Source organism: Helianthus annuus, chromosome 12, assembly GCF_002127325.2.
Source record: "Helianthus annuus cultivar XRQ/B chromosome 12, HanXRQr2.0-SUNRISE, whole genome shotgun sequence".
In the NCBI taxonomy this organism is placed as follows: domain Eukaryota; kingdom Viridiplantae; phylum Streptophyta; class Magnoliopsida; order Asterales; family Asteraceae; genus Helianthus; species Helianthus annuus.
The window spans coordinates 5,680,766-5,752,854 of record NC_035444.2 but is presented as its reverse complement, the minus strand read 5'-3'; the positions used below and the strand labels follow the sequence as shown (position 1 = coordinate 5,752,854).

General features: G+C 40.0%; 2 protein-coding genes across 6 annotated transcripts; both read right to left on the bottom strand.

Moving 5' to 3' along the window:
• Positions 1–43,687: 43,687 nt before the first annotated feature.
• On the bottom strand, positions 43,688–48,550 carry LOC110893894. The gene is made up of 3 exons (XM_022141048.2): positions 48,334–48,550; positions 46,976–47,331; positions 43,688–46,706 (listed from the first exon to the last, which is right to left on the bottom strand). The coding sequence occupies exons 2-3, from the start codon at positions 47,320–47,322 to the stop codon at positions 43,994–43,996; spliced, it is 3,060 nt and encodes a 1,019-aa protein (XP_021996740.1). The 5' UTR covers positions 47,323–47,331; positions 48,334–48,550; the 3' UTR covers positions 43,688–43,993.
• Positions 48,551–52,333: 3,783 nt separating this feature from the next.
• On the bottom strand, positions 52,334–56,825 carry LOC110896317. Of its 5 annotated transcripts, none has more exons than XR_004874391.1 (6): positions 56,585–56,825; positions 56,438–56,511; positions 56,251–56,362; positions 54,112–54,181; positions 53,335–53,407; positions 52,334–53,185 (listed from the first exon to the last, which is right to left on the bottom strand). XR_004874391.1 is itself a non-coding variant. In XM_035980746.1 (4 exons), the coding sequence occupies exons 1-4, from the start codon at positions 56,684–56,686 to the stop codon at positions 54,176–54,178; spliced, it is 294 nt and encodes a 97-aa protein (XP_035836639.1). In that variant the 5' UTR covers positions 56,687–56,825; the 3' UTR covers positions 53,799–54,175. The 5 variants fall into 5 exon arrangements, 2 of the variants coding, with proteins under 2 accessions (XP_035836639.1, XP_035836638.1); XR_004874390.1 differs by having other exon boundaries at positions 52,334–52,613; XR_004874389.1 differs by lacking the exon at positions 52,334–53,185 and having other exon boundaries at positions 53,199–53,407.
• Positions 56,826–72,089: the final 15,264 nt, after the last annotated feature.

Sequence of the window (72,089 nt, the reverse complement as noted above, 5' to 3'; positions counted from 1 at the left end):
AAGTAGAGTTGGCAGACGGCACGATAGAAACCGTCTCTACCGTTCTAGAAGGATGTGAAATATCCATTAGGAACCATTCTTTTCCTTTATCTCTACTTCCTTTCAAACTTGCGGGTTTTGACATCGTGCTAGGCATGGACTGGTTATCCCATAACCAGGCCCAAATCATTTGCGGTAAAAGGCAAATAGTTTTAAAGACTCCGAGTGGTGAATCTCTTACCATTCGAGGGGATACGCATTACGGATTGCCCGAAGACGTATCTATGTTGAAAGCTTCAAGGTGTTTGAACAGAGGCTGTGTAATTTACATGGCTCAGGTGATAATAGAAGAACCAAAGCCAAAGATCGAGGATCTTCCTGTCATTTCTGAATACCCCGAGGTTTTTCCTGAAGAACTACCTGGTTTGCCACCAGATAGACAAGTGGAGTTCAGAATTGACATCATTCCTGGAGCAGCTCCGATAGCAAGAGCACCTTACAGATTAGCGCCAACGGAAATGAAAGAACTGAGGACCCAGTTGGATGAACTGCTGGCGAAAGGTTTTATCAGACCTAGTTCATCTCCCTGGGGAGCTCCTGTCCTATTTGTAAAGAAGAAGGACGGATCAATGCGGTTGTGCATCGACTATAGAGAACTGAATAAAGTTACCATAAAGAATAGATATCCTTTACCAAGGATCGATGATCTATTCGATCAGCTGCAAGGAGCAAGCTACTTCTCCAAGATCGACTTAAGGTCGGGTTATCATCAACTAAGGGTCAGAGATGAAGATGTACACAAGACTGCATTTAGGACTCGCTATGGTCATTACGAGTTCCTAGTGATGCCTTTTGGGCTCACAAATGCACCGGCTGCGTTCATGGATCTCATGAATCGCGTTTGCAAGCCGTACTTGGACAAATTCGTCATAGTCTTCATTGACGATATCCTTATCTATTCCAAGAATCAAGCTGACCACGAGAAGCACCTCCGTTGCATTCTCAAATTACTACAGCGTGAGAAACTCTACGCCAAATTCTCGAAATGTGAATTCTGGCTACGAGAGGTCCAGTTTTTAGGACACGTTGTGAGTAAGCGTGGTATCCAAGTGGATCCCGCTAAGGTGGAGGCAGTCATGAACTGGCAAGAGCCAAAGACACCTACCGAAATCCGTAGTTTCCTGGGATTAGCAGGATATTACCGGAGATTTATTGAAAAATTTTCAAGGATTGCTGCGCCCTTGACTTCCTTGACCAAGAAGAAAGAAAAGTACATTTGGGGCCCGAAGCAGCAAGAGTCCTTCGAAATACTGAAGCAAAAGCTAAGCAACGCACCTGTGTTGACATTACCTGAGGGTACAGATGAATTCGTAGTTTACTGCGATGCATCACATACAGGCATGGGGTGTGTGCTTATGCAGAAGGGCAAGGTGATTGCCTATGCTTCAAGGCAATTAAAGGTGCACGAAAAGAATTACACCACCCATGATTTGGAGTTGGGTGCCGTTGTATTTGCACTTAAGTTGTGGAGGCACTACCTTTATGGTATTAAATTTGTGATTTATTCAGATCACAAAAGCCTTCAGCACCTGTTCAACCAGAAGGAGTTGAACATGAGACAACGCCGTTGGATGGAAACCCTGAATGATTATGACTGTGAAATCAGGTACCATCCCGGTAAAGCGAATGTAGTCGCCGATGCATTGAGCAGGAAAGAAAGGGTAAAACCCATTCGAATCAATGCCAAGAGCATTGAAGTTAAAAATAATTTGATTGAAAGGATTTTGGCTGCACAGCGAGAGGCTGTGTTGGAAGCTAATTATCCAAATGAAAAGCTGGGAGTAACTGAGGAGCAGTTGACTCTTAGCAAGGATGGAATCCTAAGACTGAATGGACGTATATGGGTTCCAGTTTACGGAGGACTACGTGATGTTGTTCTCCAGGAAGCCCATAGTTCCAAATACTCAGTCCATCCTGGTGCTGATAAGATGTACCAAGACTTAAAGGCAAATTATTGGTGGATAGGCTTGAAAAAGTCTGTAGCCGCCCATGTAGCAAAGTGCTTGACTTGTGCTCAAGTCAAAGCCGAGCACCAAAAGCCGTCTGGCTTGCTACAACAGCCTGAACTTCCCGAGTGGAAGTGGGAATGTGTAACTATGGACTTCATAACCAAGTTACCCAAAACCAGGAAAGGAAACGATACAATATGGGTCATAGTCGATAGGCTGACTAAATCAGCTCATTTTCTACCCATCAAGGAGACGTATAGCTCCGATATGTTAGCCCAACTATATGTTGATAAGATTGTAGCCTTACACGGCATACCGGTGTCTATTATCTCCGACAGGGATACTAGATACACATCTCACTTCTGGAAGAGTTTCCAGCAATCTTTGGGCACGCGTTTAAACTTTAGTACGGCTTACCATCCCCAGACGGACGGTCAAAGTGAGCGTACTATCCAAACGCTAGAAGACATGCTTCGTGCATGTGCGATCGATCTAGGTGGTAATTGGGATAAAAACCTACCCCTGATCGAATTCTCCTACAATAATAGCTACCACACCAGCATAAAGGCTGCGCCTTTTGAGGCATTATATGGTAGGAAATGCAGATCGCCTGTTTGTTGGGCGGAAGTAGGAGAGGTCCAATTATCGGGACCAGAGATTGTTTTCCAGACGACGGACAAGATTGTCCAGATCCGGGAACGTCTCAAGGCTGCCCGCGATAGGCAGAAGAGCTACGCTGATCCAAAGCGTAAGGATTTTCACTTCGAAGTGGGTGAAAAAGTATTACTTAAGGTGTCACCCTGGAAGGGGGTGATGCGTTTCGGCAAGAAAGGCAAACTGAGTCCGAGATACATAGGGCCTTTTGAGGTCATTGAACGAGTCGGATCAGTTGCCTATAAACTGAACTTGCCTGAAGAGCTCAATGGAATTCACAATGTGTTCCACATCTGCAATCTCAAAAAGTGCTTCGCCGACGAATCGTTGGTGATTCCACACACAGATGTGCATATAGATGAGAGCTTAAAATTCATAGAAAAACCTTTGTCGATTGAAGATCGACAGGTGAAGAAGCTTCGCAGAAAGCACGTACCGATTGTTAAAGTCAAATGGGATGATCGTAGAGGTCCTGAATATACGTGGGAAGTCGAAGCTACAATGAAAGAAAAATACCCTTATTTATTTGAGTAAATCTCGGGTCGAGATTTATTTTAAGGGGGTGAGGATGTAACACCTCGAATTTTTGTGTCCAATGATGTGTTAACACGTGTCATTTGTTTACACGTGGCATCTATAATAAATAAAGGACTAATTTTGACAAACCTTGAAAGTATGTAAATTCGAGGGTTATAAATGTCAACAAGGGTAAATATACTGTATAGTATCCCTAAATAATGCTTAAACCTTCAATCGAATAAATTACAGATCGTACAAAAATAAAACGCGGAAGAAAGTGAGAGATTACAAACTACAGGGGTTAACTGTGTCAACATGTTTAATAATACCTCTGAGTGACCCTTTAACGTTCCAAAGACTTTGTAACGGTATTATACCCTCACTAAAATAATATATATGAATTTCGCGAAGTTTCGATATGAAACGAGAAAGTTACGATCGAATTCGTAGAAGAAGGGTTAAAAGCGTCAACAGTGAAAGTTAAGGCTTTCCAATATAATTAATAAATAAACCGGGGACTTAATAATGCGGGTAATTAACACGAGGCCCCTATCGGTAAATAACCGAGGGCCAAACCGCAAAGTTACCCCTTCAGAACCGAAAGGTCAGGTGAATCATTACGAAAGATTTCGTTATTAATGGCCCGATTCTGTAATCATTATAAAAGATTTGAAAAATTCAGAAAATATAACCTCACGCGACCCGCGTAAGGTTTAGACATAAGTCGAGGCGGGCCGCGAGCCTCCTCACTAATTCGCCTGATTTCTTAACCTTTAGGCGACCCGCATTAAAAAGCATGGGAACTCCCATGCGGGCCGCGTAAAGTGCCCAGATGCAGAAACTTTGTAACTACTTGGCTTTTGGAACCTTTGGACGATCAAACACCATTTAATGGAGCATGGGCACCCTACATTTGACCCATAACACTTAGGGGACATCTACCCATCACCCCTGACCTGTTGTGGTAGTTGTAATGATCATAGGAGCTTGTTTTTGGCTATAAATAGCACCTTTGTGTGCATAACCATTCACACAATCAAAACACACAACTACTGATCATTCTAAGTGCTCCCAAGCCTTCTCTTCTGCTCTATAATCAAGAAGCAACTTCTGTAAGTCGTTGATAACCATTTTGGTTTCACTTTTCCATAGTTATAGCTCATAAACGCAACCGTCGTAACTAACGGTTGTCATTACAATATCTTGCAAATGGTTCAGTCTTATGACGAATCAAAAGTGGTTATGAGTTGGTATTTATGTGGGTATTAAACCTCTAAAATGGTTCCCCCTGATCACCACTCTAACTATGTCAAATGTCGAGTCAAACGTGCGGTTAAAAAGTCAACAGAAAGCTATGTCAAATGGTTCAGTCTTATGACGAATCAAAAGTGGTTATGAGTTGGTATTTATGTGGGTACAACACACCATCTCATCTGACACAACAACCGAGACATCCACAGGATCCCTCTGAGGATTCACGCTTTGAGGCAGTTACGCCACCACCTCCGCCACCGGCACAACCAGTAATACCTGATCCGCCGAGGCGTAGGAGGACCAATGCTCGTATGTCTACACGAGGAGGAGGGGGTAACCACTTCAGCACTCCTCGACATTCAAGTAGTAGCCACTATCCGCCACTACATGAAGAAGGACCTTCAAGTCCTATACAGGAGGCGAACTCCGCACCTACTGCACGAAATTCGCCACCATTTGGGTATGACCAACCCATACCAGCTTACACAGGTCCAACGGCTTACAACCCGTTTGAACCATCACAACCTCAATACAACTATGGCTATGAGCGCGACCCATATGTGGTGTCGGCAAGATATAATGCGCGCTACCCTGACGGAGCACATGGAAACATGGGACCACCGGACTACTCAGCTCATGGGTATCCAATACCTCCCAGACCTCCAGTTCCGCATCAAGCGCCACAACCACGATTCTCTCCTCCTGAACAGGAAGAAATACTCCATCGACTAGATCGTGTGGAGAGAGAGTTCGAGGAAGAAAAGAAAAGCCACCGAGGATTTCTCAAGGGCTTGGCGAGTCTACTAAAGGGCAAAAAGAAGAAACGTGACCACTAGCCCTTAATAGTAGTACTACTGTAATTTCTACTTTGAAATAAGTCCCTGCGTGGACAAACTTATCGTATTTCAGTCCCTACGTGGACTTATCTTTAGTCCTTGCATGGACACCTATCTTATATTAGTCCCTGCGTGGACTTGTCACTTATTTTAAACCTCTCTGGAGGTATGTACTATTTGAAAGACCCGTTTAGGGCAATATGTAATTGTATTTGAAATTTCGGAATGTATGTTATGAGTTTTGTTTTAATATATAAAAGTAAATCAAAACCATTCCTTTTATATTGATCTGCCTAATAAAGAATCTTAAGGGGGTGAAACCTAGCTTGGGGTCTTTTAAGATCAGTCAAGATGGTACGACCTAGCTGAAAAGATTCTGATTCCCTGTTAACCTCTGTACTCATGTTAACATTCATGGCAGATGTGATTCGTTATAATCACGCACGTCATTCTTATACAACAATCCTTTGAGGATTTCAAAACCCAACTAAATGATATATAGATCGTGGGTTAAATCACCAATGAAGGTGATCAGTATTATAAAGACATCCATTTAGTGATGCAATGCCTACGGGCCAGTATTATAAAGACATCCATTAGCGATGCAGTGCCTACGGGCCAATATTATAAAAACATCCATTAGTGATGCAGTGCCTACGGGCCAGAATTATCAGAACATCCATTAGTGATGTAGTGCCTACGGGCCAACCATATTAAGACATCCATTAGAGGTGTAGTGCCTATGGGCCATAATAATTGTCTTATAAGACAAAAGGCAGTAGTAGTCTATGACTCTCTGTCAGAAAGAGATAAAAGAACTACGGTTCAACTCTCTATGCCTTTGATTCTCTGAAATCTCGGCTAACATTATAAAACATCATCATGATTAGGCTTTATGCCGCCAATACTATTTATATAGTTGAAATAGGAGATATTCAGATCCTAATATATAATGAAATAATAAGTTAACCAGATATGGTCTCTGTACCATGGTTGACAAATTGTCATAAAAGACAATTTTATAATAATCTCCTAAATTAAAATTTTGTTATCTTCTGTAACAGATTCAAGTTACAATGGCGGATCCCAATGGAGAGAACAGCCACACGAATGAAGATGACTATGACAATGCGTCAGTACATTTGACAGGCGCACAGCTAAAGGCTCTGATCAACAATGCTGTCCAGGCAGCTATTGATCGTCAACATACTGAGTCTCAAGGCAGATCTGTGTCAAAACCACCCTCTAAACCAAAGACACACTCCAAACCACCCTCTGAACCCAAGAAAGATGACGACAAGCATTCGTCTACTGAGCACAGCGTTCATCGCGAGAGAGAATATACTGATGCGTCCAGTGCTAAGGGTTGCACCTACAAATACTTTGTATCATGTAAGCCCCGTGAATTTACAGGGGAGAAAGGTGCGGTTGACTGTATCACCTGGCTGGACGAGATGGACACGATTGTGGACATCAGCGGGTGCGCTGAGAGGGACGTGGTTAAGTTTGTGTCCCAGTCATTCAAGGGCGAGGCCCTGGCATGGTGGAGAGCTCTGGTGCAGGCTTCAGGTAAGTCTGCCTTGTACAAAATGTCATGGGGGGAGTTTATTACCCTCATAAAAGAAAACTACTGCCCTCAGCACGAGGTTGAGAAGATTGAGGCTGATTTTGTCTCACTAGTGATGACAAACCTGGATTGTCAAGCTTATCTGACAAGCTTTAACACTATGTCACGCCTGGTGCCATATCTTGTGACACCAGAACCAAGAAGAATTGCCCGATTCATTGGGGGCTTAGAGCCGGCGATCAAGGCCAGCGTAAAGGCCTCTAGGCCAACGACCTTCAGGTCAGTTACTGACCTCTCCTTGTCTCTTACACTTGATGCTGTCCGTCTGAGGGCACAAAGGAGCAAGGAGGCTGAGAAGCGAAAGCGTGAGGATGATACCTCACGAAAGTCCGGTAAAAAGCACCGTGGAAACGGTGAGGGCAAGAAAGGGTCGGAGGCAAGGAAGGAGGGGCAAGCTGATGGAAGACCTTACTGCAAGGTCTGCAAGAAACCTCACTCCGGGAAGTGTAGGTTTGCGTCTGGTTCACAGTCGCAACAAAGGACTCCACCCTGTGGGCTATGCAAGTCCAAGGATCATAAGACAGTGGAGTGCAAAAAGATAAAGGATGCAACCTGCTTTAATTGCAATGAAAAGGGGCACATAAAGAGTAATTGCCCGAAGTATGCCAAGAAGGCAGAAGAGACTAAGAAGACAAATGCGAGAGTTTTTCGCTTGGATGCAAAGGAAGCGGTCAAGGACGACAATGTGCTTACAGGTACTTTTCTCGTAAATAATATATTTGCAAGAGTACTGTTCGATTCTGGCGCTGACAAGTCCTTTGTAGACCAGAAATTTTGCCAACTACTAAATATGCCAATCAAAACCCTAGACGTAAATTACGAAGTAGAGTTGGCAGACGGCACGATAGAAACCGTCTCTACCGTTCTAGAAGGATGTGAAATATCCATTAGGAACCATTCTTTTCCTTTATCTCTACTTCCTTTCAAACTTGCGGGTTTTGACATCGTGCTAGGCATGGACTGGTTATCCCATAACCAGGCCCAAATCATTTGCGGTAAAAGGCAAATAGTTTTAAAGACTCCGAGTGGTGAATCTCTTACCATTCGAGGGGATACGCATTACGGATTGCCCGAAGACGTATCTATGTTGAAAGCTTCAAGGTGTTTGAACAGAGGCTGTGTAATTTACATGGCTCAGGTGATAATAGAAGAACCAAAGCCAAAGATCGAGGATCTTCCTGTCATTTCTGAATACCCCGAGGTTTTTCCTGAAGAACTACCTGGTTTGCCACCAGATAGACAAGTGGAGTTCAGAATTGACATCATTCCTGGAGCAGCTCCGATAGCAAGAGCACCTTACAGATTAGCGCCAACGGAAATGAAAGAACTGAGGACCCAGTTGGATGAACTGCTGGCGAAAGGTTTTATCAGACCTAGTTCATCTCCCTGGGGAGCTCCTGTCCTATTTGTAAAGAAGAAGGACGGATCAATGCGGTTGTGCATCGACTATAGAGAACTGAATAAAGTTACCATAAAGAATAGATATCCTTTACCAAGGATCGATGATCTATTCGATCAGCTGCAAGGAGCAAGCTACTTCTCCAAGATCGACTTAAGGTCGGGTTATCATCAACTAAGGGTCAGAGATGAAGATGTACACAAGACTGCATTTAGGACTCGCTATGGTCATTACGAGTTCCTAGTGATGCCTTTTGGGCTCACAAATGCACCGGCTGCGTTCATGGATCTCATGAATCGCGTTTGCAAGCCGTACTTGGACAAATTCGTCATAGTCTTCATTGACGATATCCTTATCTATTCCAAGAATCAAGCTGACCACGAGAAGCACCTCCGTTGCATTCTCAAATTACTACAGCGTGAGAAACTCTACGCCAAATTCTCGAAATGTGAATTCTGGCTACGAGAGGTCCAGTTTTTAGGACACGTTGTGAGTAAGCGTGGTATCCAAGTGGATCCCGCTAAGGTGGAGGCAGTCATGAACTGGCAAGAGCCAAAGACACCTACCGAAATCCGTAGTTTCCTGGGATTAGCAGGATATTACCGGAGATTTATTGAAAAATTTTCAAGGATTGCTGCGCCCTTGACTTCCTTGACCAAGAAGAAAGAAAAGTACATTTGGGGCCCGAAGCAGCAAGAGTCCTTCGAAATACTGAAGCAAAAGCTAAGCAACGCACCTGTGTTGACATTACCTGAGGGTACAGATGAATTCGTAGTTTACTGCGATGCATCACATACAGGCATGGGGTGTGTGCTTATGCAGAAGGGCAAGGTGATTGCCTATGCTTCAAGGCAATTAAAGGTGCACGAAAAGAATTACACCACCCATGATTTGGAGTTGGGTGCCGTTGTATTTGCACTTAAGTTGTGGAGGCACTACCTTTATGGTATTAAATTTGTGATTTATTCAGATCACAAAAGCCTTCAGCACCTGTTCAACCAGAAGGAGTTGAACATGAGACAACGCCGTTGGATGGAAACCCTGAATGATTATGACTGTGAAATCAGGTACCATCCCGGTAAAGCGAATGTAGTCGCCGATGCATTGAGCAGGAAAGAAAGGGTAAAACCCATTCGAATCAATGCCAAGAGCATTGAAGTTAAAAATAATTTGATTGAAAGGATTTTGGCTGCACAGCGAGAGGCTGTGTTGGAAGCTAATTATCCAAATGAAAAGCTGGGAGTAACTGAGGAGCAGTTGACTCTTAGCAAGGATGGAATCCTAAGACTGAATGGACGTATATGGGTTCCAGTTTACGGAGGACTACGTGATGTTGTTCTCCAGGAAGCCCATAGTTCCAAATACTCAGTCCATCCTGGTGCTGATAAGATGTACCAAGACTTAAAGGCAAATTATTGGTGGATAGGCTTGAAAAAGTCTGTAGCCGCCCATGTAGCAAAGTGCTTGACTTGTGCTCAAGTCAAAGCCGAGCACCAAAAGCCGTCTGGCTTGCTACAACAGCCTGAACTTCCCGAGTGGAAGTGGGAATGTGTAACTATGGACTTCATAACCAAGTTACCCAAAACCAGGAAAGGAAACGATACAATATGGGTCATAGTCGATAGGCTGACTAAATCAGCTCATTTTCTACCCATCAAGGAGACGTATAGCTCCGATATGTTAGCCCAACTATATGTTGATAAGATTGTAGCCTTACACGGCATACCGGTGTCTATTATCTCCGACAGGGATACTAGATACACATCTCACTTCTGGAAGAGTTTCCAGCAATCTTTGGGCACGCGTTTAAACTTTAGTACGGCTTACCATCCCCAGACGGACGGTCAAAGTGAGCGTACTATCCAAACGCTAGAAGACATGCTTCGTGCATGTGCGATCGATCTAGGTGGTAATTGGGATAAAAACCTACCCCTGATCGAATTCTCCTACAATAATAGCTACCACACCAGCATAAAGGCTGCGCCTTTTGAGGCATTATATGGTAGGAAATGCAGATCGCCTGTTTGTTGGGCGGAAGTAGGAGAGGTCCAATTATCGGGACCAGAGATTGTTTTCCAGACGACGGACAAGATTGTCCAGATCCGGGAACGTCTCAAGGCTGCCCGCGATAGGCAGAAGAGCTACGCTGATCCAAAGCGTAAGGATTTTCACTTCGAAGTGGGTGAAAAAGTATTACTTAAGGTGTCACCCTGGAAGGGGGTGATGCGTTTCGGCAAGAAAGGCAAACTGAGTCCGAGATACATAGGGCCTTTTGAGGTCATTGAACGAGTCGGATCAGTTGCCTATAAACTGAACTTGCCTGAAGAGCTCAATGGAATTCACAATGTGTTCCACATCTGCAATCTCAAAAAGTGCTTCGCCGACGAATCGTTGGTGATTCCACACACAGATGTGCATATAGATGAGAGCTTAAAATTCATAGAAAAACCTTTGTCGATTGAAGATCGACAGGTGAAGAAGCTTCGCAGAAAGCACGTACCGATTGTTAAAGTCAAATGGGATGATCGTAGAGGTCCTGAATATACGTGGGAAGTCGAAGCTACAATGAAAGAAAAATACCCTTATTTATTTGAGTAAATCTCGGGTCGAGATTTATTTTAAGGGGGTGAGGATGTAACACCTCGAATTTTTGTGTCCAATGATGTGTTAACACGTGTCATTTGTTTACACGTGGCATCTATAATAAATAAAGGACTAATTTTGACAAACCTTGAAAGTATGTAAATTCGAGGGTTATAAATGTCAACAAGGGTAAATATACTGTATAGTATCCCTAAATAATGCTTAAACCTTCAATCGAATAAATTACAGATCGTACAAAAATAAAACGCGGAAGAAAGTGAGAGATTACAAACTACAGGGGTTAACTGTGTCAACATGTTTAATAATACCTCTGAGTGACCCTTTAACGTTCCAAAGACTTTGTAACGGTATTATACCCTCACTAAAATAATATATATGAATTTCGCGAAGTTTCGATATGAAACGAGAAAGTTACGATCGAATTCGTAGAAGAAGGGTTAAAAGCGTCAACAGTGAAAGTTAAGGCTTTCCAATATAATTAATAAATAAACCGGGGACTTAATAATGCGGGTAATTAACACGAGGCCCCTATCGGTAAATAACCGAGGGCCAAACCGCAAAGTTACCCCTTCAGAACCGAAAGGTCAGGTGAATCATTACGAAAGATTTCGTTATTAATGGCCCGATTCTGTAATCATTATAAAAGATTTGAAAAATTCAGAAAATATAACCTCACGCGACCCGCGTAAGGTTTAGACATAAGTCGAGGCGGGCCGCGAGCCTCCTCACTAATTCGCCTGATTTCTTAACCTTTAGGCGACCCGCATTAAAAAGCATGGGAACTCCCATGCGGGCCGCGTAAAGTGCCCAGATGCAGAAACTTTGTAACTACTTGGCTTTTGGAACCTTTGGACGATCAAACACCATTTAATGGAGCATGGGCACCCTACATTTGACCCATAACACTTAGGGGACATCTACCCATCACCCCTGACCTGTTGTGGTAGTTGTAATGATCATAGGAGCTTGTTTTTGGCTATAAATAGCACCTTTGTGTGCATAACCATTCACACAATCAAAACACACAACTACTGATCATTCTAAGTGCTCCCAAGCCTTCTCTTCTGCTCTATAATCAAGAAGCAACTTCTGTAAGTCGTTGATAACCATTTTGGTTTCACTTTTCCATAGTTATAGCTCATAAACGCAACCGTCGTAACTAACGGTTGTCATTACAATATCTTGCAAATGGTTCAGTCTTATGACGAATCAAAAGTGGTTATGAGTTGGTATTTATGTGGGTATTAAACCTCTAAAATGGTTCCCCCTGATCACCACTCTAACTATGTCAAATGTCGAGTCAAACGTGCGGTTAAAAAGTCAACAGAAAGCTATTTTAGCGATTTATGCATAATCTGTAATATATATGTTATGGAACCTGTTTTGATAGTCATAAAACATGATAATAAGTATATAAACATGTTTGCGCTCGTTTGAATCGATCATTTGCTATATAGAACCGGTTCGGAGCCGAAAGTCGCAAAAGTTGACTTTTGCTTTGACTTCAGTTCTGACCCGTTTTAGTGAGGTATAAATATACCTTAGGACTCTCTTAGGACCAGGTCACATGTTGGTATAAGCCTCTGTGGTCGGTTCATGAGTTATCCGAGTCTTTAGCGCATTTCCGTCATTCGCCTAAAAGTTGACCGTAACGGCCTTTTAAAAATTAAAACGAGTATTTCGAACACGTGAACGGACCAAAACCTTGCTTGTTAAATTATAAGCATGTCCCTGAAGTTTCACGTCAATCCGAGGCCTAGAATGAGAGTTATGCTAAAAGGCGCACTTTTAAGAAAGTTTTGTAATTAACGGCGCAATTAGCATAACGCCCATCTAACCCAAGTTTTCGTCACCAAAACTTTTACCCACTGTGGTAAAATAATATTTTGGGAATTTTAAAGATTTTTAATAATTTTTACCTTGCTCATAACCTGCGGTTATGGCTACGGTTCGGTAAATACCGAATATGCCCTTTTTGGCCAAAACGGGAGTTCTACAAGGTCTTTTGACCCGATTCCAATTGCCACTGGTTTTAAATAATAAATAAAGTGTTTTAAGCTTTATAAGCTGTTCGGGAAACTCAGATTTCCTGTAGAACTCGAAAAGCCCTTTTTAAAGTCTTTAAAATGACCGAAAAGCCCCTTCGGGGCATAATATAAACTTAAACTCGTTACGGGCATTACGGAAGGTATCCTACTGATACCAAAATACTTTTAAGGCATATTGACTTAGGAAATAAGCGTACGACTCTTATGGTTAACCGTTTCGCCTATTTGCGCACACGGTACGGCTCATGGAACTAGTTTTCGTGCAATAGCCGATACGGGTCAAATTATACTATTTGAACCCCAAAATCCAGAGTATGAACCATTGACCCATATAAAAACAAGTCTCTGAACTTGTTGGGTCCAAATCATACTCCATTCTCGGTTTTCGCCTTTTCGTGCGAATTAACCATATCTATATATCGGAATCAACCGGTTTAAGCTACGGCTAATACAAGGACCGTTAGGATTCTAAGAGGTTAATTAAAACCTTCGTTCCAGATTAGGAGCCCCAGTAAAAGCTATCGGTGACTTGATCTAAATTAAGGATTAATACTTGCAAAGGTAAATACTTTTGACTTATTTCCCCTATATGGGCTTGGGTTACGGTATATTAATACCGCTTGATTGAGCATTATATAATTCCATCGCTTAGGTGGTTAATTGATTAAATATGATCGGCTCATTTAAACAGTTTTGTTGCTTATAAGCCTTTGGGGGGTTTAATGACCGTTGTCCCGGATATCCTTGGCATCATTTTACGAAATGGCCACGACCATCGACATCCCGGTGTAGGCGTACACCCGGTATAAAGTGTCGACATTAAAACTAAAAGACGTAGCCGTTGGTTTCTGTACTACGGTTTTACGCAAACGTGGTGTGTCTATAAATCTTTAACCCGGCACGACCCGGGCTACTGAACGCATAAAAGAACATGTAAAACGTTCACAAGATCATTATGAATTTTCCCAAGTTATAAAAGAGTTTGTGCCTTGTGCATTCAAATCAATTTTAATAAACATTTTCAGATGTGTCAGTTGAATGTATTTACCAGTGTAAACTGACGTATTTTCCCCAAAAAAGATTAAGTGCAGGTACCTAAACGTAATTGGCTGGTATTAGCTCCCTAGCGTCGGGATAAGCCTCGCAAGCTTGATTGCAGTATCTAATGGAACAATACTTTACTTTTATTTACGATCCACTGTGGATATTCAACTTCTGTAATACATTGATATTATCACCAGAGGTTGAAATTTATATATTTATCTTATGCTTCCGCTGTGCATTATATAATTGTGTGGTTTGACTATATTGTTGCCAACATCGTCACGGTAATCCCCCACCGGGCCCACCGGTGAGACACGTGGAAATCGGGGTGTGACATACTCCCACTCATCTTGAGGTAGGTGCATTGATCCACTTGATTCTTCATAAAACCCTGCCTCTTCATGACTTCATCAAACTTGAGGTACCACTGACGTGATGCTTGTTTTAACCCGTAAATGGATTTCTTCAACTTACAGACTAGATGCTCCTGACCTTCAGGTTTAAAGCCTTCAGGTTGTTTCATGTAAACATCTTCGTCCAAATCTCCGTTAAGGAAAGCGGTTTTAACGTCCATCTGATGTAGCTCTAAATCGAAATGAGCTACTAGGGCCATGACGATCCTTAATGAATCTTTACGAGAGACAGGTGAAAACGTCTCTTGATAATCAATTCCCTCTTTCTGAGTGTAGCCCTTTGCAACCAATCTCGCTTTGTAGCAATCAACGTTCCCATTCGGATCCAGTTTTGTTTTGAACACCCATTTGCATCCTACGGGTTTGACTCCGTTGGGTAATTCTACCAAATCCCAAACGTCATTTTTCTTCATGGATTCAAGCTCATCAATCATTGCTTTATTCCATTCAGAAGACTGATCACTGCTAATGGCTTCATTGTAAGAGATAGGATCATTGAGCTTTCCGGGATCCATTTCAGTCAGGTAGGTAACATAATCATCCCAATTAGTAAGCCTTCTTTGCCTAGATGACCTCCTGAGTGGATTATCGGGTACAGCGTTGTCTTGGTTTTGAGCGTTTGATGTGCCTTCGTCATGAGGTATAATGGGTTCTGATTGTGGAGGTGAATTTGGAGTTGGTGCAGTAGCTTCAGGTGCAGTATTTGCATTGGGTACAAGAGGAGTAATCGGAGTAATGGTAAGTGACGAGTCTCTCCCCCCCGCGTCTTGTACTTCTTGCAATTCTTCATAAGGGTTGGTACTGCTCCCACTGACCTTGAAATCCTCCAGGAATGCGGCACGCTTGGTTTCAACAATACGGGTGACATGGGAAGGACAATAGAAACGATAACCCTTAGAGTTCTCAGGATACCCGATAAAGAAATAGGTAACTGTTTTAGGGTCAAGTTTCCTTAGGAAAGGATTGTAAAGTTTTGCTTCAGCAATGCAGCCCCATACTTTCATATATTTAAGACTCGGTTTCCTTCCTGTCCAAAGTTCATAAGGAGTTTTAGGGAATTCAAAATTCAAAATTCTGGAACGAATTGGAACGAATTCTGGAACTAAACCCTCGTTATGTGGGGCCATTCAAAATTCTGGAACGAATTGGAAAGGTGGCCTACAGGTTGGAATTACCTGCTGAGTTGGATAATGTCCATGATGTGTTTCACGTATCGCAGTTAAAGAAGTGTTTGGCTGATGAAACACTAGTTGTACCATTTCAAGAGCTGAAGATAGACGACAAATTGCAGTTTGTCGAAGAACCAATTGAGATTATGGATCGGGAAGTTAAAGTTCGTAAACACAGTCGTATACCGATTGTGAGAGTTCGTCGGAACTCAAGACGTGGTCCAGAGTTCACGTGGGAACGCGAGGATCAGATGGAACTTAAGTATCCACATTTGTTCCCCAAAGACAAGACAAAACCTGGCAAACCTAATGTTGATGCAACTAGTGAATTTCGGGACGAAATTCCCATTCAAGTTGGGGATGATGTGACACCCCAGGAAAACCAGTGAACGATATAACTTACCTAGCTTCCTCAGTGAGTGCGTACTAAATTTCGGGACGAAATTTCTTTTAGTTGGGGATACTGTGACAACACGTAATTCGAATCTACTTTGTGTAACGTTACGTGCTTACGTGAACTATGTAAATTGAATAAATGTATGAATGTTATGTTTTATTATATGTGAATGTGTGTATATATACAAGTGATCCGACCGCACAAGACTCACGAACGCACAACACTTACTTGAACGCACAAGGCCATTTGGGCCACATCCTTGTAATCGGATCTTAAGGGCGGCTCATTGAGGGGTCCGGCCCACCTCTCTTATACGTACACACACACATGAGGGAGTTGTTTCTCATTTGGTTACAAAAACACTTTACACTCACAAAACCCTAGCTCTTTCTCTCTTCTCAAACCGACGGCAACACTTGTTCCTATCAACCGAAGATCCTTGTTGTTCGGATCATTCTCATCACAAATTCGTAACCGGTTAGTGCTTTATGATATGTGTTTATGATCGATGTATGGTTACATGTTTCGATGGCATGATTTGAGGTGTATGTAGGATGATCAACGATATTCTTATATGTATGTGAATCGATTTGATATAGATGTTAATTTGTTGTTATGACCTATGATTCGGATTGTTAGATTGTTGATGTGCTAGTGAATCGGGTTATGTTGTTGTTCGGCTTTCATGTGATGTTAAGATTAATCATGTGCAACCGGTTGAATGTTCATGAAATCGGATCATGTTGATATGCATTAGTGTTAGGATTGTTGTTTATGTTGTTGATATATGTTATAACGGATTAGGGTTCATGAGAATTAGAAGGTTAAAACCCTCATTTGATCGAAAATGGGCATGATTTGAAATAGATTAGTTGTTGATTGATAAATAATAAACTTGGAAACCTTGTAATTGATTTGGCTAGATTAATGTTGTAACCGAATAACATGAATCCCGGATAATTAAACTAGTCGCACAAGCCTCTTGATCGTACAAGAGGTTCTGGTCGCACAAGATCACACATACAAGAGATCGCACAAGACATCTTGGTCAGTCGCACAAGATGTCTTCTATCGCACAAGATTGTTATCTGTTTATCGTTTTGGGCCATATGTATATCTGTTGGGCTTTTAATCTTTGGGCCGGGTAAATGGTGAATCGCACAACCACTTCAATCACACAAGTTGTATTGGATAGCACAAGTTGAGTTGTTGTTATGCTGATTGGGACGATCAAGCCCAAAGTCAGTCGCACAACCCAATCCGGACCGAACAAGTCATTTTTACATGTTTTTAATTTGGGCCGAGTAGGCTGTTGGACTGCTTAACTAATTGGGCCGGTTACTATTGGACTTAGTTTATTCGCACAAGTTGTATGTATTGTTGACTGTTAAGTGTTGCCATGATCTATACGTGTTTGTAATGTGTTAACTTGTGTGAAACATAAGTGCATTATCTAAGTCAACACCTGACTTGTATGGTAACCCTGTTAGGACGTGGTTGACCACCCTTAGTTCAAGAACCTTTTGTGTATCTTACCGAGCAAACCAAGGTGAGTTCACTGCATTTCTCAAGCATGCGTCCCGGTGGTTTGGGACAACTAGTAAACATTTGGAAGGGAATCTTGGGTAAACATTTAAATTGGGTTTTGGTTATTGAACATGGAATCAATCATTATCGGATTGCCTATAGGGCAATGGGGTAATTAGTTGATAGCGCTATTAGGTTTGACACCTCACACCGGGCTGTAAGGACGGGCGTGAACTAATTATCTGGGCATCATTACCAATGCTTGGTTAGGGGCATTGGGGTCTGGACACTTCCAGGTTATTAAGGGGCACACTCCCCGGATACATATGGGCACACTCCCTAGGGTATCTAGCATGTTATAAGCAACATCGTATCATAACGTTGAATCGGCTTAACAGACATTCGGTAACATCACACGTAAACAACACTTTGAACTCACCAGCGTCGTCTGACACACTTGTCTGCATGCTTGCAGGTCGTTAGAATTCGTGATATGGACTTGCTATCCGGAGTGCTGGAGTGGTCATGGATCGAGACTCTTGGATTAACTTATATTTGATACAATGGTTTTGAGTATTATTATGATACAGTTGTTAAACGATTTACTACATGCTTCCGCTATACAACTCTTGGGAATTAATATTATGTTTGACATTTTCTATTGGTAATTAACGACATGTTTTATTTAAATATTTAACGTTGGTTCAATGTGATTGGTGGCTCAGACTCTGATGCGTAACACGCCTCGCGGAGTTCCCGCAGGTGGTATTTTGGGGGTGTTACAGTTTGGTATCAGAGCCACTGGTTATAGCGAACTAGGTTTTAAAACGTTTTTGTAAAACCAGACTATAACCGAACACCTTCGAAAAATCGATCATGACACTCAGCTCCAGATTGCAAGGTTCGTCTTTCTCACTTTATACATTACTTTCTTAGCAGTCACACACTCACAACATATATGAAACGATACATTAAACACTATAGTGACTTGATAGTGAGACACTACTCTTCGACTTATGTGAATCATAAACCTGTGATACCATCCGTTGTGTTGTTTAAACGGGGGAAACTTCGAGCGCAAGCTAAGAGGCACTGAGATAAACATGCAAACCACCTTATTATTATGGGTGCACACTTAATAATAACGTGGGGTGCATGCAAGTCCCAGTGAGGCTTATCGAGCGTGAGAAGGGTTCTGCCTTACTATGTGTGAATTTGGTAGTACGTAGATATCAGTATGATACTTGACTTCCATCTCGTTTTGATTCCTAAATCGGTTTATCTCCATATATAGAATCATGAGTGGACGAGGACACGGACGTGGCAACATCAACATGACTCAGGCTGAGTTGACTGACCTAATCAACACCCGTGTGGCTGAGGCTTTAGCAGCCTATCAAGCTGGTACGGAATGTACCAAACACTCCCTACTCTTATACCGCGTACACGTCTTTTCACTCCTAATATGTGTTTCCTTTCATCCTTTAGGTCAGCAAGTGCATCCCCAGAACAATCAGCCTGCTTGTACGTTTAAAATGTTCATGGACTGTAAGCCACAGACCTTCACCGGGACTGAAGGGGCTGTGGGACTCCTGAGGTGGTTCGAGAAAGCAGAATCAGTGTTTGCTATATGTAACTGTCCCGCTGGGGACAGGGTGAAATATGCTGCGGGTACCTTGGCGGATGGTGCCCTAACGTGGTGGAATGCCCAGGTGCAGTTGTTGGGCATCGAGGCAGCGAATGCCACAACTTAGGATGACTTTAAAGAACTGATCAGGGAGGAGTATTGTCCTCGGGATGAGGTCCAGAAGTTGGAAAACGAGTATTATGACTTGAAGATGGTTGGATCTGAAGTCGAAGCGTATGTGAAGCGATCGTATGAATTGGCCGACATGTGCCCGAACTTGTCCCGGCCTATGTCTCGGAGGATTGAGTTATTCATCAAGGGGCTGCCTCCGCGTGTGAAGAGTTTGGTCACTGCAGCCTATCTCAATGATTTGACACAGATTGTTCGTTTGACCCACAAGATTGTGGATCAAGAGGTAGAGAGTAACTCGTTACCACCGCGTGTTTCAACCACTACTGCTGCTGCACCCACTGCCACTGCGTCCGCTAATGATAACAAAAGGAAGTGGAGTGACTATGATAAAGCCTCTAGCGCGAGTCAGACACAGAAAAGACCAGATAATAACAACAACCGCAGCATCAGCCAGTCGTCTTCTGTCAATCAAGGCCAAGGGGGTAGCCAAAGTCAGGGTCAGTATGCGGGGAGGAAGCCACGGTATAACAAGTGTGGCTATCATCATTTCGGGCCGTGTGGTCGGATATGTAACAGGTGTGGTAAGGCGGGCCATGAGGCCAGGGATTGTAGGGCTCCACAGCCCAAACACCAGCAGCAACAGAACCAGCAGAACCAGAGACAGCAGGGACAACCACCCCAGCAGAATCAGGGCTTCAGGAAGGGGTGCTATCAGTGTGGTGACGAGGGTCACTTTAAGCGGGATTGTCCTCAAATAAACCAGAACGCTAACGACAACAACCGCCCGACTAATAACAATGCTGGGAACAACAACAACAATGGCAACAATGGGGGTAATGGTGCTCGGGGCAGGGTGTTTCAGCTTGGGGCAGGGGATGCTAGGAATGACGGCAATGTTGTCACCGCTACGTTTCCTGTAAACAATCATATTGCTTCTGTGTTATTTGATTCTGGTGCCGATTGGAGTTACGTGTCCCTAGAGTTTAGTCAACGATTGGGGATAACCCCAACGCCTTTAGAAGTTAAGCAAGTAGTAGAACTAGCAGACGGTAAAACGATAGAAGCCTCGAATGTCCTTTTCGGGTGCAAACTAGACCTCGTGGGTCAAGTGTTTGATATTGATCTCCTTCCCGTTACGCTCGGTAGTTTCGATATAGTGGTAGGCATGGATTGGCTATCTAAGCACCAAGCGGAAATTTTGTGTAAGGAGAAGGTTGTGCGTATTCCTCTCCCCGATGGGGAGTCATTATTAGTTCAAGGGCATCGTAGTGGGACGATGGTTGGTATTATCTCGGCCATGCATGCGCAGAAGTATCTACAAAAGGGGTATCCTGCAATGTTAGCGTTAGTTACCAACGCTCAGTCTGAAGAGAGAAAGATCAAGGATCTACCAGTGGTGCGGGAATTCGCTGATGTGTTCCCAGAGGAACTACCAGGGTTACCTCCTCATCATCAAGTAGAATTTCAAGTTGATCTGGCGCCGGGAGCGGCCCCAATTGCTCGAGCTCCATACCGGTTGGCCCCTGGGGAGTTACAGGAATTGTCTAATCAGCTACAGGAATTATTGGATAGAGGTTTCATTCGACCCAGTTCTTCGCCTTGGGGAGCCCCAGTTCTGTTTGTATAGAAGAAAGACGGGTCATTCCGTATGTGTATCGATTATCGAGAGCTCAACAAGGTAACCATTAAGAACCACTATCCGTTACCACGCATCGACGACTTGTTTGACCAGCTGCAAGGGTCAAGTTTCTATTCAAAGATCGACTTAAGATCGGGTTATCATCAGGTGCGGGTTAGGGAGGAAGATGTTCCCAAGACTGCTTTTCGAACGCGCTACGGACACTACGAGTTTTTGGTTATGCCGTTTGGGTTGACAAATGCACCAGCGGTCTTCATGGATCTCATGAATCGCGTATGTAAGCCATATCTCGACGAGTTTGTTATAGTGTTTATTGACGACATCTTGGTTTATTCAAAGAACAAGGAGGATCACGAGCGTCACCTACGTCTCATCTTGGAACTTTTGAGAAGGGAACAGCTGTATGCGAAATTTTCTAAGTGCGACTTTTGGATTCGAGAAGTACATTTCCTTGGCCACGTTGTTAATGAAAAAGGGATACATGTGGATCCTGCAAAAGTAGATGCGGTTAAGAATTGGGCGGCACCAAGGACTCCCTCTGAGGTGCGACAATTTCTTGGTCTCGCGGGATATTATCGAAGGTTTATTAAAGATTTCTCAAAAATCGCGCAACCCCTCACCTCGCTGACACAGAAGAACACGGCGTACTCTTGGGGAACGAAGCAGGAAGAGGCTTTCCAAGTTCTAAAACAGAAACTTTGCAGTGCACCAATCTTGTCTTTACCAGAGGGTACCGAAGATTTTGTGGTCTATTGTGATGCATCGAATCAGGGTCTCGGATGTGTGTTAATGCAACGCGAGAAGGTGATAGCCTATGCCTCGCGACAGTTGAAGATTCATGAGAAAAACTACACGACACACGACTTGGAGTTAGGAGCGGTGGTATTTGCGTTGAAGATCTGGAGGCATTATCTGTACGGTACCAAATGCACCATCTACACCGACCATAGGAGTCTTCAGCATATCTTCGACCAGAAAGAATTGAATATGCGGCAACGGCGATGGGTTGAATTATTGAACGATTATGAATGTGCCATCAAGTATCATCCGGGCAAGGCGAACGTTGTAGCTGACGCCCTCAGCAGAAAGGATAATGCACCTAGGCGTGTACGAGCATTGCAACTCACGATCCAGTCCAATCTTCCTTCCCAGATACGAGACGCTCAGTTAGAAGCGTTGAAACCAGAGAACGTTCGAGCTGAAGCTTTACGCGGCTCAAGGCAACGACTAGAACGAAAGGGAGACGGTGCTTACTACGTAACCGGACGCATCTGGGTCCCACTCTATGGCAACTTACGAGAACTTGTAATGGAAGAGGCACATAAGTCACGTTACTCCGTACATCCTGGATCAGATAAGATGTACCATGACTTGAAACCTACATACTGGTGGCCTAGCATGAAAGCTCACATAGCAACCTACGTCAGCAAATGTTTGACTTGTGCTAAAGTCAAAGTGGAACATCAAAAGCCCTCGGGTCTACTGCAGCAACCAGAGATACCCACATGGAAGTGGGAACAGATCGCCATGGATTTCGTGACAGGGTTACCTCGAACTCAGGCTGGGAAAGATACCATTTGGGTGATTGTCGACCGTCTCACAAAATCAGCGCATTTTCTGGCAATCAAAGAAACATACAAGTTTTCGCAACTGGCAGCGATCTACCTTAAGGAAGTAGTTTCTAGGCACGGGGTGCCAACTTCTATCATTTCGGATCGAGATCCGCGTTTCACTTCTGATCTTTGGCAATCAATGCATAAGTCGTTCGGTTCACGACTCGACATGAGTACCGCTTATCACCCGCAGACGGATGGTCAAAGTGAGCGCACCATCCAGACACTTGAAGATATGCTTCGGGCATGCGTACTCGATTTTGGGAAAGTGTAACAACTGTCACGAAAATCCATAATTAGGATGGTAATTAGGTAATAAGGAAACCCTAATTAAGAAACCCAAGTGATTCCGCATAAACCCTAAAATTTTCATAACAATCGGAATCAGGAACAGGGCCCCTAAAACTCAGGGGGGATTAAACCCCAGTTGATAAAATCCTCACAATTTTACTTGGGCAGTAAGTTTCTGTCGAATTGACTCACCAAGGCTAAGTTTGGACACGAAACAACCTAGGCTACGAAATAGACCCGTCGCGCCACGCGACGGGTATACAGGTCATCTTCGCGTGGCGCGAGGGAGGCCAAAATCCAGCTATAAATAGAAGGCCGTGGGACTTAGTTCTGTGCCTTACTCTGACGTTCAATTTCGAATTGAGCTCTGAGTTATAACGAAAATCGTTCACACAAAACACACACCGATCACGAAGTGCTGCCGCAATCAGGGTAATAACTCGATCGCTATTACGATTCAACGTCCGATCGATTATAACTATCCAACGATAGTCCAGGTGCTGCTCAATTGAGCTTGTACTTTGATTATTCGTCGTGATTTCGACTTGAATATTAGAGTGCTGTTCGAATTCGGACTATGCTCTGTTATTCGTTGTGAATCCGATTGAATTATCGAGTATCGCACTGATTAATCGTTGTGATAGTTTAATCTCGTGAATTGTCGTAACTGCTGTATTAGTTACTAACCTGCCTGTGTGTGCATTGTGTTAAACTAGGTGAAATCAAGGCTAATCAGTAGGCTTATATCTATTGCTCGTTAATCTGCAATGTGAGTCATTCTTCTTTTTAAACTGTTTTCTCACCGTTTGTGAGTAAGTATTACAAAACTCCAAGTTATTTTCAAAGGTTATAATTACAGGGATTAAGTCTTTGTAATCACCAAATTACAGCTGGTATGTGGGGTAATTGTGCACATTACTGTTATTATCACTCTATGTGAGTGAATATTACTCTATGTGAGTTATTATTACTCTGTGTGAGTACACCGTCACTATTTGGGCAACGGGACCCAATAGTGGTATGACCACAGTCACAGAAATGAATCGAGTGACAAATACCCATTCTTGATAATTGGTTGATAGAAACATTGTAATCGCTCTTAATACTGTAAATTATAACTAACGGGTCGTTTTAGAAAACAGAATGATTCACTCAGTATTTCCCTGCTGACAAAACCTTTTTCAAACACGTTTCAGGTGATCTGTGTGATCCAGGAAAAGTGCAGTAAAGCACTATCAAGCTCAGAGAAGTGGCTCAGTGTAAATAAATGAATAAAACATGTTATGAGAAATAAAGATTTCTGTGCGAAATCAACGTACTGTAAATGATGGGATTTATCCCTAAAACTTTGTGTAATATATTAAACGAGCATATTTCACGGATAAAAGATCCTGTTATAAAAAGACTTCCGCTGTCGCATAAATTAAATACCACGGGAACTGTCTCGCGGTCCCCCGACTCCGTCCAGGGTGGGTCAGGGGGCCGTGACAGCGAAGGTGGTATCAGAGCTAATAAGTAAATTGAGCCACTGATCGAGCCACTGATTAAGCCTAAATTAAGTATTTTGGACCATAGTGCTTAATTTTACTAATTATTATTCTGTGATTATTTGTTTTATTAACTGGTTATTTTAGTGACAGTATGGGTAAGCAAAAGCTGTCTGCTATCTATCACAAAATAGATATTGCATCTTCTTCTAGAAACCCAGCAAACCTAGAAGAAGGAATCTTTGTCCGCAAGGCAAACTATGAGAATCCACTTTCCCCAGAGAAAAGGGATTCGATACTAAAAAAGAGTCAGGAGACAAAGAAACCCCGAACCAAGAGAGTTAGGTTTGACCCAGAAGTCCAAGAGTTGGGTAATAGTACACCTTGGGAAGATAAAATAGACGGGAAATGGGCAAATCTCTATATGCTAGCTACTGTAGCAGAAAATGCTAATCTCTAAATATCCAATAAGTTGGGGCTAGAAATCACAATCCCGTAAATAAATAAAGTCCTAAGTGTGTTTATTTCTATTGTCCTTTGTATAAATTAGTATGCAATAAAAACTTCAGCGTTTGTTTGTTAAACTTTGTTCCAAGGTTTTAACAATTGCATTTTGCATATATACTATGCAGCATGAATGAGATGTCGGAAGCATTCCAGAATCTCAACTTATATCCAGTGCCTATCGAAGTCTCTCATGACTTTACTGGTTACATTGCTGACATAGAAGAACCTGTGGAATTCAAAGCTCCACCGCTGGAAAAAGCCAAACCTAAAAAGAAAAGAAGATACGTAGGGTGGAGGAAAGTACGCCGTAGGAAACCTGTCACTAGGAGACTCCCTAAAATAGAAAATCCGGTGATCATGAACAAGGGAAAGGAAATAGAAACTGGAGAAGGTTCAAAATCACCTGGAAAAGAAATAGGAATAGATCTGAAGCAAAAGGGAATAGAGATTGGCGAAAGCTCTAAACAATCTGAGGAATTCACATTCCAGGATGAGATAGATCGCCTACTGGATAATTGTGATGTTCTAGAGCCTATCAACGATAATCTCTTTTCTTACCCGGCTACAGTTCAATTCCCACTAAACCTAGGACCAGTTATTCCAGACCCACTAGTTCATACCCGACCATTAGGCCAAATGGAGGAATGGTGGACCAACGACTGGCAATTCCAAAATATAGTTAACAGTCCTTATAGCTTCCTTCCACAATTTGACCCAGAACCACTCCCAAATCCTCCCATGAGTAATGAAAACCTGGCTGAACTCCGTCAGTTCGGTGAAGAACTGATAGGTACAGGTAATAGGATCAGGGAAATGGGGGAGCATCTAACTTGGAAGTACGATGAGAGGGAGCACCGTTACTAGAACAGTCAGTTAAACCACAGAAAGCCGTATTGTATAATAGTAACTTAAAAATCTATAAAATGGGCAATAAAACTCTGTAAAATACGGTGTGTATGGATGCATATACAATATACCATAACAAAGTAAAAGTCGAGAAATCGACAATTTTGGTTATGTTTGTATGTTGTGATAATCTATGTGTGTCTATGTGAATGTTGTCATTAATAAGTTAGACACTAACAATTTTTACCAATTATCAGATGGAAAACGCTAACAATGAACCAATTAATGAAGTAAATCAATCTGAGCAAGAACAGGAAGATCAATATATAACTCGACAAGATATTGAGCATTTTATCGCCCAAGGGATAGCTCATGCTATTCCAGAAATTGTAGCTGCTGTTCGAAAACCTGCCGAACCACAATTAATTCCTAGTAAACGTACTCCAGAAGATAATGGCAGTAACAGCATAAATGGAGGCGGTAATCATGGCGATCATGATCCGCAACAGGCCCCACTCCCTAAAAGAATGAAAGCTGCAACGTCTGGTTGCACTTACAAAGAATTTCTTGCTTGCAAACCCGCTGAATTTGCAGGTAATAAAGGGGCAACTGCAACACTGCGTTGGTTAGAGAAAACCGAGGCAGTAATTGCAATAAGCAAATGTGCCACAGAGGATCAGGTGATGTATGCATCAAATCTGTTCAAAGAAGGAGCACTCGAATGGTGGAACACGGTCCTCCAGGCAAAAGGAAGAAGGATAGCCTACGCCATAGGTTGGGAAGAATTTAAGAGTTTGGTAGAAAGAAAATTCTGTCCAGAATACGAGAAGGAACAGATGGCAAACAAGTTCCTGAGTCATCGTATGTTAGGTGTAGATTGTCGGGGCTATACTTCGACATTCTTTGAATACGCAAGGGTAGTGCCATCGCTGGCTTCGCCAGAACCGGTACTTATCTCTCGCTACATTTGGGGTTTAATTAGTGAAATCCGAAACATCGTCAAAGCTGCGAGACCTCGTACTATTGACGATGCTGTAGAATTAGCTAATACCCTAACAGATGAATTGGTACGTACAAGAGAGGAAGACCGCAAGAAGGAATTAGCTCACAAGATTACCCAAGGATTTCGTGTGGGTAATACCAAGAAAAGAGGAACCGGACAATCCTCATCATCTCCTTTCTGCAAAATTTGCAAAAAGAAGCATTATGGACAATGCAACATGGTTTGCAATTTTTGCAAAATGAAAGGACATCGGGAGGAAGACTGCAGGAAGAAAACAAAAGTTTGTTATAATTGCAGAGAGAGGGGACACTTTCAATCTGAATGTCCTAAGTTAGCTAAACCTGTAGTTAACCAAGCCAAACCAGCTGAAGGAGCAACCAAGAGAAATGCTCGTGCATTCCAGCTAACCACTCAAGAGGCCGAACTCATTCCAGACGTTATAGCTGGTACGTTCTTAGTACACAACGTGTTTGCCAAAGTATTATTTGACTCTGGTGCAAACCAAAGTTTTATAAATACTTTATTTTGTCAAGATCTTAAGTTACCATTAACCACTCTTAAGCAAAACTTCACAGTAGAAACCGCAGAAGGAAATTCTGTGAAAATAGATAAAATCTGGCAAGAAGGAAAAATAAAATTATTAGGCCATAAGTTTTCTGCAAATTTGTTACCAATGAATTTAGCAGGATTCGATGTAGTCTTAGGAATGGATTGGTTAATAGCCAACCATGCACGAATTCTATGTGACAAAAATGCAGTAGAAATTCAAACCCCTACGGGAGAAGTAATTTTGATTACTGGAGATAGACCTCGAAAGCCATTAAAATTTATCTCGGTAATGAAATTGGCTAGTTATTCAAGGAAACAGGAAATGGTGTATATGATTTCAGTAATCATTAACACTAAAGATAAAGAACTTCAGGACATCCCCGTAGTCTCAGAATACCCAGACGTTTTTCCAGAAGAGTTACCCGGATTACCACCTGATAGAGAAGTAGAGTTTAGAATTCATTTAATTCCAGGTACTGCACCAATAGCTAAAGCACCTTATAGATTAGCACCTACCGAAATGCTAGAATTGAAAAAGCAATTAGATGAATTACTAAGCAAAGGATTCATACAGCCAAGTTCATCCCCTTGGGGTGCACCAGTGTTGTTTGTGAAAAAGAAAGATGGATCGATGAGAATGTGTATCGATTATAGAGAATTGAATAAGGTTACAATTAAGAATCGATATCCACTACCTAGGATTGATGATCTTTTTGATCAATTACAAGGAGCTAGGTATTTCTCTAAGATAGATTTAAGATCTGGATATCATCAGTTGAAAGTACAAGAAGAAGACATACCTAAAACTGCTTTCAGAACTAGGTATGGTCATTATGAGTTTACAGTCATGCCCTTCGGATTAACGAATGCCCCAGCAGCATTCATGGACATGATGAATCGAATCTGTAAACCGTACTTGGATAAATTTGTGATCGTTTTTATCGACGATATACTTATTTACTCCAAAAGCCAAAAAGAACATTGTGAGCATTTACATGTTCTCTTAACTTTGTTAAGAAACGAAAGGCTTTATGCCAAATTCTCGAAATGTGAATTTTGGTTACAAGAAGTACAATTCTTAGGTCATGTGATAAATCACGAAGGTATCCATGTAGATCCTGCTAAGATAGAAGCAATTACGAAATGGAAAGTTCCACAAACAGCTATGGAGATAAGAAGTTTTCTAGGCTTAGCTGGATACTATAGACGATTTATCAAAGATTTTTCTAAGATAGCTGTACCATTAACTAAGTTAACCTGTAAAGCTGCTAAGTTTGAATGGGGACCTAGACAAGAAGAAGCCTTTAAGATTTTAAAGCATAGGTTGACAAATGCACCAATCTTAACTTTACCTGAAGGAACAGAGGATTTTGAGGTATACTGTGATGCTTCAAAATTAGGCTATGGATGTGTGTTGATGCAACGCAAGAAGGTAATTGCGTATGCTTCTAGACAATTGAAAAAGCACGAAGAAAATTATACAACTCATGATTTAGAATTAGGAGCCATAATTTTTGCCCTCAAGATATGGAGACATTATCTGTATGGAAGTAAGTTTACTGTCTATACCGATCATAAAAGTTTAAGATATATATTTGGGCAAAAAGAATTAAACATGAGGCAAAGAAGATGGATGGAAATGCTAAGCGATTACGACTGTGATATCCAATATCACGAAGGAAAGGCAAATGTAGTTGCAGATGCCTTAAGTCGTAAGTACCATGAGAAACAGAAACGAGTCCGTGCTTTGAGGTTAAATCTACAAGTAGATTTAATGGCACAAATCAAAGAAGTTCAGAAAACAGCAATCCAAGATGATGCTGAAGGGATGAAAGGTTACTTAAAAGAATTAGAACAAGGAAATGATGGAATTTGGAAGTTCCATAAGAAACGAATTTGGGTACCTAAGCAAGGAGAATTAAGGAAAAAGATTTTAGAAGAAGCTCATAAATCTAGGTATACTATGCACCCAGGAAACAATAAGATGTACCAAGATTTAAGGAATAATTTCTGGTGGATAGGAATGAAAAAGGATATAGCCGAATACGTATCCAAATGTTTAACTTGTTCACAAGTTAAAGCTGAACACCAGAAACCTTCAGGACTACTACAACAGTTAGAAATGCCTGTATGGAAATGGGAACTTATAACAATGGATTTTGTTACAAAGTTACCCAAAACCAAAAGAGGTAATGATGCGATTTGGGTAATTGTCGATCGATTAACCAAGTCAGCTCATTTCTTACCAATGAAAGAAACCTTTAGTATGGAAAGGTTAGCACAACTCTACGTGGACGAAGTAGTATCCCTACATGGAGTCCCGCTCTCTATTATATCGGATAGAGATAGTCGATTTACTTCGCATTTCTGGAAAAGTTTTCAGAAAGCAATGGGAACTCGACTAAATCTAAGTACTGCTTATCATCCACAAACAGACGGACAGAGTGAAAGGACAATACAAACTCTAGAAGACATGCTCCGAGCATGTGTAATTGACTTTGGTGGTAATTGGGATAACCATTTGCCATTAATTGAATTTTCCTATAACAATAGTTATCATTCAAGCATCGAAGCTGCACCATTTGAAGCACTGTACGGACGTAAGTGCCGAACTCCAGTATGTTGGGCAGAAATCGGAGAAAGTCAGTTATCAGGTCCTGAAATTGTACAAGAAACTACCGATAAAATAGCTCAGATCAAGGAAAGATTGAAAACAGCTCGAGATCGGCAAAAGAGCTATGCAGACAATCGTCGTAAACCTTTAGAATTCCAGATAGGAGATAAAGTACTTTTAAAAGTCTCGCCTTGGAAAGGAGTAGTACGATTCGGAAAGAAAGGAAAACTAAGTCCGAGATACGTTGGACCATTCCCCGTGATTCAACGAATCGGACCAGTTGCTTATCGTTTGCAACTACCAGAAGAATTGGCGGGAGTACATGATGTATTTCATGTATCCAATCTCAAGAAATGTTTAGCAGATGAATCCCTGGTAGTACCTCTTCAGGATGTAGAGGTAAACGAAAAATTGAAGTTTATAGAAAAACCACTACAGATCGAAGATAGAAAAGTCAAATTTCTCAAACATAAACGACTGGTGTTGGTCAAAGTCAAATGGAATTCAAGGAGAGGACCAGAATACACTTGGGAACTGGAATCGGAAATGAAGCGAAAGTACCCTCATCTATTCCAGTAAATCTCGAGGACGAGATTTTTCTTAAGGTGGGGAGGATGTAACAACTGTCACGAAAATCCATAATTAGGATGGTAATTAGGTAATAAGGAAACCCTAATTAAGAAACCCAAGTGATTCCGCATAAACCCTAAAATTTTCATAACAATCGGAATCAGGAACAGGGCCCCTAAAACTCAGGGGGGATTAAACCCCAGTTGATAAAATCCTCACAATTTTACTTGGGCAGTAAGTTTCTGTCGAATTGACTCACCAAGGCTAAGTTTGGACACGAAACAACCTAGGCTACGAAATAGACCCGTCGCGCCACGCGACGGGTATACAGGTCATCTTCGCGTGGCGCGAGGGAGGCCAAAATCCAGCTATAAATAGAAGGCCGTGGGACTTAGTTCTGTGCCTTACTCTGACGTTCAATTTCGAATTGAGCTCTGAGTTATAACGAAAATCGTTCACACAAAACACACACCGATCACGAAGTGCTGCCGCAATCAGGGTAATAACTCGATCGCTATTACGATTCAACGTCCGATCGATTATAACTATCCAACGATAGTCCAGGTGCTGCTCAATTGAGCTTGTACTTTGATTATTCGTCGTGATTTCGACTTGAATATTAGAGTGCTGTTCGAATTCGGACTATGCTCTGTTATTCGTTGTGAATCCGATTGAATTATCGAGTATCGCACTGATTAATCGTTGTGAAGGTTTAATCTCGTGAATTGTCGTAACTGCTGTATTAGTTACTAACCTGCCTGTGTGTGCATTGTGTTAAACTAGGTGAAATCAAGGCTAATCAGTAGGCTTATATCTATTGCTCGTTAATCTGCAATGTGAGTCATTCTTCTTTTTAAACTGTTTTCTCACCGTTTGTGAGTAAGTATTACAAAACTCCAAGTTATTTTCAAAGGTTATAATTACAGGGATTAAGTCTTTGTAATCACCAAATTACAGCTGGTATCTGGGGTAATTGTGCACATTACTGTTATTATCACTCTATGTGAGTGAATATTACTCTATGTGAGTTATTATTACTCTGTGTGAGTACACCGTCACTATTTGGGCAACGGGACCCAATAGTGGTATGACCACAGTCACAGAAATGAATCGAGTGACAAATACCCATTCTTGATAATTGGTTGATAGAAACATTGTAATCGCTCTTAATACTGTAAATTATAACTAACGGGTCGTTTTAGAAAACAGAATGATTCACTCAGTATTTCCCTGCTGACAAAACCTTTTTCAAACACGTTTCAGGTGATCTGTGTGATCCAGGAAAAGTGCAGTAAAGCACTATCAAGCTCAGAGAAGTGGCTCAGTGTAAATAAATGAATAAAACATGTTATGAGAAATAAAGATTTCTGTGCGAAATCAACGTACTGTAAATGATGGGATTTATCCCTAAAACTTTGTGTAATATATTAAACGAGCATATTTCACGGATAAAAGATCCTGTTATAAAAAGACTTCCGCTGTCGCATAAATTAAATACCACGGGAACTGTCTCGCGGTCCCCCGACTCCGTCCAGGGTGGGTCAGGGGGCCGTGACAGAAAGGGTGGGAGAAACACTTGCCGTTGATAGAATTCTTCTACAACAACAACTACCACACTAGTATACAGGCAGCTCCGTTCGAAGCACTGTACGGACGGAAATGCCGTTCACCCCTCTGTTGGCTTGAGGTGGGTGATTGTCAGATCACAGGCCCTGAGCTTGTGCTTGAGACATCAGAAAACATTGTGCAGATCCGAAACCGTATGGCCGCAGCTCGTGACCGCCAGAAAAGCTACGCTGACAAGCGTAGTAAACCATTGGAATTCGAAGTTAATGATCGAGTCATGTTAAAGGTCTCACCCTGGAAGGGTGTGGTGCGTTTTGGGAAACGCGGCAAACTAAACCCTCGTTATGTGGGGCCATTCAAAATTCTGGAACGAATTGGAAAGGTGGCCTACAGGTTGGAATTACCTGCTGAGTTGGATAATGTCCATGATGTGTTTCACGTATCGCAGTTAAAGAAGTGTTTGGCTGATGAAACACTAGTTGTACCATTTCAAGAGCTGAAGATAGACGACAAATTGCAGTTTGTCGAAGAACCAATTGAGATTATGGATCGGGAAGTTAAAGTTCGTAAACACAGCCGTATACCGATTGTGAGAGTTCGTCGAAACTCAAGACGTGGTCCAGAGTTCACGTGGGAACGCGAGGATCAGATGGAACTTAAGTATCCACATTTGTTCCCCAAAGACAAGACAAAACCTGGCAAACCTAATGTTGATGCAACTAGTGAATTTCGGGACGAAATTCCCATTCAAGTTGGGGATGATGTGACACCCCAGGAAAACCAGTGAACGATATAACTTACCTAGCTTCCTCAGTGAGTGCGTACTAAATTTCGGGACGAAATTTCTTTTAGTTGGGGATACTGTGACAACACGTAATTCGAATCTACTTTGTGTAACGTTACGTGCTTACGTGAACTATGTAAATTGAATAAATGTATGAATGTTATGTTTTATTATATGTGAATGTGTGTATATATACAAGTGATCCGACCGCACAAGACTCACGAACGCACAACACTTACTTGAACGCACAAGGCCATTTGGGCCACATCCTTGTAATCGGATCTTAAGGGCGGCTCATTGAGGGGTCCGGCCCACCTCTCTTATACGTACACACACACATGAGGGAGTTGTTTCTCATTTGGTTACAAAAACACTTTACACTCACAAAACCCTAGCTCTTTCTCTCTTCTCAAACCGACGGCAACACTTGTTCCTATCAACCGAAGATCCTTGTTGTTCGGATCATTCTCATCACAAATTCGTAACCGGTTAGTGCTTTATGATATGTGTTTATGATCGATGTATGGTTACATGTTTCGATGGCATGATTTGAGGTGTATGTAGGATGATCAACGATATTCTTATATGTATGTGAATCGATTTGATATAGATGTTAATTTGTTGTTATGACCTATGATTCAGATTGTTAGATTGTTGATGTGCTAGTGAATCGGGTTATGTTGTTGTTCGGCTTTCATGTGATGTTAAGATTAATCATGTGCAACCGGTTGAATGTTCATGAAATCGGATCATGTTGATATGCATTAGTGTTAGGATTGTTGTTTATGTTGTTGATATATGTTATAACGGATTAGGGTTCATGAGAATTAGAAGGTTAAAACCCTCATTTGATCGAAAATGGGCATGATTTGAAATAGATTAGTTGTTGATTGATAAATAATAAACTTGGAAACCTTGTAATTGATTTGGCTAGATTAATGTTGTAACCGAATAACATGAATCCCGGATAATTAAACTAGTCGCACAAGCCTCTTGATCGTACAAGAGGTTCTGGTCGCACAAGATCACACGTACAAGAGATCGCACAAGACATCTTGGTCAGTCGCACAAGATGTCTTCTATCGCACAAGATTGTTATCTGTTTATCGTTTTGGGCCATATGTATATCTGTTGGGCTTTTAATCTTTGGGCCGGGTAAATGGTGAATCGCACAACCACTTCAATCACACAAGTTGTATTGGATCGCACAAGTTGAGTTGTTGTTATGCTGATTGGGACGATCAAGCCCAAAGTCAGTCGCACAACCCAATCCGGACCGAACAAGTCATTTTTACATGTTTTTAATTTGGGCCGAGTAGGCTGTTGGACTGCTTAACTAATTGGGCCGGTTACTATTGGACTTAGTTTATTCGCACAAGTTGTATGTATTGTTGACTGTTAAGTGTTGCCATGATCTATACGTGTTTGTAATGTGTTAACTTGTGTGAAACATAAGTGCATTATCTAAGTCAACACCTGACTTGTATGGTAACCCTGTTAGGACGTGGTTGACCACCCTTAGTTCAAGAACCTTTTGTGTATCTTACCGAGCAAACCAAGGTGAGTTCACTGCATTTCTCAAGCATGCGTCCCGGTGGTTTGGGACAACTAGTAAACATTTGGAAGGGAATCTTGGGTAAACATTTAAATTGGGTTTTGGTTATTGAACATGGAATCAATCATTATCGGATTGCCTATAGGGCAATGGGGTAATTAGTTGATAGCGCTATTAGGTTTGACACCTCACACCGGGCTGTAAGGACGGGCGTGAACTAATTATCTGGGCATCATTACCAATGCTTGGTTAGGGGCATTGGGGTCTGGATACTTCCAGGTTATTAAGGGGCACACTCCCCGGATACATATGGGCACACTCCCTAGGGTATCTAGCATGTTATAAGCAACATCGTATCATAACGTTGAATCGGCTTAACAGACATTCGGTAACATCACACGTAAACAACACTTTGAACTCACCAGCGTCGTCTGACACACTTGTCTGCATGCTTGCAGGCCGTTAGAATTCGTGATATGGACTTGCTATCCGGAGTGCTGGAGTGGTCATGGATCGAGACTCTTGGATTAACTTATATTTGATACAATGGTTTTGAGTATTATTATGATACAGTTGTTAAACGATTTACTACATGCTTCCGCTATACAACTCTTGGGAATTAATATTATGTTTGACATTTTCTATTGGTAATTAACGACATGTTTTATTTAAATATTTAACGTTGGTTCAATGTGATTGGTGGCTCAGACTCTGATGCGTAACACGCCTCGCGGAGTTCCCGCAGGTGGTATTTTTGGGGTGTTACACGTCCCCTTGAACTGCGCCTCCACAGAAGCCAAGTAGGTTTTAGCATCTTCAGAATCAGGAATAGCTCCCCTGATAGCATTGCTTATGGACTGCTTCATAAACATGAGACACATGCGGTTACACCTAGTCCACTTTTCATGAAGTATCTGCTCAGCAGCAGTACTCTGAGTGGTAAGGTCCGCTGGCTTATTCTCCCTAAGAGCGTAATCAAAATCCAGCAGCCCAAGCGTAAGCATGAGAGCATCCTTCCATGCAACAAAGTTATCTCCAGTCAAAGATGGAATCCCCTGATTTGGTGCTGATAGTGGAAATAAGATGAGCAAGTTATGATACTAAGGAAGAAGTCCTAATGTGATCTAAGGGCACGTTAAACTAAGGCAGGCATAAATAATGACCATTTTACATTATGAAGCTGTGATATTGTCTATTACTAACATCAAAATAATAGACTTAGTTAAAATTCTACTTAAACGAAGACAAAACAGCTTTGGTCAGAAGTGTAATCATTTAAGCATATGTACAAAGTGGTTGTAACAAATCAGCTTTGGCCAGAAATTGAAACAATCACTTTAGTTATGCACTTGCTAAGTATGTCATCTATGAAAGAATTAAATCAGCTTTGGCCAGATATTAAAACATTCATGCTTATGATGCACACTTAACATAGCTTTCGTAATACTTGAATGATAAGTAGATGTATCAAATCAGCTTTGGCCAGAAATTGATACATCAGAAGCTCATTCAAATTAAGCCATCTTGGTTTCGCAAAACATTATCTGATTCTGATTAATTAACTAAATAATTACAAAACCAATTATTTAATAGCAAACTACCCGTTAGCGCGGATCGAGTCGCAATAATGAGGTTTCGAGTTAGGTCTCGACTGAGTTATGAGATCTCGAGTCAGTTATGAGGTCTCGAGTCGCAACCTTGTTGTCACGAGTCGGAACCATGGTCTCGACTACTATATCTTATGAGATCTCGAGTCATGATGAGGTTTTGAGTCAGGTCTCGACTGAGTTATGAGATCTCGAGTCATGATGAGGTCTCGAGTCGCAACCACGGTCTCGAGTTATGACGTTATGGTCTCGAGTCGAGACCTTTGTCTCGAGTTGTGATGTTATGGTCTCGAGTCGCAACCTGTGTCTCGAGTTATGACGTTATGGTCTCGAGTCGAGACCTTTGTCTCGAGTTGCAGAAGGTTTAAGGACCTGATGATTTCGAGTCGAGACCCTATGGTCTCGAGTCGAGACCCTATGGTCTCGAGTCGAGACCCTATGGTCTCGAGTCGAGACCCTATGGTCTCGAGTCGAGACTGATGGTCTCGAGTCGTAGTCTGATGATCTCGAAGCTTCCTGTCAACAGCTGTTAATTGTGATAACGTAACTGAAAATTCGAAGTCTAAGGGAATATGAGATATTATTTCCTGTTTTAAGATGATCTAATTTTATCAACATATTTCTAAAATAGTAACTGTTTATCTAATAACAGTTTCGAGTAAAATTAAAAGATAAAATTAGATCAAACATGGAAGAAACACCCATTAATCCTAAATCATTCCAAAACATAACAGAATTCTTCGAATTTTCCCAAGAACATGATGAACCCTAAAAAATTAAAACATAAAATTCTGGAACCCGAAACCTGAATTTTAATAATTTTTCTAAACAGATTTCGGCTAAAACATAAACCAGTTAATTTCGAATGAACATATGATTAATCTTTTCCGAAAACAATGATCTCGAGTGGACATGACCGACTCGAAACCGGCTGTTAGATTCATAAGGTTTCAAAAAATTCCGTTTTCCAAGTTTCAATCCCAGAATTATGGATACGAAAACAGAACTGACTAATCAACATATGCTCTGATACCACATGTTGGGTCAATTCTGTTTGCACATGAAGGAAAACTGTAAAACATACCTGTTATAGCAGACAGTGCGTTGGAGAATCCAGTAATGGAGTTCGACATGCTTGTCATCGTGATCTGGTTCCTCCTTAGGATGCTGACTAATGATGGGGACTTAGAGAACCGAAAAGGGATATCGGTTAGGAGAGGAGGTCGAATGTAATGATGTTATGGCTAATGGGGTGTGTGTAATTGTGTAACTGAGTAACCCCTTAACCTCCACATAACTCTCCTTATATAAGCACCCAGGAGGAAACCTAATTAGTTAATAAGGGTAATATGGTCCATCAACAATTACCAACTAATTATTTAATAGGTTCTAATATATTTTGATCTCTATAATGTAAATGATTATGATGGCTATAGATTAAATATTAATACATAATATATTTAATCTTACAACTTAAGCTGCACGGTATGGACATTGAGGACGGTCCGTGCTCCACCGGCGCCGGCGTCGACCCCATCCCCCCCCCCCCGGTCCTCCATCTCGTCCCGTCTTCAACGTCGAAGTTCAGACGGTGGCGACGATCCTCCAATGGTGGGCCCCCTTTGTTGTTTGTTTGTGTTAGGGACTTGTACATTAGGCTTCAATACTTGTACATAGGGCATAGAAATTAAAAAAAAAATAAAAAAACTGGTGGGGTAGGATCATCCTCCCATACCCTCTAGTGACCATCCTTGGGAGGACTATGACGTGACGCCTACGTGGCGGATGGTCCTCCAAGGATGGAATGTCACCATACCCTCTAGCCTTAGTTATTAGGTAAATGAAATATATAAACTTGGGAATAGCCTAGTAATATTTAGGGTAGTAAGATGTCACGGTTCAATTTTCATAGTGTGTAAGTTTAGCCGTTTAAATAATAATAATAATAATAATAATAATAATAATAATAATAATAATAATAATAATAATAATAATAATAATAATAATAATAATAATAATAATAATAATAATAATAATAATAATTAGCAGGATTTCCCCATGCGTTGTGGCGGGAATTCGATTTCAGCCGGTAACGGGTCGATTCGTTATGATATTAACACTTGGGTTAGCAACCAAAGTGAAAACTAAAAAAAAGTCATGATAAGGACAAATATATATCGACACGTGTTTACGAAAACGAATATCAATATCAAGTCCAATATTCAAAAGGGGCTTATTATAGCCCTTTAAAAAATAGAAAACACACGAAACGCATGGTAACTCGAATTTATACCATCGAATAATATATTATATTTAACGACACTCGGTATGGTATGTAAAAAAAAGTATTATACTTGCACTGACTCATTTCCCAAGAGAAGTTTTCGTCTAAAAAGAGATCAACTCGAATTTATACCGATACATACATAAGAATCCACACGTAAAAAATATTTTTTTTTCAAGTAAAAGAACAAAAGGGGTAAAGTGAAACTTTTGAAACTCAAAGAGGTTAACGACAAATTAGTTCTTTAAAGGAAAAATGGCAAAAAAATCATGAAAAAGGTGACATCTAACGTAGATCAACTCGAATTATACCGACACGTACATAAAATCCGTACCTAAAAACTTTTTTTTCAAGTAAAGGCACGAAAAAGGGTAAAGTCGAAACTTTTTAAATTCAAGGAGATCAACTACAAATTAGTTCTTAAAAAAAAGAAATTAGCGAACGAAAATTATTAAAGAAAATAACATGTTAAAAACGCATATTATATATGGTACATGGGTAAAGCTAGAATATTAGAAACATGAGGGATTAAACGTTGACGTTTGTAATTTGTAAAGCCAAGAAACTAAAATTGCAATGTGGTGAAACTTTGAGAAAAAAACGTAAAACTAAGAGAAAAAAAAGTTAAAAATGTAAACTTTGAAAGTAAAGGGAGTGCCAGTAAAATGAAATAGGGGCTAAAAATACCATTTTGCAAAGTTGGAGGTTGGATTTATTATATTGTATAGAGTAAGAGCTAAAAATATTATTTCTCAATGTTGAGATGGCCTTGTATTTTATTGAAAAGTGGAAGGGTTTGCCTGGTATTTTAGTGAAAAGGGGAGGGTCGGTAGCGTAAAATCCACCAACCTTGTGTTTTAAGATTATGTAGAATATAATAACAAATTAAATATATTTAATAGATGTTGTTCCTACATCCAGATCCATGTGTTTAGAGGGTGCAATTTTTAATATGAGTAGTTGATTATACGATATCATGTAACTACCATTATATATATATAGGTAATATGTTTCTTTTAGTTTCGTTAACTTGGTATATAAAGTCTAGACCCATATTATATTATTAAATGAGCTACAATTTATGTTTGATATCGTTTAAGCTCGACTGATTTTGAATCTTGTAATGAGTCAGTCCGAAATAATTAATAACGCCTTGTCTCATCTCAGGTATAATGGATTTAGATAACGCACTTTCTCATTTTATAGAAATAAGCAACATATACTAATTTTATATTATACTTACGTATGTGTCTTAATCGTTTTCTTCTACCACAATTTCATGTCGAAACTAGCTTAATGCTAATATGTTATGCTATAAAGTGGTGGATGATTCTGGCTTATTATATTCTCATATCTCTAAAATCTTATTTTCACACACCTTTTCCCTCTATCTCTCTCTATATACATCTATCTCTCTCTATATATCTATGCATATAGAGAGATAGAGCGAAAAGGTGTGTAAACATTAACACCCTTCTTTTTTTCTTAAATCAAATGAAACTGAACACAAAATATGTCAGAATTATTTAGACATCAAGCCATAAAAAGATATCATATTAACTAGGTTTATAATCCACGTGTGCGTTGCGGCGCCCTAAACCGAATCGTTCTCGGTAGGAAGATTTACGTACCGGTGTCGAAGTTGTTTGGAATGTATTTATTCAATTCTTCACAATACCGTCGTCACGATACCAGTACGATATCGGAAGTCGGTATATATCAACATAAATAGAAAACCAAAAATATAAAATCAGTTAGGTTTTCGTTCGAAAACATGTTATCGATCGGAAAGATTGGATCGAATTTAAGAATCTAATGACTTCTTAGGGGTCGTAAACATGCAGAATCAGGTGGCGTTGTCGTGTTACGCCGTGGCTCCACTATCGGGGGCGGTAGCCAGCCGCCACTCCCTTAGGATTTTGTTCCCAGACTCTCCCGTCGTCTACATAACCTCTCTCTCTTAAACCCTCAGGCGTTGTTCCTTCGGTTAGGGTCGTAAACATGCAGAATCGGGTGGCGTCGCCGTGTTCCGTCGTGGCTCTGCTACCGGGGGCGGTAGCCAGCCGCCACTCCCTCGGGATTCTGTTCCCAGACTCTCTTTTCTATCGGTAGACATCTGCATCTCTCAGTATATATGTCACATGCATAACAACATGAGCACACGTGTGAAGTGTGGGTGATGTGTCAAATAACCATCACTAGGGGTGTGCAAAAAACCGAATTAATCGAAACATAACCGAATTAACCGATAAAACCGAACAAAAAAACCGAACCAAATTAAAAACCAGTGGGTCGGTTAATGGTTTTTTTTTTTTTTTTTTTGAAAACCGAATGTAGCGGGTCGGTTATGGTTATCAATGTTTCCATACCCACCATAACCGAACCGAACCAACATGTAATAAATCTTTATAGGATTTAGGACTTTTCACCAGTTTTTTTTTTAATATTTGATGTTTTTGATTAAAGTTTTTTAGTATTTACGGGTTATTTTATATTGTTTTGCGGTTTTGTTTGAATGTTTATTTGAATTTATGAAATATATCACATCACTTTATTTGAATATTCAGTGTTAACATTATAGATTACATGTTTTTTTTAATACTATGTAATATACTAACTTATACAAATATGCAATAACAATTTATTCCATGTTAAAAATTAACATATTTTAAGCTAGGCTAAATACATGATTAACCACCCACAACCGACCCGCTATAACCATCAAAACCGATTAACCGTAACTGCCATAACCAATCGGTTATGGTTATGGTTATCCATTAACTGACATAGCGGTTATGGTTATGGTTGTTGTTTTAAACCAAAACCGACCCAAACCAAGCTATACACACCCCTAACCATCACCAAACAACATAAATGTAATGAATATGTGCCATACAAGTGCTGGCACTATTCATTCAGTTCTATTATTATTAGATATAGATAGATATAGATTTCTTGATTAAGTAAGTACACCAATAATAAAAGACAACAATTTTATTCTACTAGTGAGAACAATTTTTCATCATTATTATTATATACGTGTAACATGGATGCCATTCTCAACAATTATGGTGTATGGCCAAATTTTAACCTCTTTTGATATAAAATTATTATATTACATATAATAAACTAAAAGTTATCATTTAACTTAACATTTACATTTTAATATATTACTTGATATACTAAAATATTTAAGTTAATAATGTGACACAGGTATATACTATGTACAATAATAATAATAATAATAATAATAATAATAATAATAATAATAATAATAATAATAATAATAATGTATGACAAATTAAAGACAATGGTTATTTATTCTTACTATATTAAGATGGATTTTGTTAATACACTTTTGGATTTTATTTATGAGAGGTTTAGAGTTGGGAAATTTTTGATTTATATGTGGAGAACAATGATTTTTATATCCATGAAAGGACTTACCAGGGGCACATAGGACAAAGATCCGTTAGGAACCACCCTTTATTGCGAGAACCGCGAGAACCAGTGTGAACACAAACAGTAATACCTAAAAAAATCTAAAAAACACCCAAAATTTTTTTTTTATTTTTTTATATAAAAATCGCTACTTTTAGTATCCAAAAAAAAAATTTTTTTTTTTAAATTTTTTTTTAAAAAAAAAAAAAAATTTTTTGGCTACTAAAAGTAGCGATTTGAACATAAAAAATAGTAAAAAAATAAAAAAAAAATTAGATTTTTTTTTGATTTTTTTTTATTTTTTTAGATTTTTTAGGTTTTTTGGGGGGTTTAGTTTTTAGCATTTTAGCTTGGGGGGGGGGGGTTTAGGTTTTTTTTTTTGGGGGGGGGGGGGGGTTAGGTTTTTTGAGGGTTTTAGTTTTTAGCATTTAGCTTTGGGGAGGGGGGGGTTAGGTTTTTTTTTTGGGGGGGGGGGGGGTGGGGGGTTTAGGTTTTTGGGGGGTGGGGGTTAGGTTTTTTTTAGGGTTTTTTTAGGTTTTTTTTAACTATTTTAGTTTGTGTTCACATTGGTTCTCGCGGTTCTCGCAATAAAGGTGGTTCTCGCATGAACCTTACCCGGGGCACATAACTCTAAATGTATTATCAATTTGAAACAAACTACAAAATCGCATAAACACTTGCATTTTTTGTTTTAAGGCCAGTGGGTGTGACTTCACGCCCTTATCACATCACCTTCGTTAGCACCCCTTTTCCCATTTCCCTGGGCGCCAAAGGGGGGCGCCATAGATGGCTTCGCTATGGGGTTGGCGGACGTCAAAGGCTGCTTATGTGGAGGCCACTTTTCAAGAGCCAATCATATTTTTTTGTTCTTTTTATTTATTTTTCTTTATATATAAATGAGCTTTAAACCATTGTATACAAATTAAAGGGAGGGACTTTAAAGCCCCCTATGTGACATGGCGCTGATATGGCTCTGACGTGACACTATAAAGCCCCTAGGGGCTTTAAACCACACCCCAGCCTAATGGTTTTATATAAGATGATTATATAACCGGTTACCACAAATCTCTTTCCGACTCCTATTAGGTGCTTGGAAATTGGAATGGTCTTAGGATGAGGAGTTCGGGATGGAGGATGAAGCGCCACGTAGGATGGAGAGGGGTTCAGGATGGAAGGGATGGCGCTCCTGATCAGGATATATTGTGAAGAGCACAAAACGATACAAATCGGGAAGGAGGGAATCGGGATGCCCATTCCGTTTCATCGGTACTCACAATTTCATGCGGAACATGATGGATTTTGTGTACCCTTTTGTCGATCAAATGACATACAAGTACATTATATGGTTCTCGTGGGTCTCTGCCTAAAATTGGTTTATATTTCAAGCCCCTATGCATTGGTTGTAGATAGAGGTGCACAAATCGGGTTTTCTTAATACCCGCTTCTAGGTATGGAACCGGTTCAGCCCTTCTAGATATGATCGAGTATTGGAAAATCAGATGCTAAGAGAAACCGGGTAGGGTTCGTGTGCGGGATTAAGGAGGTAAACCTTACCCTATGTACCTGGCTGGGTAGGGTATGATTGGGTAACCGAGCACTGGAACCGGGTATGGGTTCAAGTATTAATACCCAGTTTTAAAAAATAAGTTTTTTTTATTATTCTACACAAAAATAAATTCTTTTAAAATATAAAATTTGGTTTGAAATTTGTAAAAACAATTACAATAACATACAAGTCGTGAAGTAAACATAAAAAAACATACTTTAAGAATTTGGGTACTCTATAGGGTATTAAAAAATCAATATTGGGCATAGGGTATAACCGGGTTCGAGTATAGGGGTATTAATCTCAAAATGTATATACCCTACGGGCAAGGTCGAGTTCGGTTACAGGTATAAAATACCCGGGTACAAAGATAACCGGTTCCGGGGTTTTTTCAGGTCCGGTTCCGGGTACCGCCTTTTTTTTTGCACTTCTAGAGTTCTAGTTGTAAAATCGTAAATGACTCATGTTCAATTAAACCGATAAATAAACCGAACTTTAAGAGCCCAAATAAAGCTATGGGCTAAAGCCCATAACAAACAAACAAACAAAAGCCCAATCCAAATCTCAGGATTAACCCAGGATTACAAGCAGAAATATTTATTCATCAACATTTTTCCTACCTTCACTAGAGCAACTTAAAAAAAAAAAAAAAAAAAAAGACCAAGGCTAAAAGAGTTAAAAAAAAAAAAAAAAAAGGACTAAAGTTCAAAGAGTATAATAAAATCTAACCAAATGTTCTCAAACCAAGACTTTCAAGTTCAAATATTAACAATAAAAATAAAACCACCTATAAACTGGTCTCACAATAACTGTTATATCATACCTGGTGACTGTTCTTCATAGTTGACCAAAGTCAACAAGCTTCTTGTTGCAGCTGGTACAGATTGCAAGACTTCTTATTATGCCCCGGCTGCTTGCATTTTGTGCACGTTACCGTTCTCTTCGTTTCCACCTCCGTTTCGTCCCAATCCATCTTCTCCTTCCTTACATCGACCGTTTTTACAGGTATCGGAGGAAGCACAAGCACGCGCGCGTCATCGTCTTCTGCAATCTTACCCTTTCCCCCCTCGTCTTTCTCAATCTCCACCTTTTCACCCTCCACTTTCCCGCTTTCGTCATTTTCACCCCATGTAATCTCGATCTCCATCTTTTCACCCTTCTCGTCTTCAATCTCTACCTTTTCGCACTCGTCGTTATCAATCTTCGTTTCGGTTTCAACTTTTTCTTCTTCGACCTCGATCTTTTCGCCAGTTTCCGCAATGTCGCCCTCGATGTTCAAAACGAGTTCCGTTTCACCCGCAACTTGCTCAATCTCTATCTTTTCGACTTCTTCCTTTTCGATCGGTACAGGATTAATCGACTCGAAGTAGGTTAAACGATAAGCATCCACCGTGAAGTAACTCGAGCAAAACTCGTACGGGTTTCTACCAATCAACGCAAATACCGCAAGTGCATGACGACACGGTAGGCCCGTTTCTTTCCACCCTAAACATGTACAACTCCACGTACTGATATTCACGACATGCGTCGAATCTTCACGAACCTCGAACAACGTATCGGAAGATATCAACACTTTTAAACCGCTTGAACTCATATTCTCTTCTTGAAGTTGTTTCTCCTTTGATGGAGTAAGATGCGTTGACCACATACTTCCGTCTAACTTAGCATCGTTGACGGCATCGATCATCGTACGTATTATCGCGTCTATTTTATGTAAAATGGGTAACTCCCGATAATCTTCCATTAACTTTGAAAAAGATGCGCCGACATCATCGATGATGTGGTTGTACCGTTCGCCTTTAAAAGATGACGTCGTCCAATGTTGAGGTTCGATCTGCATGACCCAATCATACGCCTGTGACGATATTTGTTTTATCTGTTCGGTTGCCTTTTTAAAACCGACAAGACGGACCGCGTGTGCGGCAGCCAAGAAATGAAACGGCAAATACGATTTACCGTCCCCGTGAAACGGGCCCTTGACGTTTCTTTTAAAGCTTTCTAGAAGATGGTAAATCGAGTAACCGATATGAGAATCTTCAAATAGTTCAAGAACAGTCATTTTCAAATTCTTCAAATTCTTTTCTCTATCAAACACGAACGTGATCGGTTGTTGCGAGTTAAAGATTGTCGCTTTCAACTGTCCCAAGAACCAACGCCAATTGTTATCATCTTCAACGTCTACTATCGCAAACGCAACGGGAAAAAAATCATCGTTTCCATCAATGGCATTAGCCGTAATTAAAACTTCGCCATACTTCGACCACATAGAAGTCGCTTCGAGAAAAAGAAGCGGGCGACAACTATTCAGAAATCCGCATAACGATGCGTAAAACGACACAAACATGGCTTTAAATCGTTTATCCTCGCCAACAACGAGTTTCGAGAAGCTACCGGGATTCGTTTCCATAATCTTCTCACAGAACCACGGTAACTTATTATACGCATCATTATCGGACCCGTGAAGTTGTTCGTCACGAGAAACCACGTTCCCATCGAAAACTTCCGTACGGTTTGAATCGACCGCAACGTCTTTCAAAAGCCCGTTAGCGATTTCTTTCGGTTTTAGATCTGGCGATTCTTGCAGCTTCTCCTTTATGGTATTTAACAACCAGTTGTTTGATTCTTTATCTTCTTTATCGCATTTATGTACATTGTTCATGGTCTTTATCTTAAAAGATTCCGTAGACGGGGCCCACACGGCGTTAAACTTCCAAGAACACCCTTCTTCAGCACATTCACCAACCACACGGTTTTTATCGTTTTTCTTGAGTTTGAACTCGAAATCATTCGCAATAGCGTATCTGCGCAACGTTTCATGGAACTCGTGAGCGTTTGTGAATTGTTGACCAACACCGGTAATGGCTGACTTCCACAAGGAAACTAACGTTTCAGGTGACACGTCATCATCACACATGTCAAGAGCAGTGGGTCCCACAGGTCCCACAACATCTTCTTGTTGTTCTTGATCACTGGTAATAGTAATCGCTCGAGGACGCCCTCTTTTTCTCCCCGATTTCTTCTCCTGAGACTTGTTATCTTTCGCAGCTAACCGACCGCTCTTTCTCTGAGATGTTTTACTTCCAGAACTACCCTTTGACTTTGGCTTTGACTTTGACCCCGCAGAATCGGAAACTATAGTCGGGCGACCATTAACTTTCCAAGACGGCGTGCGTTTTCGTTTCTTAACACTGTCAGCAGGGCTCGCGTCGGGTTTTTTCCGTTTTCCGTTCCGACTAGACACAACGTCGGAACTACCTTCGGAAACGACATTCACGTTAACCTGCTCGGATTCCGCATTTGAAGTATCACCGGACTCCTCCGAAACGGTTTTTTCCTTTTCTTTTTGCTTTTGTTTTTTCTTTTTTTGAGAAGCGGCTTCGGCTTTAGCGGCCGCAATGGAACGACGTGTCGTTCTAGTTGGAGATGCGATGGGACTCTTGGCCACCTTATCGTCTTTTTTCACCTTCTCTTTCTTGGGACCCGCTTTGGCTCGTTTTATCTTCTCGTCTTTCTTGGGACTCAAGTTATCATTGTTTACAGTCTCATCGTTCTTGGTAGCGTTTTGCCTGTGGGTGTATGTCAACAATTTGATTAGAGATAAGTATGCTTAGGCCTTTTCATAGCATGAACAAACAAAGTCTTTTTTGTCGCAAAACTGGCCAAACCTCAGGGACGAAAATGGCATTTTACTCTTAAGATTTAAGATATTTAGAAAAAGGTGTTTCAGGTCAACCCCGCAAAACCCACTTTGACCCATTAACCCAAATCCCAACCCGCCCATTTTGCGATCTGTAACTGTAACAGAAGAACGTGCAGTATCGATACTAAACAATACCTGTTAGTTTGCGTTTCTAGGGCACTACGGTTAAACCCCGGTGTTCCCATAACAAAGACTTCGGCTGTAAGTGCATCCCCATGAAAATCGATCATCCGTTTTACATCCTTATCGTTCTTTACGGTAATCAAGTTTCGCTTATTTCCCGGAAGGAAATACTTCACAGTCGCTGTGTCTTGGTTTACGTCGCATGTTTCAGCCAACGTTAATTTTAAATCGCTGAACGGGGTCTCGGAAGTGACGTTTGCTGCGTTTGCTTCTCCTCCGTTATACGACATGGTTCCGTCATCGTTTGTTACGAACTCACCGCCAGATTGGCAGATTAATATAAGCTTCCCTTTAGCCATTATTCTCGCCTATAAAAACAAACACAAGAAGGGTTTTATTCATTTTAATATATAAACGTAACGGTCTGATATTGTATGCACGAGTAAAATGACGATAAGATACGATAGTATCAATACGCTTCCTTTTTTGTGGTTTATCATTAATTAAGATCAATATCACTATCTTGTTTCTATAACTTTAAATAAAAATGTAACAAAAAGGGAAAAAAGGTAGATCGTGTTATTAATACTTTAATACGAATACGATCATTATTCAAGACTCGTAATCTTGATGTAAAACCGTAAAACAACATTCATCTATATCTCATGACCAAAAATTTACAAACATGTCAACACAAAAACAAAAGCCAAAGTGCTAACGAACCGAAGTACCAAACTAAAGTTACTCGATACAAGAATTATCTATATCTCGCGCCAACACACAGTTAAGCGCGATCACACCGATCGAGTTCAAATCAAGATTCAAGAAAGCTCAAAAGGTAAATCTACCGATCATAATCCGGTAAAGTCCGAAACTTTAACCATCTATTTTCTGTCAAACTGTTCCTTTTCATCTCATATAGATTACATATCAATTCAAAATTCAGTAAAACAAACACCAGCATTGTTCAATCAACAGCACTCAACACAACCTCAATCCTAATAACTCCCCCCCCCCCCCCCCCCCAAAAAAAAAAAAAAAAAAAAAAAAAAAAAAAAAAAAAAAAAACTCAAAAAATCAACATCAACTCTAAACTTTCAATAACAATCAAAATCCAACCATAAACCACCAAAAAAAAAATTAATAAATAAACTAATTACAGACCTAAAATCTCAGCAAACACACACACACACACACGCAATTAAAGCAACAAATTCCATACCCTAAAGTAACAAAAACAAAACCAACAATAAATAAAAAACAATTTAAGCAACAAAATTTCAAACCCTAGAGTAGCAAAAAAAACCCCTGAATCGGAACAACATAAACAAAAAAAACATATGGATAAAGAAGTAAGTAAACTAACTCACTTAGCAGCTCTGTTTCAGCAATTGCGATGGATTAAAGTTAGGGTTTTGAAGTTAGGGTGTGAAATTGGGGATTTGTGGAGAGATTTGGGGTGATTTGTGGTGAATTTTGGGATCAAATTGAAGGAGAAGAAGGGGGTTTTGGGAAATTGAGGGGCATAATGGAATTAGGGCAAACACGGGGAATGAAATTGAAAGAGGGGAAGTTAGTTAACGGCGTTTGAGATAAGTGTGAGGTTTATAAAACTTGTGTGGTGGATTTGGAAATTTTGTTTTGGTCAATGTTGGTTTGACCATAATAATAATAATACTAGATAAAACTTCAATAATTTTAAAAAAAGTGAAATTGGATTATAATAATTCACTAGTAGATGTCATTGGTCATTGGTAATTCCAGTTTTGTGTATTTCCGTCGGCAGTCCTACAATTCAAATATTTGGGCTCTCCTGGTTTGCCGTTGAATATAACTTAACAGATTTAAGTTTTTTTTCCCTTTGAATTATAAACCGGTGTTTTAGGGTTTTTGATCAGAACGAGAATACAAGTCGACTGATATAAAACTTACCTCGAAACGGTTACATTAGTCGACTCGTAGTCTCGTTCTGATAAAAAACCCTAAAACATCGGTTTGTAATTCGGAAAAAAAAATAAATCCGTTAAGTTATTTTTAACGGCTGACCGGTGGAGGCCAAATATTTGAATTGTGAGACTGCCAGCGGGAATAAACAAAAGTGAGACAGGCACTGGCCAATAACGTTTACTAGAGATTATTGTAATCTAATTTCCCTTTTAAAAATACATACCAAAAATGTTAATATTAGAATCTTCTTGAACGAATATATGTTCTGTTAATAAAATCTTATTGTAAGATGTCAGAATATTTATATAGAGAACGTTATTAATGAAAAGATATGTATTTTCACTCAATATACAGAGAAAGGATTACTGTAAAATGTTGAATCTCTGTTCAAGGACAAACGTGCAGTAATGGGACGTTATTTATGAAAAGATATGTGTTTTTAATTGGTGTTTGTAATTCAGTATGCTTTTATATCCCACACATAGCGAGGTTAGAAGCAGGGTTAGAGAAGGATGGGATATAGGCCAATATTACCTCTGTTTGTGTAGATAGAGAAGCTGCTTTCAGAGAAACCATCGACTCATAACTATAGAAATAGAGCAAGCAAGGTAAAGAAAGGGTTAACACGGTTTACAAAGAAAGAGTTGTACTTAGTTTGTAAGGTTTAAAAGGTTTTGTGGTAGATTTGGAAATTTTGGTGAACATTTTGCTACCCGAAAACATTTAAAAAAACATACGTTAGCATAAAGTTGGTAAGTAATATTTCATAAACACGTAATTTAAGCACAAGTATCATAGCCTGTCAAACCAATTACGCAGTAGTCAGACCATTTCACCGTAACTAAATATAATTCAGTTACAAGCCTAATACCCCATGGACTTTCGTCTACTGGAAATAGAATCGACGTGACAGTACCGAAGTACCCTATTATTATTGATTGGTGTTTTCCTTTATAATTACCGTTTTTAGCATAAAAGTATAGTCAATTCAGATAACCTCAATCATGGAATCACCCACCAGGGCCGTTCTAACCTTTTTCGAGATCCAGGCCGATATGGAATTTTGAGGCCTTTTTCCTTGTTCGATTGTTAAAAACGATACTCCATTATCCGTGTTTGGAACCAAAAAAAAAATCTAACACAACTATAAAGAGTAGTTTGCTTATATAAGGAATCAAACAAATCTAAAACAATAAGTTTACACTAATATTCATAATTAGCATATTAATTTTTTTAAGTGATGGCTCTATTTTTTTTTTTTTGAGATCCTAAGCACAAATCTGGGTTACTTGTAACATATTTTACTATAGTTTCGGCCCACGATTTATTGGATCCAATATGGTACACATGCAGCTGATCACACCGCACATGCATAACGAATGTAGTTAATCTCATGCAAATAACACATGCTTACGCTTAAATTAATAAAACAATTAGTTTTGAAAAAATAGAAATGTACTCACCTTTATGATTCATATTGACATATGTGGTGTTAAAGTCAACAATGAAATAGAACAAATCGCCATGATGGATAAGCTGAGTTTGAGGTATCCAAACATTAATTTGAAACTAAACATTAACTTTTAAGCTTATAATCGAAGAATAAATAAACTCACCTTTAGTCAAGTGCCCGTTAAGATTTTGTTTCATAGGATTTACGTTAGAATTTTAAGCTTAAGACAAAAAAGCTATTGCTCGAATCCACAACGACAATCACCCGTTATATCTTTTATTTGGGTTTTTTTTTTTTGTTAAAAACATATCTTATTAAGAAGATATACTTTGATTATAATCTCGTAACTCTTCTGTAGTCGCTTTTAAAGTTAAAAAATGTTACTTCTTAATCTTTGTATAAATCAACTTACCTTTACTCGAAATGACGTTAAGATTTTATTCAATAAGATCTGCGATAAATTTTTATCTTTTATTTGAGTTTTTTTTTGTTAAAAACAATCACCCATTAAATTTTAAGCTTGTGGCCGCCGAATGAATCAGCTACCCTTTACTCTGACGTCAGCATTTTATTCATTTGGATTTTACAATTTAGTCGCCACTTGATGGTCTTTCTTTCTAGTAAGGTGATAAATTCATCATGGGGTTTAGCTTAAGTATGATATTGATAATAAATTTCACAAATTAGGTAAGTATTATTTTAATTATTTAAAAAGGGGATCCTATATATACTACTCCCACATTTTCTCAACTTGCCCTCCTTAGGCCACCTATATTGGCAGGTGATATAACGTCATTTTTTGTACATGGCGCCCTCATAGCGTCGCCAACACCACTACGGCAGGCGCTTTGGGGTGTTATTTTTATTCCGGCGTGATTCTCTTCGCGGCGTGATGTTCTCCAGCATCTTTCCTCCACTCACACACATATATACATACATATGTATGTATAATTGAAGGGGTTATATAACCCCCTTACCACTACACCCTATTTTGATATAACACCCCATAAAGTCCCTCTCTTACGCATTTCGCCACGTGTCGTATAACGCCCTCAAATTGGCTTTATGACTAAACATGGTCTTAGAGCATCAATGAAGATGGTGTAAAATCTAGAGTGCCTAGCCAGCATATCACATCATTTCAAACATATTTTTTTTCTCACAACAATAAACTGTTCCAAACAACCACCTCATTATTCATCTTATCACCTACGTTTTCGTTTATTTAACTATTTATACTTTATATATTCAATTTATAAATCGTATAAATAATAGTTGTTTTATTTTATACTAGGTTATATACCCGTGAGCTTCACGGGTTATGGGTTGTTTTAAAAAAATTTATATTTGACAAAATAATTTTTTTTTATATGGTTTCTTATAAGTGGATAACCATTCATGTTTGGCAAACATTACAAAAAAATGTACAAAAGATTCATTGAAACTACAAAACGTAATAGGGATGAGCTCGGTATCGAGCGGTACTGAACTGGTACCGATACCGGTATCAAAAATCCATAAAAGTGGGTACCGGTACCGAATAACCCGGTACACCCATGGAGTACATGAGTAATATATCAAAATAGCCAAACACTGAGATGATAAGCATTCAAACTATGGTATACTCTCAATCGTAGGTAAAAGAAATGAATTCAACACGTTTGAAAGTTTGCTTGTGAGCTAATTTTCTGTTCCTACAAAGCCACATGGAACTGAAAATAACAAGTCATGCCTTGTTTATATTTTTATATAACAAAAACATGTACAATAAACTTGAAAGATGAATCCACAACCAAATGTCATGTTCCCCTTTTCTAGACACATTAATCCAATATTAGTGATTTGACAATAATTGGTCAATTTAAAAATTACACACAAAAGAAGAAAAAAAGAGAAGGTTATGACAGTGCAACATATCAATATATAATTGGCCAAAACGATTTAAATTTTAAAGTTTTACATGACTACATTTTGAATACATTAATAGTAATGTCACTAACAAACATCAATCTGCAAACAGGTCAGATGGATTTTGCATCAAAGGCTGTTGGTAAAGAGAATGCAACATCTAAAACGCATTGTTATCGGATCATTAAAATTAATGGTGGGACAGACTTATATATATATACACACACATAACTTTCATATATATATACATAACTTTCAATCCCACTTGTAACCGACTTTCACCTTCTTTTCAACCGATTCATGTGTGCTTTGTCTTTGGCTTTGATAGGTTGTCAATACCCCCTAACAAAAAAAGTGGAAATTATCAAATATAAAAAGTTATATCCACTTGATATATGTCAATTTACCTCTAACTAAGTTGAAATCCAAACTAAACATTGACCCATAACTGAGCCAAATTCCAAAACTACCCTTACATAGTAACTATTTACTCCAGACATAATTGGACACCAAACAATCTGACTCTAATTTAGATTGCTAATAATTCAGTCAATTGGACACCAAAAACACTCTGACTCTAATTTAGATTGGTAACAACTCAGTCAAACTTTGGTATCTTCGAAATAAACTCATGTATCTGTTAACGGGTCAGAATATATAAATTTTGTAAAATATGAGTCGGACTTTTAACGGGTCAAAATAAATAAATTTTGATCAAAATATGTCGGCAGTTAAAAAACACGCCTCATACATGCGTCTTATGCCAATTTTTTGCCCGATAAGCACGCCTCACGGCCACTTTACGTACAACACTCACCTTACTTGCACAAAAGCGATAGTGGTGGTGCCTGGGGTTGCCTTGCGCCAAGGCGCGCTTTCCAAAGCCAAGGCTAAAACTATCAAACCCGCCTTACCTACACAAAAGCAATGGAAGTTACCTTGCTCCTAGGCATGTTTTTTAAACCAAGGCTAAAACTGAAGCGGGTCAAATGGGCCTCAAGGTTGATATTACCTACACTACACAATTCTTGGATGTAAGAAAAAATATGGTAACATGAAATACCTGAAGGTTGATATTATCATCTTTCCTCCATTGCAAATAGATTTTAAAAGGAGGTTGTATGCAGGGCTGCAAACTTCACATAAAATAAATATTAAGTTAGAAATTCTAATAATTATGCTAAATATTCACTAAAAAGTGCATCCTGGTTTGGTTTAAAAGGCGCGCCTAGGCGCGAGGCAACCTAAAAATGGACCTGAGGTGCAGCTGGGTGTTGTACAACAGGCTTTTTATGTTGTACATTGATGTTTTTTTCCGTTTTAAAACATATATAAAGCTTAATTATAACTAAATTTTAGGTAGAGGATGCTAAAAGCCTATGGGATTTATAAAATATTTTATATAATCCTTTGTGTCTTGCGTACGAAAAGCTCAACGCTTTTGCGCCTCAATTTTAGACCTCGTCGCTTTTGTGCGCTTACCACTTTTTTAAACCAAGCACCCTGGTTGATAGTTCCTCTCACTTCATCCTCTAGGGGAAAATGGATAAGTAGAAGTTAAAAATAGGCCCATCCTGAATTATTATATTATCTTTTTCACAAATTCACCAGGCTAAGACCAAAGGGGTAATTATGTGTCGGTTGAAACAGTTCTGGTCGATTCGGGTCAGCTTGGTTAGCCAAGAGTACTTTTTTGTTCAGATTATATAACATTACATGTCTTAATTTCAGCTATTTATCTGAAAAATCTAAAGTCAAAATACAATCCTTGAAGATTCAAATTTGAACCCAAAATTTTAGATTATCTAAAGAATTACCCAAGATTAATAGTGATGCTTACCATGGTATTTACTCTGTCAGGTTGACCAAAATCTTCTTTCACAAGTGTTCGCATATGCTTTTCTTCATCTCTGGACAAAATTGAAAAGCAAAAAAAAAAAAAAACAATAACAAATTGCATTATAAAACAATACCTGAAATAATAATCCTTTTCTCAAATTCCATCAGTTTTCATAATAATCCACTTCTCAAATTCCATCATTAAATAATAACCCATTTCTCAAACATTAACAGAATAGCCCACTGATAACTTTTTTATAAGAACCAGGTTGAATTGCCAACAAACATTTTAAGTCCATTTCTTAAATTCCATAAGTAATAAATTTATATCTTCAAAAGATTAACTTTAAAAACTATATTATTAAAATAATAATCCATTTTTAATTAATGAAGTTAGTTATAGATTGCACGTATATGAATAACCGTTGGTAGACCTTCGACCCGTTTGAATCATTTCAACTTCAATTAAGTTTCTAAATGTTCCTGTTCTTCTAGTCAATCAACATTCAAGTATAACCGAGATACTCAGTCCATATACAAACAACTTATTGGTTCAACTTTATCAAAACAATATAACTTCTGTAATCATATTTAGAACTATAAATTAATAAATGTTTCAACTCAATCAGACTTATATACTCAAATTTATACTCAAATATATACTGTAAAGTGTCAACTATCAAAATAATATATACTCAAATTTATCACCTTCCATGATACTAAATCTCTTTTTGGCATTTTGTCGAACACCTAGCGTGCAAGAGAACATGTTCATCAGTGGCGGAACTAGAAGAAATATTCAGGGGTATCCCAAATTTTTTTACGATACATTTATAGAACAGAATTTTTTTTACCTGCATTACAGGGCGGGGCCGATCCTGAAAATTCAAGTGCCCTAGGTGAGCCAAAAAAAGGCCCTTAGGCCTTACCGAATTAAATTTTATAAACTAGTTTTTTTTTAAGTTATTAGTATTTAGGTTAACGAATCAATATTGAGCATATCACATTTAGGCTAGGCTTTATGAATTAATATTGGCAATAAGTTTTTAGATATTAGATTGGGCTAGGTTTATTTTTAATTTTTAGATCGAAATTAAACAATTCAAGAACTCAAGAAGAAAAGAAATAAAGAATACTCACAACTCACAATCACAATTAGCACAACAATCTAATACACTATTGGGTTATTATTTGGTTATTTGGGCTAATTACTATTGGGCTATCATTTTTTTTGGGCTAATATAATCAGTATTATTTGGGCTTGATTTCAGTTTGTAAATTTTTTTTTTCATGGGTGTCCTAGTACTTGTTGAGGGGTGTCCTTAGTATAAAAATCGAAAAAAAAATTACACTACCAGAAAAAAGTTTAGCCGTAGCCCGTGCTACGCCCCAACCTACATTAGGTCCGCCCCTGAATGTTCATCAAGCATCATTTACCTTTGTGCTCTATGGAAGTGACTCACTCAAATACAAAATCAACTCAACCAAATAAAAAACGTCAACAAACACCATCTAAATTCAACAATTCACATATATTGTAATATAAAGCAACATATAATTTTGAATAAGAACGGAACCTAAAATAATTCTTTGTCTCTGCATCTTCAAATCAGAGGACGGGTTGGCTTAGCTAATGGGTTAAACGGGTCTTTTTAAAGTAAAGTATCAATTTGAATCAGGTCAATATGGGTTCCGACAAAAATAGGTGGTGACTTTATTGATCGAAGTGATGACCTGTAGGTGGTGACGGGGGGTGGTGCTAGCCCACTTGGACCTTAGCTAGGTACATTGGAGTGACCTATTTTGACCCATTATATAATTTGAGTCACCAATATCAAGCCATTTAGCTAAAAACAATTACCCAAATCAACAAATTTATTAAAGAATAGGTCACGATTTCTAAGTGTACAACAAATATACAAATAAAAAATGTGTAATTTAACTATTTTCGCACAAATAAGCAAAGGTATTTATAGATGAAATAATAGGAGGTTGAAGAATTTGCTTTTGCTACAACTTTTCATGCCAATACTTGAAGATATGCTTAATCTACGTAAAAAGGAAGAAAAAAAAACATTCATTAACATGATAAATGTGTTTAACATCCACATATAGAAAAGATCAAACCAATAGTTCTCACCTTTCCATGTACGGGTAGATCTTGATTTATTTGTTCGATATCTTGAGTAAGCAAAGGCACTTTTCCAAGTTGAGAGAATATCCAACATAATAATGGAACCGAAAAAGGCCAACTGCAATTGGAAAATATTTAAATAATTAACTTGTTTATGCCATGGCGGTAACCCGTAAACTATGCAGAGTACCACCATTTTGCATTCCTTGAGGAAGTGATCAACAACCATTCATGTATTTGTTTCTCTATTTCAGTTCTGTTATCAACCTGTTATACATCATATTATAAATGAGAATAGATTTTTTAACAAAGCAACTTCAAGAATTTGAAAGACCATTACCCTCAAAGCAACATTAGGATGTGAAGCAATATATCGACCAAGAAGCTCCAGTGTTGCTTCTCGTACAGATATAGCAGAGTCACAAAACCTTCCATCAACCATAGTCACATGGTTCACGGTACGCTCCGGTACGGGAACGTGGTACGGGATCGCAATTCGCTAGGTCCCTAAAATCCGGTACGAAGGGGGGTAGGCTCATTTCGGATCGTTTCGGCATGATGTACCATATCATGCGGTACGATGTACCAATTAAACTAAGTGCTATTATTTTGGATCATATTTCATAAGTAACTTCAAACCATAGTCACATATTTTTCTACATCATTTTTTTTAAACTTCGTGCTGTTTTTTTTTACATATTTTTTATAAGTAACTTAAAGTCTGATGTTAAAATTAGGCCCAAATAATACTATTGAAGCCCATTACCGAACTTAATGAACTTATAGGGCCATTCTAAAAAACAAATCTGGGCTCACACCTTACATCTCAAAAAATTAGGTTTTACTCTCAAACCAAATCTTATTGCAGAGCCGCTCCCTCAAGTACATCTGTTCTTCATCTCTTTCATTGAATGCTTCATCCCAAGGCTTGATTTCTTGAATACGCATCCAGAATCGAGATTGGAGGAACTTTACAAATTAGTGACTTTCCAAATTCTGTCTGACTTTCTAATTTTGGTTCGGTTCGATGTTCCAATGTATTTGAATACGTGTTTCGAATTTAAGCAAATCGCGATCCCAATAGTGTGCAATACGATTGAATTAATGAGTTGGGAACGCCAGTTTCAACTTCGAAATCGCGATCCGGGTCGATCCGGGATCGCGAACGTACCGCGAATGGGATCGCGTGAACTGGATCGCAAATCGTGGGCAACCTAGCGAATACTGTGACTATGCCCTCAACTGCTGTCTGAACGTATTTATCACCCAATACCTCTGGATCAGCCTCTACGATTATACTAACCTGCTCACAGCATAACAATGATAGACAACAACAAGTTAACTTCTTCCATCAAATAAAAGCCCTAGAACTTGTTATAAAATTCACTTACTGCCCGCAACGCTTTGGCACGAATCACAGGACAGCCCTCTCTTAAACTGCATTTATCCGATTTGGTTTACGAATTGTAGTTAAATAAAATCCAAAAATTAAAGTAAAACCCTAGATCTGCAACACAAACATCAGATTCAAAAACTAAAGCGTGTGACCTAAATAAATCAAAAGGAGGTCGCCGGACATACCTCAGTTTGTCGGAACATACCTCAATCACCATCTACCGCTGGGAACTCTTCTCCGTAGCCACTGATCTTTGCAGACTTGATTCACTATAAACTACACGATGCCCGATTTGGTGAGTTATGAAACCCTAGATCTCAAAATCGTAATTATTGTTCCAAAACTCATGGATATTGAAACTGTCATGAGTCCAGCAGGCCCACCAACGCATAGCAGCCCAATCAATGAAGATCCAGCCCAACCGAGGAGAAGTAACCGTGAGCATGTCCAGCCAAAGAAATTTGGCGATTATGTGATGAAGGCCATGTCAGCAATTGTCTAACAGAATTCTATTAGAGTGAGAGAGGCTATTTAAAGTAAATTATGTCTAGGTCATGGGTAGGCAATTTGTTAGTTCTTATGAACCTATCTTTCTCATCTCCTTCTTATTCTCTCTGTTTTTCCCACCCCCATTTCTCTGGTTAATACAAGCTATCCGATTACCCTTATTGCTGTTAATTTGATCATTACAATTTGGTGCTTTCATTGAACATCTGCACCGATGGCAGATGGAACCCGATTGCGTGCGTTAGATGATGCTGTCAAAACGGTTCAGGAGGAGCAGAAAGGGTTGAGGCAGGATATCGATGATCTCATCGCTGCAATTGGAAATCAACAGAAATCCATTAACGAATTGATTCTACATCCAAAACCGGTGATGCAGGCAAACCTCGTGATGGCGGGTTTTCAGTGTTGGGTCGCCACAAACCAGCTCCGGTTTATCTTCCCCGTTTCGCCGGCACTAACCCTGAACGATGGATTGCTCAAGCGACCAGGTATTTTACCTTCTATGCAATTCCGGATGCTGATCGTTTGACGATTGCTTCCTTCAATTTAGATGATGAAGCGGCCGATTGGTACGATTGGCTGCAACGACACCACCGTCTCTCTTCCTAGGACGCTTTCACTGCAACGTTAACCAAACGATTTCGTTCCGCCGATCTGGAATCCCCGGAGGGTTTATTGGCGAAATTACAACAGACCACCACGGTGGCGGATTACAGAACACGCTTTGAAGCCATCGGCAACCGTACAATGGCGTTGCCGGAGGAATTTTTGGTGAGTTGTTTTATCTCGGGTTTAAGATCTGATCTGAAACAATCTGTTCTTGTCACACCCCAACCAATGGCGGAAACATCAGGATGAAACGAAGTGTGAAGATTGCTAGAGACATCATAACGCTATTTGTGACAATATTTTAATAATCCGATTTCATTTCATAAAGTAAATTGTCAACATTACAAGAAATTCAAATACAACAAGTTCAAAAGAAGTACATGACAACACAAGCAAAATTGATACAACATATTAAACCTAAACGTCTAAATGTGTATCTAGGAATCAACGCTACTTCTTTTCATAGCATCATCATCATCAACCTGTAACATGTTTAAAATACAATTCAATGCAAAAGCAAAGGCGAGTATACAAGTTTAAGCATAAGTATAAGTATAAGTTTAAAAGTTTAAAACGAATCCACATGGCAACTTAGTCTATACGAGATCAACCTAGCGTGGCATGCAATATTTCTAGCCAACCTCTGTTTACGCAAGAAAGTTTAATTAATTCAACATGACCCAAGTTTAAGGGGGGCGGTGCGTTACTCCTATAGCGCTATACATGTCGAAGGGAGGCTCGTGAGAGCTAATGACTAAAACATATCACATAAGTATGGTCCACGTAAGCATCAAGTATCATAACATAGTATTCATGTATAAGGATTGTTTTGTGCATTGCATAAAGAATAAGTTTAAGTGTAGTTTAATAGTAAAACATGTTACACCCCAAAAAGTGGTAAACATAAAAAAGGGGGGTTGCGAGTATACTCACGGTGGTTGCAAGCTTTCCTACTTGAAATCCCGCGAGTGAGTTGGTGGATGGATTAATTCGGAGCACCTTGTCCTTCTACACGAGGCAAACAAGGTGTGTGAGTTTGGCGTTTACGGAAGATTATAGATTCGGAGTTTAAGTTGTATAGAAAATAACATAAGTAAAAATAATCATCTTGTACACATAACCCTTGTTCTTGACACTATTAGAACTCAAAAGAGTTGGTATGATTTCATGGATTCAAAGGTCCATTAGAGTCGTAACAAGAGCATGGTCATAGATGATGTAACAAGTAACTATTAAGTTATCATCAAGTTTAGTTACTTAGGTATATATGTATATAGAATAGCTTAGATATTATATAGATTACAAGTCTTATGATTCAAGCATGAGGTAGGAGATTAATGTCTCCATTTAGGCACCTCTTTGTGTCATAGAGTATATACATGAGGTAGGAAGAACAAGCTTCCATTTAGGCACCTCTATTGTTCACCACTACACTTGTTGTTATAAACAACAAGGAGGGTCATGAACATACAAGTATTAAGGTAATTACAACAACTAATCTATAGAAAACATCAAGTAATGAGTGGATTCTTATGAAGGATAGCCCAAGCTAGTCCAACCATCACACATTCATCAAGCTTCATACTCGAACACTACTTGTGGGTAAAACCCTAATTAAAACAGAAAGTTTATGAGGTTTTAACCCCTGATTTGGATGTCTCAACCATGTTTTTAAGCTTAACCAACCATAAGAGGGGTTGTAAGCATTAGGACATTGGCTTGAGTTGTGTTTGACACAAGTTGCATAGGCTTAAACAAGTTTTTGATGAACATAAAAACAAACAGAAAGTTTATGGACTATTTCGGGGCATTTCCAGGTCTGATTTCTCCAAGGAGAAGTCTAGGAATCGAACCCCATGATTATCCAAGCAAGTAGGAAAAAGAATCAAGTGAATCGGATAAGAATTGAGTGAGTTATGCTCATTTTCGTGAAGGGGTGTCAATCTGCTCGAACCTTTGCTTTCAGCTACGGTTTGGAGGATGTTTTGAGAGTTTTTAGTGTTGCAAAAGTGGTAGGGAGGCTGGTTATAAGTGGTATTTATAGGGGGAAGGATTAGGGTTTCAATGGGTTGGGCTTTGGAAGTGTTTAGAAGGGGTTACACCTTGAAACTGGCCCACAAAACCCAACTATATGGGGCTGAATTTTGCTGAATTGGGGCTGCCATATTTCTTTATTTTTTTTATTTTTTTAAAACATTATAATGAGTAATTTTGTTAGTTAAGTTGTGTAATAATATGCAACAATGTTTCCCCTAACTTGTAACAAGGTGAAATATGAAATAAAACATGATTTAACTAGGTAAAAAGTGTAATGTACAAGTATGTAACATGTTTGTAAGTGACAAGTATATGTCACATATTAGATGATTAACCGTTGTATAAATAAGCATAGTATAAGGTGTAGTTAAGCATGATGATCACAACCAAAGTATATTTAAGCGTATAAACGTCATAACCAAGTATCATCCTCGTTCAGAACGCGTTCAAGGCATAAGTTTTAGTTTAATTACAAGTTTCACACATAGTTTCCAAGAGTGATGATTAAACATCAATTGTTTCACGAAGTTGAACATACGAGCATAATTAGAGTGCGTATGACATATACATAATAAAATACCAGTTTCATTAATGATCCAAGTCTCGATTTGATAAAGATTACAAGGAAAGGAAATGATTACAAGAATACAAGGTTTCCGAAAATAGAACTACGAACGAAACCTCCTATAAATGGAAAGTACAAAATAGCCGGGCGTTACAGTTCTCATCCATCAGCCCACTACGTTGGATAATGCTATGGATAAGGCCCAGCTACATGAAAACAGGGTCCAATTTGAGAAGGGTGTGGGCCGGGTTTCCTTGGGCTCTTCGAAGCCTTTATTACCCACCCCCAAAAGCAGCCCAGCAGAAGTATTGCCTAAAACCGGTGTCTCCTCTTCTTTATCGGCAAAAGTAGGGTTCCGCCGCTTGACACCTGCTGAAATTTCACAAAAAAAGGCGTTGGGTCTCTGCTATCGTTGCGACGAGAAATACTCTTGGGACCACAAATGTAAAGCACCCCCCAACTTCTCTTCTTTGATGACGATGCACCCGACCCAGGGGGGACCTCTGAGCCCTTGACTCAAGAACAATCCGACGTTGTTCTAGCTTCCCAAATACAGCAGCAGGAAATCGCGACCCAGTCGGCAATCTCGTACAACGCGCTGTCGGGTGGTTGTTCTTCTACTACGTAGCGCTTCACCGGCTCGGTCCAAGGTAAGTCCGTCCAAGTTCTTTTAGACGGGGGAAGTACCCACTGTTTCGTCCAATCACGTATTGCTGTAACACCTCGAATTTTTGTGTCCAATGATGTGTTAACACGTGTCATTTGATTACACGTGGCATCTATAATAAATAAAGGACTAATTTTGACAAACCTTGAAAGTATATAAACTCGAGGGTTATAAATATCAACAAGGGTAAATATACTGTATAGTAACCCTAAATAAATGCTTGTACCTTCAAACGAATAAATCATAAATCGTACGGAAGCGAAACGCGGAAGAAAGTGAGAGATTACGAGCTACAGGGGTTAACTGTGTCAACATGTTTAATATTACCTCTGAGTGACCCTTTAACGTTCCCAAGGCTTCGTAACAGTATTATACGCTCACTAGAATATACTGTATAAATTCCGCAAAGTTCCGTTTTAAAACGAAAGAGTTATACTCGAATTCGTATGAGAAGGGTTAAAAGCGTCTACAGTGAAAGTTAAGGCTTTCCAAATAAATAATAAACTAACAAGGGACTTTATAATGCGGGTAAATAACACGAGGCCCCTATCGGTAAATAACCGAGGGCCAAACCGCAAAGTTACCCCTTCAAACCCGAAAGGTCAGGTAAATCATTACGAAAGATTTCGTTATTAATTACCAGGATTTCGCAATCATGACAAAAGATTTAAAATTTCTGAAGTCTTAACCTCTCGCGACCCGCGTGAAGGTTATGGTTAAGTGGAGGCGGGCCGCGAGCCTCCTAAAATACGCGTCTGATTTCTTAAACTCAGGCGACCCGCGTTATAGTGCATGGGAACTCCCATGCGGGTCGCGTAAAGTGCCCAGATGCAGAATTGTTGTAGTTACTTGCCTTTTGGAGCCTTTGAACGATCAAACCTCAATCAATGAGGCATGGGCACCCTACACTTGACCCATAGCTCTCAGGGACACCTACCCATCATCTCTGGACTATTGTGAGTGTTTGCAATGATCATAGTTGCTTGGCATTTGCTATAAATAGCCACCTTATGCACATAACATTCACAACATCAAAAACACACATCTCTGATCATTGCAAGAGCTCTCAAGTCCTTTTCTCTGCTCTATAAGCAAGAACACAACTTCTGTAAGTGATCTAACCCTTTGTGGTTTCACATTTCCTTAGTAAATAGCTAAGAACCAAACCGTCGTAAATACGGTTTGACTTTAAAATAACTCAGTGATGGTTCAGTCTTATGACGAATCAAAAGTGGTTATGAGTTGGTATTTATGTGGGTAATAAACCTCTAAAAAGGTTCCCCCTGATCACCACTCTAACTATGTCAAATATCGAGTCAAACGTGCGGTTAAAAAGTCAACAGAAAGCTATTTTAGCGATTTATGCATAATCTGTAATGTATATGTTATGGAACCTGTTTTGACAATCATAAAACATGATAATAAGTATATAAACTTGTTTGCGCTCGTTTGAATCGACCATTTGCTATATTGAACCGGTTCGGAGCCGAATGTCGCAAAAGTTTGACTTTTGCTTTGACTTCAGTTCTGACCCGTTTTAGTGAGGTATAAATATACCTTAGGACTCTCTTAGGACCAGGTCACATGTTGGTATAAACCTCTGTGGTCGGTTCATGAGTTATCCGAGTCTTTTACGCAATTCCGTCATTCGCCTAAAAGTTGACCGTAACGGCCTTTTAAAATTAAAACGAGTATTTCGGACACGTGAACGGACCAAAACCTTGCTTATTAAATTATAAGCATGTCCTTAAAGTTTCACGTCAATCCGAGGTCTAGAATGAGAGTTATGCTAATTAGCGCAATTTAAATAAACCTTAGTAATTAACGGCGCAAATAGCATAACGCCTATCTAAACCAAGATTTCGTCACCAAATCTTTTACCCACTGTTATAAATTAATATTTTGGGAATTTTAAAGATTTTTAATAATTTTTACCTCGCTCATAACCTGCGGTTATGGCTACGGTTCGGTAAATACCGAATATGCCCTTTTCGGCCAAAACATGAGTTCTACAAGGTCTTTTGACCCGATTCCAGTTGCTACTGGTTTTAAATAATGAATAAAGTATTTTAAGCTTTATAAGCGGTTCGGGAAACTCAGATTTCCTGTAGAACTCGAAAAGCCTTTTTAAAGTCTTTAAAATGACCGAAAAGCCCCTACGGGGCATAATATTAACTTAAACTCGTTACGGGCGTCACGGAAGGTATCCTACTGATACCACAACCCAATTAAGGCATATTGACTTAGGAAATAAGCGTACGACTCTCATGGTTAACCGTTTCGCCTATTGCGCGCACGGTTCGGCTTATGAAACTAGTTTTCATAATTTAGCCGATACGGGTCAAATAATATCATTTGGACCCCAAAATCCAGAGTGTGAATAATTAACCCATATAAAACAAGTCTCTGAACTTGTTGGGTCAGAATCACACTCCATTCTCGGTTTTCGCCTTTCCGCGCGATTAAACCATATCTATATATATCGGAACCAACCGGTCTAGGCTACGGCCATTATAACGGCTCGTTAGGATTCTAAGAGGTTAATTAAAACCTTCGTTCCAGATTAGGAGCCCCAGTAAAAGCTATCGGTGATTTAATCCAAATTAAGGAAATATACTTGCAAAGGTAAATACTTTAACTTATTTCCCCTATATGGGCTTGGGTTACGGTATATTAATACCGCTTGATTGAGCATTATATAATTCCATCGCTTAGGTGGTTAATTGATTAAATATGATCGGCTCATTTAAACAGTTTTGTTGCTTATAAGCCTTTGGGGGGTTTAATGACCGTTGTCCCGGATATCCTTGGCATCATTTTACGAAATGGCCACGACCATCGACATCCCGGTGTAGGCGTACACTCGGTATAAAGTGTCGACATTAAAATTAAAAGACGTAGCCGTTGGTTTTTATACTACGGTTTTACGCAAACGTGGTGTGTCTATAAATCTTTAACCCGGCACGACCCGGGCTACTGAACGCATAAAAGAACATGTAAAACGTTCACAAGATTTTATTATAATTTTCCCAAGTTATAAAAGAGTTTGTGCCTTGTGCATTCAAATCAATTTTAATAAACATTTTCAAATGTGTCAGTTGAATGTATTTACCAGTGTAAACTGACGTATTTTCCCCAAAAGATTAAGTGCAGGTACCTAAACGTAAATTGGCTGGTATTAGCTCCCTAGCGTCGTGATAAGTCTCGCAAGCTTGATTGCAGTATCTGATGGAACAATACATTATGTTTATTTACGATCCGCTGTGGATATATTCAACTTCTGTAATACATTTGATATTACAACCAGAGGTTGAGTTTATATATTTATCTTATGCTTCCGCTGTGCATTATATAATTGTGTGGTTTGACTATATTGTTGCCAACATCGTCACGGTAATCCCCCACCGGGCCCACCGGTGAGACACGTGGAAATCGGGGTGTGACAGGTTGGTATCAGAGCCAACATTGAGTGAATTAAACACTATCCTATTGTGTTTAATCTCAATGACACAATTGCACATACTTGAGTCTAGACAAGAACTTAGGACAAATTCGAATTGTTATTCCAATTTTGTCTTTTTTTTATTATTTGTATTTAAAGTTTTATTAAGCAGGAAAATGCCACCTGTTATATTCCGAGGAAGAGGAAGGGGAAGAAGAGGCAGAGGAGAAGTCGTGACACATCACGATAACGAAGCTGGACCATCTGGTACAAGACATCCTTCGATGACACGGAGCGAAGAGCCACAACGACGAAGAGATCTTTACGAACCCGCGAGGCATTCCACTTCGCACAGCTCGACGCCATCCTACCGGCACTCCTTTGGGCCAGATTCAGAAAATGATCCCAACAACCCACAACCTTCCTTCATACCTCTACAACGTTCGGTTTCGCACCGGAATTATGACGACCCTACTCCCTACTACATAGGTCAGTTTAATCCGGCTGACTACATACAGGAACCTTCAGGTTTTGTTCCGCTTGGTCCACAAGACCACTTTTCTGAAGATCCCATGGAGGAAGATGAGGATCCTACTGAACCAGCTCGTGGTACGCCCACGCATCCGATAGAAGTTTCTGATGGGTCATCCTTCCATGGAACGCCCTATCAAGGACCTGACAGTTTCCAAGCGATGTTTGACCGACATGAGTGGTACTACACGCCACCTCAACAGACATCTCAACAACCGAGACATCCACATGATCCCTCTGAGGATTCACGCTTTGAGGCAGTTACGCCACCACCTCCGCCACCGGCACAACCGGTAATACCTGATCCGCCGAGGCGTAGGAGGACAAATGCTCGTATGTCTACACGAGGAGGAGGGGGTATCCACTTCAGCACTCCTCGACATTCTAGTAGTAGCCACTATCCGCCACTACGAGAAGAAGGACCTTCAAGTCCTATACAGGAGGCGAACTCCGCACCAGCTGCACGAAATTCGCCACCATTTGGGTATGACCAACCCATACCTGGTTACACGGGTCCAACGGCTTACAACCCGTTCGAACCGTCACAAGCACAATACAACTATGGCTATGAGCGCGACCCATATGTGGTGTCGGCTAGATATAATGCGCGCTACCCTGACGGAGCACATGGAAACATGGGACCACCGGACTACTCAGCTCATGGGTATCCAATACCTCCCAGACCTCCTGTTCCGCATCAAGCGCTACAACCACGTTTCTCTCCTCCTGAACAGGAAGAAATACTCCATCGACTAGATCGTGTGGAGAGGGAGTTCGAGGAAGAAAAGAAAAGCCACCGAGGATTTCTCAAAGGCTTGGCGAACCTACTAAAGGGCAAAAAGAAGAAACGTGACCACTAGCCCTTAATAGTTGTACTAATGTAATTTCTACTTTGAAATAAGTCCCTGCGTGGACAACTTATGGTATTCAGTCCCTATGTGGACTTATCTTTAGTCCTTGCATGGACACCTATCTTGTATTAGTCCCTGCGTGGACTTATCACTTATTTTAAACCTCTATGGAGGTATGTACTATTTGAAAGACCCGTTTAGGACAGTATGTAACTGTATTTGAGATTTTGGAATGTATGTTACGAGTTTTTGTTTTAATATATATAAAATAAATCAAAACCATTCCTTTTATATTGATCTGCCTAAATAAAGAATCTTGAAAGGTGAAACCTAGCTTGGTGTCTTTTAAGATCCAGTCAAGATGGTACGACCTAATTGAAAAGATTCTGATTACCTGTTAACCTCTGTACGCATGTTAACAATCATGGCAGATGTGATTCGTTAAAATCACGCACGTCATTCTTATACAATGATCCTTTAAGGATTTCAAAACCCAATTAAATGATTTATAAATCGTGGGTTGAATCACCAATGAAGGTGATCAATATTATTAAAACATCCATTAGTGATGTGGTGCCTACGGGCCAGTATTATAAAAACATCCATTAGTGATGTGGTGCCTACGGGCCAGTATTATAAAAACATCCATTAGTGATGTAGTGCCTACGGGCCAATATTATAAAAACATCCATTAGTGATGTGGTGCCTACGGGCCAGTATTATAAAAACATCCATTAGTGATGGGGTGCCTACGGGCCAGTATTATAAAAACATCCATTAGTGATGTAGTGCCTACGGGCCAATATTATTAAAACATCCATTAGCGATGTAGTGCCTACGGGCCAACCATATTAAAACATCCATTTGAGGTGTAGTGCCTATGGGCCACAATAATTGTCATATAAAGACAAAAGGCAGTGGTAGTCTATGACTCTCTGTCAGAAAGAGATAAAAGAACTACGGTTCAAATCTCTATGCCTTTGATTCTCTGAAATCTCGGCTAATATTATAAAACATCATCATGATTAGGCTTTATGCCGCCAATACTATTTATATAGCTGAAATAGGATATATTCAAATCCTAGCATGTAATGGAATAAAAAGTTAACCAAATATGGTCCCTGTACCATGGTTGACAAATTGTCATAAAAGACAATTATATAATAATCTCCTAAATAAAATTTTGTTATCTTCTGTAACAGATTCAAGTTACAATGGCGGATCCCAATGGAGAGAACAGCCACACAAATGAAGATGACTACGACAATGCGTCAGTGCATTTGACAGGCGCACAACTGAAGGCTCTGATTGACAATGCTGTTCAGGCAGCTATCGATCGTCAATATACTGAGTCCCAAGGCAGAACCGTGTCAAAACCACCCTCTAAACCAAAGACACACTCCAAACCACCCTCTGAACCTAAGAAAGATGACGACAAACACTCGTCCACTGAGCACAGCGTTCATCGCGATAGAGAATATACTGATGCATCCAGTGCTAAGGGTTGCACCTACAAATACTTTGTATCATGTAAGCCCCGGGAATTTACAGGGGAGAAAGGTGCGGTTGACTGTATCACCTGGCTAGACGAGATGGACACTATTGTGGACATCAGCGGGTGTGCAGCGAGGGATGTGATGAAGTATGTGTCGCAGTCATTCAAGGGCGAGGCCCTGGCATGGTGGAGGGCGTTGGTGCAGGCATCTGGTAAGTCTGCTTTGTACAAGATGACATGGGAGGAATTTATTGCTCTCATTAAAGAAAACTACTGCCCTCAGCACGAGGTTGAGAAGATTGAGGCGGATTTTGTCTCACTAGTGATGACAAACCTGGATTGTCAAGCATATCTGACAAGCTTTAACACCATGTCACGCCTGGTGCCATATCTTGTGACACCAGAACCTCGAAGGATTGCCCGTTTCATTGGGGGCTTAGAGCCGGCGATCAAGGCCAGTGTGAAGGCCTCTAGGCCGACGACCTTCAGGTCAGTTACTGACCTCTCCTTGTCTCTTACACTTGATGTTGTCCGTCTGAGGACACTAAGGAACAAGGAGGCTGAAAAGCGAAAACGTGAGGATGATACCTCACGAAAGTCTGGGAAAAAGCACCGTGGAAACGGTGAGGGCAAGAGAGGGTCGGAGGCAAAGAAGGAGGGGCAAGCTGATGGAAGACCTCACTGCAAGGTCTGCAAGAAACCTCACTCCGGGAAGTGTAGGTTTGCGTCTGGTTCACAGTCGCAACAAAAGACTACATCCTGTGGGCTATGCAAGTCCAAGGATCATAAGACCGTGGAGTGCAAAAAGATAAAGGATGCAACCTGCTATGGTTGTAATGAAAAGGGGCATATCAAGAGTAATTGCCCAAAGTATGCCAAGAAGGCGGAAGAGACGAAGAAGTCGAATGCGAGAGTTTTTCGCATGGATGCAAAGGAAGCGGTTAAGGACGACAATGTGCTTACAGGTACTTTTCTCGTAAATAATATATTTGCAAGAGTACTATTCGATTCTGGCGCCGATAAATCCTTTGTAGACCAGAAATTTTGCCAACTACTAAATATGCCTATCAAAACCCTTGATATGAAATACGAAGTAGAGTTAGCAGACGGCACGATAGAAACCGTATCTACTGTTCTAGAAGGATGTGAAATGTCCATTAGGAACCATTCTTTTCCTTTATCTCTACTTCCTTTCAAACTTGCGGGTTTTGACATTGTGCTAGGCATGGACTGGTTATCCCGTAATCAGGCCCAAATTATTTGCGGCAAGAGGCAGATAGTGCTAAAGACTCCGAGTGGTGAATCACTTACCATTCGAGGGGATACGCAGTACGGATTGCCCGAAGACGTATCTATGCTGAAAGCTTCAAGGTGTTTGAACAGAGGTTGTGTAATTTACATGGCTCAGGTGATAATTGAAGAACCGAAGCCGAAGATCGAGGATCTTCCCGTCATTTCTGAATACCCCGAGGTTTTTCCCGAAGAACTACCTGGTTTGCCACCAGATAGACAAGTGGAGTTCAGAATTGACATCATTCCTGGAGCAGCTCCGATAGCAAGAGCACCTTACAGATTAGCTCCGACGGAAATGAAAGAACTGAGGACCCAGTTGGATGAACTGCTGGCGAAAGGTTTTATCAGACCTAGTTCATCTCCCTGGGGAGCTCCTGTCCTATTTGTAAAGAAGAAGGACGGATCGATGCGGTTGTGCATCGACTATAGAGAACTAAATAAAGTTACCATAAAGAATAGATATCCTTTACCAAGGATCGATGATCTATTCGATCAGCTGCAAGGAGCAAACTACTTCTCCAAGATCGACTTGAGGTCGGGTTATCATCAGCTAAGGGTCAGAGATGAAGATGTACACAAGACTGCATTTAGGACTCGCTATGGTCATTACGAGTTCCTAGTGATGCCTTTTGGGCTCACGAATGCACCGGCTGCGTTCATGGACCTCATGAACCGCGTTTGCAAGCCGTATTTAGATAAATTCGTCATAGTCTTCATCGACGATATCCTGATCTATTCTAAAAGCCAAGCTGACCACGAAAAGCATCTCCGTTGCATTCTCGAATTACTACTGCGTGAGAAACTCTACGCCAAATTCTCGAAATGTGAATTCTGGCTACGAGAGGTTCAATTTTTAGGTCACGTTGTGAGCGAGCGTGGTATCCAAGTGGATCCCGCTAAGGTAGAGGCGGTTATGAACTGGCAAGAGCCAAAGACGCCTATCGAAATCCGTAGTTTCCTAGGATTAGCAGGATACTACCGGAGGTTTATTGAAAATTTTTCAAGGATTGCTGCGCCCTTGACTTCCTTGACCAAGAAGAAAGAAAAGTACATTTGGGGCCCAAAGCAGCAAGAGTCCTTTGAAATACTGAAGCAGAAGCTAAGCAACGCTCCTGTGTTAACATTACCAGAAGGTACTGATGAGTTCGTGGTTTACTGCGACGCATCACATACAGGCATGGGGTGTGTGCTTATGCAGAAGGGCAAGGTGATTGCCTATGCTTCAAGGCAATTAAAGGTGCATGAAAAGAATTACACCACCCATGATTTGGAGTTGGGTGCCGTTGTATTTGCACTTAAGTTGTGGAGGCACTACCTTTATGGCATTAAATTTGTGATTTATTCTGATCACAAAAGCCTCCAGCACCTGTTCAACCAGAAAGAGTTGAACATGAGGCAACGCCGTTGGATGGAAACCCTGAATGATTATGACTGTGAAATCAGGTACCATCCCGGCAAGGCGAATGTGGTCGCCGATGCCTTGAGCAGGAAGGAAAGGGTAAAACCCATTCGAATCAATGCCAAGAGCATTGAGGTTAAGAATAATTTGATGGAAAGGATATTAGCTGCACAGCGAGAGGCTGTGTTGGAAGCTAATTACCCTAATGAAAAGCTAGAAGTAACCGAGGAGCAGTTGACTCTTAGCAAGGATGGAATCTTGAGGCTGAACGGACGTATATGGGTTCCGATTTATGGAGGACTACGAGATGTTGTTCTCCAGGAAGCCCATAGTTCCAAATACTCGGTCCATCCTGGTGCTGACAAAATGTACCAAGACTTAAAGGCTAATTATTGGTGGATAGGCTTGAAAAAGTCTGTAGCCGCCCACGTAGCAAAGTGCTTGACTTGTGCTCAAGTCAAGGCCGAGCACCAAAAGCCATCTGGCTTGCTACAACAGCCTGAACTTCCCTAGTGGAAGTGGGAATGCGTAACTATGGACTTCATAACCAAGTTACCCAAGACCAGGAAAGGAAACGATACAATATGGGTCATAGTCGATAGGCTGACTAAATCAGCTCATTTTCTACCCATCAAGGAGACGTATAGCTCCGATATGTTAGCCCAACTTTATGTTGATAAGATTGTAGCCTTACACGGCATACCTGTGTCTATTATCTCCGACAGGGATACTAGATACACATCTCACTTCTGGAAAAGTTTCCAGCAATCTTTGGGCACGCGTTTAAACTTTAGTACGGCTTACCATCCACAGACGGACGGTCAAAGTGAGCGTACTATCCAAACGCTAGAAGACATGCTTCGTGCATGTGTGATCGATTTAGGTGGTAACTGGGATAAGAACCTACCCCTGATCGAATTCTCCTACAATAATAGCTACCACACCAGCATAAAGGCTGCGCCTTTCGAGGCATTATATGGTAGGAAATGCAGATCGCCTGTTTGTTGGGCGGAAGTAGGGGAGGTCCAACTATCAGGACCAGAGATTGTTTTC

What these genes read in the sequence shown, in the direction of transcription:
- LOC110893894 (XM_022141048.2), bottom strand. Translation starts at nt 47,322, where the DNA reads ATGGCTAAAGGGAAGCTTATATTAATCTGCCAATCTGGCGGTGAGTTC. An exon ending in CTAGAAACGCAAACTAACAG is followed by an intron (nt 46,707 to 46,975) that starts GTATTGTTTAGT and finishes ATACACCCACAG; the next exon opens with GCAAAACGCTACCAAGAACG.
- LOC110896317 (XM_035980745.1), bottom strand. Translation starts at nt 56,686, where the DNA reads ATGGTTGATGGAAGGTTTTGTGACTCTGCTATATCTGTACGAGAAGCA. An exon ending in ATCCTAATGTTGCTTTGAGG is followed by an intron (nt 56,512 to 56,584) that starts GTAATGGTCTTT and finishes GATGTATAACAG; the next exon opens with GTTGATAACAGAACTGAAAT. An exon ending in ATCTACCCGTACATGGAAAG is followed by an intron (nt 56,160 to 56,250) that starts GTGAGAACTATT and finishes CTTTTTACGTAG; the next exon opens with ATTAAGCATATCTTCAAGTA.